Genomic DNA, 72,089 nt, shown 5'->3' on the forward strand with positions numbered 1-72,089 from the left:
TCCTATAACGAGTGAAAAGATGACCGGAGAAATATAACAGGCTAAACTAACGCTTGGAACAGGAGAGGGTCGGTGTCTTCCACGCGCGTTACGCAGCAAGAAAAGACTTGCTAGCTAAAGGTTTTTTTCATTTGTAGGGCCTGTGAACGAGCAATCGAGCCCGTTGGAATCGTCATCACGTAAAGGCATCCAGGGGAAGACGTAAGAAGTGTCCGTATAGTCATAGCAACGACAGTGCCCGTTTAAATGACTTCAGAAAAGTGGCCAACGTTTCTCAAATCTGACTCCATGTCAGGGAAATTGCTGTAGAATGGGCTCTGTTCCACTTAGAGACAAAATTTCAACTCCTATAGAAACTATAGACTGTTTTCTATCCAATAATAATAATAATATGCATATTGTACGATCAAGGATTTTGTGGGAAGCCGTTTAAAAAATTAGCCACATTAGCATAAATAGTCTAAACAGCGCCCCCATCCCCAACAGGTTAAGGTTAGGAAGGGTTAGAAAGAGTTAGCTAAAATTCTACAGTTGTCCCCGACACAACTCGAACACGCAACCTTTGGATTGTTAGACGGTAGCGGCATATGCACACCCATCCTCCCCGTCCAACCTTCCTACTTTGGTTTCTGTCTAAAGTAACCAGACCATTAGTACATATCATACATGTTGGAGGTGCACACAAATACGTATAATATCCTTCATAAGGATCTGAGGCCAGCCTGAAGGAGGAACAAGCAGTAATATATTGTATGTAAGGACAGCAAAAGTCATGGATAGGCAGGAGAGGACATTTTCTGTTTTACCTCCTTTGTGGGATTCTTGTGGCCTGGCCAATATTTGGAAAGAACCACACTGCTGTGAGATTGTCCTTTACCAATTACAAGCCATCAGGTGAAAGTGAACCTCACAAAAACACAATCTCTACAAGACTTTAGAAAACAATAATAATTGGTTGCTGAGAACAGACTGCCTCAAAGCAACTAAAAGCAATGCCACTGTGACCTTTATATAAAATACTACTTATTTTCCCCTCATATTCGCACCTGATCTGATCCACAGCCAATCTTCTACAACGAGTGAGATATTTCAAGGGCAGAGCAGGGGAAAGTATGAATTTAACATATTGAATGCATTTACAGTGGCTTGCGAAAGTACTCACCCCCTTGGCATTTTTCCTATTTTGTTGCCTTACAACCTGGAATAAAAATAGATGTAGTTTTTTTTGTATCATTTGATTTACACAACAGTATGCTTAGGGTCATTGTCCTGCTGGAAGGTGAACCTCCGTCCCAGTCTCAAATCTCTGGAAGACTGAAACAGGTTTCCCTCAAGAATTTCCCTGTATTTAGCTCCATCCATCATTCCTTCAATTCTGACCCGTTTCCCAGTCCCTAACGATGAAAAACATCCCCACAGCATGATGCTGCCACCACCATGCTTCACTGTGGGGATGGTATTCTCCGGGTGATGGGAGGTGTTGGGTTTGCGCCAGACCTAGCGTTTTTCATGATGGCCAATAAGCTCAATTTTTGTCTCATCTGACCAGAGTTCCTTCTTCCATATGTGTGGGGAGTCTCCCACATGCCTTTGGCAAACACCAAACATGTTTGCTTATTTTTTTCTGGACACTCTTCCGTAAAGCCCAGCTCTGTGGATTATACGGCTTAAAGGGGTCCAATGGACAGATACTCCAACCTCCGCTGTGAAGCTTTGCAGCTCCTTCAGGGATAGCTTTGGTCTCTTTGTTGCCTCTCTGATTAATGCCCTCTTTGCCTCATCTGTGAGTTTTGGTGGGCGGCGCTCTCTTGGCAGATTTGTTGTGGTGCCATATTCTTAAAAATGTTTAATGATGGATTTAATGGTGCTCCGTGGGATGTTCAAAGTTTCTGATATTTTTTTAAAACCAACCCAGATCTGTACTTCTCCATAACATCGTCCCTGACGTTTTTGGAGAGCTCCTTGGTCTTCATAGAGCCGCTTCCTTGGTGGTGCCCCTTGCTTAGTGATGTTGCAGACTCTGGGGCCTTCCAGAACAGGTGTATATATACTGAGATCATGTGACACTTAGATTGCACACAGGTGGACTTTATTTAACTAACTAACTTCTGAAGGTAATTGGTTGCGCCAGATCTTATTTAGTGGCTTCATAGCAAAAGGGGTGAATATATATGCAAGCACCCACTTTTAAATTATTATTATTTTTTTAATCAAATTTTTTTAAACAGGTAATTTTTTTCATTTCACTTCACCAGTTTGGACTATTTTGTGTATGTCCATTACATGACATCCAAATAAAAATCAATTTAAATGACAGGTTGTAACGCAACAAAATAGGAAAAACGCCAAGGGGGGTGAATACAATGCTCATTCACCAGCCTCAGATGAAGGATCTTAATTTGATCACCCCGTTGCAGGAGAACATTCCTGCAATGCAGGACTTCAAACGTGCAGTTTATTTGACATTTAAAAAGGCTCCCGAAGTTTGTAATTTCCACTTTGAAATTTCCGACTTGATTTTCCCTTAAGAAAACCATCCCCTACAAAAATATCCATGAACATAATAATTCACATTGGATTCAGTTATCTTTTGTATTAAACCTGAAACTAGTCCTTCAAAAGTGCCTCTAAATTACATGAAAACACAACCAATGAACAACAAAACGTATTTGGTTGGATGGCGTATTTGTCCTGTCCAACCTGAGTTGGTGAACATAGAATAGTTTTTGTAAACCTTCCATTTGGCCTTCCAGGGTTATGGCTGCATGCTACCCACAGAAAACAGATGTTGTCTGGCCTTGCCAGTGCCTTGCCAGGCAACCCAACTGAGCACTGCATTATGTTATCTATGGAACAATGCTCTTATATGATCCAGGATGTACTTAAGTGTGTGTGTGTGTGTGTTTGTGCGTTTAAAAATATGCCAACAACACAGCATGGCAGCAACACATGATAACACAGCAGGGTAGCAACACAACATGACAATAACACGGTAGCAACACAACAAGGTAGCAGGACAAAACATGGTGCAAACATTATTAATCACGGAAATGTATTTAATTAGATATTTCATGAGAGAAGAAACCAAAAGTATACATGTACAGAGAGAGCAGCAAGATCTGAAATAGTATCGCAAATAAGTGATTAATAAACAAAATGACATGATTTATGAACGGTGTTTAATTATACCATCCCATTTCAAATGGATACTGTTATAGGATGGATAACATAACTTTCAATCCAAATGACTTTGCTGGATGAATGGTGCCGAGATGATATGATAGATTAGGATTAGGTTTAGTGTATGACGACTAACACGTTACAATGCAATAATCTGTGACAGGCAATCACAATCAAATGCTAAGCAGCGTCTAATTAAATATAGGCCTGGTGGGTTTATTATGGCATCTGAACTGAACAATCTATATGCGTCAAAATTGTTGGTCTCATGTTTTGACGCTATAGCGTGAAAGCACAGCGGGATATGCAAGCCCTGGCATCGCTTGGACGCGTGTGGAGCTGTCTGTGGTGCTGAATCTATTTCTCTCTCTCGCTCTCTTTCTGTCTATTTGACGCTTACTCTCTCTCACACACACACACACACACACACACACACACGCGCTTGCAAATGAAGCAGGTGAGATGCACACTGCGTGCTCAAAATTCTGATTGATTTCCCATTGGAGTCGCGACGATGCTAGTGCGTCGGAACGCACCAGAAGTAACCAGCAATCCTTGATGAAGAACGTAAAGCTATTGTCCTTATAAATAGCGACTTTTGTTGTTTTTGAAACAACGTCTTTAAGATGATATTTGTGAGAAGGTCTCTAAGATTTAATCACATGGCTTTTACAAAAATATATCGAGGATAGAGCTGGAAAGCCACAGGAACATTCTGAGCGGCGGCGCGCACACGTTTGGACCTATTTTCTGGGGACCACCGGCAGATGCTGTAACGCAAATTGGATAAAATGCCTGCTCTGTTGGCGAAAATGAGCTCGAGAAGCGCCTCGTGGTTCTATGCATTCAGTGTCATTGTTTTGAGTATTTGTGGATCCACACATGCAGCAAGTAAGTCAATTGCAAGTGTGTTACAGTAGACTAGCCTATTCGATATCGGTGTTTAAGGTTGCCAAATATATCGGTCACACTCTGACACTCATCCAACTCAACTTTTGGTATGATATTTGAGAGGTATATATAATTTCCCCCATAATGACTCTGGTGAGCTATTGTTTTAACACATTAGGACACTTGTTATGTGAGGCTAAGAAAATGCATTTGGTGTGCTTTGAATTCATATTCAATTGTCTTGTATTCAATTGCATGGTGTCTATGTTGACTTCAAATTGACTGGTGTTAAAAGCTTATTAGGCTACTCAATGTAGCTGTTTTGGAGAAGGCATAGGGCGGCGCACAATTGGCCCAGCGTCGTCCTGGCTAGGGTTTGGACTGTGTAAGCCGTTATTGTAAATAAGAATGTGTTCTTAAAACTTCTTCGGGATCGGTGTCCCGTCATTGTAAATAAGAATTTGTTCTTAACTGACTTGCCTAGTTAAATAAAGGTGGTTTGCTGGGACACTCCCTCTTTCCATCACCTGGTGGCAGTGTTTCACACTATTGTTCACGCACGGCATAAAATAACCACGATCCTCTTTCAGAAAGTTGTAATGGCCCATTGCTATCAGTTTTGCCTGAGTCATCCTTCAAAAGCTCTTCAACATCCTCCAACAGTCAGCTGCCTCACTCTGCCAAGCTGAACAGAAGAGAGGGTAAGTATTGCCACGTTCACTGTTGTAAGCAAAACATTGTCAGATCTAGTGAGGGATTTGGCTGTGTTGGCCTGCATTATTAGAATCAGAAGATTTGATTCAGATCGAGAGATTCAGAGTGTTTAATAGGTTTAATAGGTGTACAGGGTTGCAGGTGTGATTGCAGGGTAAAGTGAAAATCTTAGGCTCCGAGCTCCAATATACAGGACTAAGTGAAATAAAAGAATGAAAACGGCCCTAAAAAAACAACAATAGAAATTGCACTATATGCATCATAACTGTAGCAGTGATGAATAGATAAATGTCCATTGGGGTGGAGGCAGAGTAAAGACTGTTGAGAGGGTGGGGGGGATGACCATAGGGGGAGCAGCATGACCACTGAGTGGGTGTGAGGACCAAGTGAAAGAAAAACAATAACAATTATGCTAAAATGAAATGCATCAATAATATACATATTAACAACTGCAACAGTGATGAATGTCATTGTTAATTGTCACAGAGACACAGACACACACACACAAACCCGGAGAGACACACACCCATTGTACCCTTTCCTGCTCCAGGAGAGGGTGGCTGGGCCCCGGAGCGGTCAGACAGACAGCCGTGGCTCCAGCTGGACCTCAGGGAGAAGATGGAGATCACGGCCATCGCTACACAGGGCCGTTCAGGGAGCTCTGACTGGGTGAGCAGCTTTATGCTGCTGTTCAGTGACTCTGGCCTGGCTTGGAAGCAGTACGGACAGAGCGAAGACACTGAGGTGAGGCTCTGCCTGTCTGGCAGGTTGATGTTTATTGTAATGAGTCTTGCCCTGGAGGCAGAACTAAGCGGCTTTTCCCTCTAGAGGGGCTAGCTGCAAAGTCTAAATTGTCTATAACGTATAAATTCATGAAAACTACAATGTCACCATGTCACTGGATTTAGGTTAAAAGTTGGGTGAAAAAAAATATGAAAATCCCTTATGTTAATTACTAATTGTCATGTCCCTTCAAAAAGCATAATAAGAAAAATAATATTTGTGTAAGTCATAAGAAGTAGGGATTCATTTCAGGTCTTAAGGGGAATCCTTCCGTGGCAGATATTATAAGACATTTTAAAGCTGTAAATGAGAGGTTTTGGTTAAGTAGAGCAGAGAAAAGTAGAATGCGAAAAATGAAATGTTTTGCTGTAATTATTGGAAGAAAATAGAAAGAAAGAAAATAAGAAAGAATGTCACACTTCTGAAAATACCAAATGTAAACTTTTGTTTACCTCATCAACCCCCAGCTATTTTCTGCTCTCTGTACTTGAACGCTCTCATCCCAGATGCTTCGGGTGGCGGCTTAAGAGTTACAAAGAGCATAAAACACAGTCTTTTGGCCTCTAGGGTACAAGCTTCCTTTTTGCTTGACTTGAATTACTTTATTTTGGGGGGTTTGAACTTTTGAATTGATTTCTGTGGCCACTGGGCCCACCAGAGACAGAGGTCGCATTGGTTCTTCTCATACTGAAAGGCAAAACAAATGGGCTCAGATGGGCTTAGGCCTCCACAGAAGAATCAATACAAGTCATGAAAGAGCTTTATCTTCCCCTTAAATCTCATGTTCCTCCTCGTTCTTCTCAAAAGTTGTGAGGAAGAAATAGAGAGACTGCATCTTGACACAAAAGCAAAGCCCTCATTTGCCCTCGTTGGTATCATTGACTGTCTACTATTCCTGGCTTTTTTCACTTTACCTTTGAATGAATGATTACTTTCCATGATCTGTTACCAATTGAAAAAAACTTTGATTTGAATGTGTTTGACCAATCTAGTAAATACTGTATCTGTTCTCCCTCTCCTCTTCCCAGCAGACATACAGAGGGAACACTAACTCAGAGGGTGTGGTCCAACACAAGCTGGTCCATTCCATCACTGCTAGGTTCCTGCGCTTCATCCCAGTGGACTGGAGCAGCACAGGATGGATCGGCCTCAGAGTGGAGGTCTATGGCTGTGTATACAGTGAGTGGATCATCACATCAGGCTGTCTCTAGTCAGGATATTGTTTGTGTTAGTGATGCGCGGGATCAGCTGTTTGTTCACCCGCAACCGTCGTCCGTGATAAAGTGAAAAATCGGAGGCCCGCACATTTTTTGACAGGCCTTTTTAGATAGGTCTATGTTTCTGCTTATGATTTCCAACATTTTTGTATGTTATTTGTTACTCAACTTGTCTATAATTAGGTACAGCTGAAGTCGAAAGCTTACATTGACTTAGGTTGGAGTCGTTAAAACTTGTTTTTCGACCACTCCACAAATTTCTTGTTAACAAACTATAGTTTTGGTAAGTCGGTAGGGACATCTACTTTGTGCACGACACAAGTAATTTTTCCAGCAATTGTTTACAGACAGATTATTTCACTTATAATTCACTGTATCACAATTCCAGTGGGTCAGAAGTTTACATACACTAAGTTGACTGTACCTTTAAGCAGCTTGGAAAATTCCAGAAAATGATGTCATGGCTTTAGAAGCTTCTGATAGGCTAATTGACATCATTTGAGTCAAGTGGAGGTGTACCTGAGGATGTATTTCAAGGCCTACCTTCAAACTCAGTGCCTCTTTGCTTGACATCATGGGGAAATCCAAAGAAATCAGCCAAGACCTCAGAAAATAAAATTGTAGACCTCCACAAGTCTGGTCCCTCCTTGGGAACAATTTCCAAATGCCTGAATGTACTTCATTCATCTGTACAAACAATAGTACGCAAGTATAAACACCATGGGACCACGCAGCCGTCATACGCCTCAGGAAGGAGATGCGTTCTGTCTCCTAGAGATGGACGTACTTTGGTGCGAAAAGTGCAAATCAATCCCAGAACAACAGCGAAGGACCTTGTGAAGATGCTGGAGGAAACAGGTACAAAAGTATCTATATCCACAGTAAAACGAGTCCTATATCGTAGTAACCTGAAAGGCTGCTCAGTATGGAAGAAGCCAGTGCTCCAAAACCGCCATAAAAAAGCCAGACTACGGTTTGCAACTGCACATGGGGACAAAGATCGTACTTTTTGGAGAAATGTCCTCTGGCCTGATGAAACAAAAATATAACTGTTTGGTCATAATGACCATTGTTATGTTTGGAGGAAAAAGGGGGAGGCTTGCAAGCCGAAGAACACCATCTCAACCGTGAAGCACGGGGGTGGCAGCATCATGTTGTGGGGGTGCTTTGCTGCAGGAGGGACTGGTGCACTTCACAAAATAGATGGCATCATGAGGTAGGAGCATTATGTGGACATATTGAAGCAACATCTCAAGACATCAGTCAGGAAGTTAAAGCTTGGTCACAAATGGGTCTTCCAAATGGACAATGACCCCAAGCATACTTCCAAAGTTGTGGCAAAATGGCTTAAGGACAACAAAGTCAAGGTATTGGTGGCCGTCACAAAGCCCTGACCTCAATCCTATAGAACATTTGTGGGCAGAACTGAAAAAGCGTGTGCGAGCAAGGAGGCCTACAAACCTGTCTCAGTTACACCAGCTCTGTCAGGAGGAATGGACCAAAATTCACCCAACTTATTGTGGGAAGCTTGTGGAAGGATACACGAAATCTTTGACCCAAGTTAAACAATTTAAAGGCAATGCTACCAAATACTAATTGAGTGTATGTAAACTTCTGACCCACTGGGAATGTGATGAAAGAAATAAAAGCTGAAATTAATAATTTTCTCTACTATTATTCTGACATTTCACATTCTTAAAATAAAGTGGTGATCCTAACTAACCTAAAACAGGGAATTTTTTGTAGGATTAAATGTCAGGAATTGTGAATAACTGAGTTTAAATGTATTTGGCTAAGGTGTATGTAAACTTCTGACTTCAACTGTACATGCAGCTTCTCTTCTGTCATTATTTGTTGCCCTGGAAGAGTAAATAAACCCTTGCTCACCAGAATAATGTCATAAATTGATAGAATTAATGCTTCAATCTTGTTGACATCACTAAAGTTTGTTTTCGCTTTCCTCTTTAATCTCGGCTTCTCTCGTGCAGCAAAGACGTTTAGGGACCGGGGAGAAAATGCAGTAATAAAAAATAAAAAACTGGAATGATTCAGTTTTAATGAAAATGGTGTGTATTTGGCTCGCTACAGTTAAGCCCTAAAGCTTAGGTTTAGGCTATGCACTAACGCCAGATAAAATAATGAAAGAAAAACCTTAATGTAGCCCATAGATAAGATTTGCACAAAAATTATACATTTATGGATTTTTAATGCATTATTTCTCTTTATTTAACCTGCCCGCCACACAATGTTAAATTGAAGTACTTCGTAACGACCAAACTAGTGGCAACTGAGCTGCCACCAACTTGAAGGAGACGATACTTTAACTTTGCTGGAGTATTGAAACTCATCATCCTGAGATGTTTTGAAACATTAATTTATTTATACATTTATTTATTTTAACATATATTTATAATGTTTTGAATCCTGTCGAGTGCAGAATTAGATCCCTATTTCTGAAGTCTCTTAACATTTCATGTTGTTTTAAATATTTGCCATTTCATACCATTTTGGCAGACATTGCCAGGCATAGTGTTCAAATCACCAGCAGTAGCTCTAGGTTGACCTGAAAAAATTGAGGATTCCAGGCAATCAGGTTCTTCTTATTCTTTGGTATTATGGCGGTACGCAAAGAAATGTTATGGGTGCCTACCGCCTACTGTATCGGCTATGTATCAGCCAACTAGTTGGTAGTATAAATTCATTACACTTTGTGAACAAATTGCACTACCAACTTAACCTACACCCATTAAAACGTCGCCACTAATTGGCCCACTCTGATTATTTTGGTAAAATGAAATGAACAAATCATTGAAATGACTTGTGGTATTTTGACAATTTGTTGAGACTGCTATGAAATGACAGAGGGGATACAGCTATGTAGGAGAAACAGATTGAAGGGAGCGTGGAATTTAACCCCGGTCTTCGGTGGGGAGAGGGGTGATGTGTCTAAGCCAGCTGCGTTAGGCCTACAGCTATACCACGGGCTCTGCACGACTTGCATTCATTTTTTTTAAGTATGGTATATAGTGCATTCGGAAAGTATTCAGACCCCTTTCCACATTTTGTTACGTTACAGCCTTATTCTAAAATGGAATAAATAGATTTTTCCCTCATCAATCTACACACAATACCCCATAATGATGACGCAAAATCAAATTTATAGAATTTTTTTCAAATGTATAACAATGAAAAAATGAAATATCACATTTACAGAAGTATTCAGACCCTTTATTCAGTACTTTGTTGAAGTACCTTTGGAAGCAATTACAGCCTCGCGTCTTCTTGGGTATGACGCTACAAGCTTGGCACACCCATATACTACCCACCACTGCGACCTGTACGCTCTCGTTGGCTGGCCCTCGCTTCACACTCGTCGCCAAACCCACTGGCTCCAGGTCATCTACAAGACCCTGCTAGGTAAAGTCCCCCCTTATCTCAGCTCGCTGGTCACCATAGCAACGCCCACCCGTAGCACACGCTCCAGCAGGTATATCTCTCTGGTCACCCCCAAAACCAATTCTTCCTTTGGCCGCCTCTCCTTCCAGTTCTCTGCTGCCAATGACTGGAATGAACTACAAAAATCTCTGAAACTGGAAACACTTATCTCCCTCACTAGCTTTAAGCACCAGCTGTCAGAGCAGCTCATAGATTACTGCACCTGTACATAGCCCATCTATAATTTAGCCCAAACAACTACCTCTTTACCTACTGTATTTATTTATTTTGCTCCTTTGCACCCCATTATTTCTATCTCTACTTTGCACCTTCTCCCACTGCAAACCAACCATTCCAGTGTTCTTTTTTTAACTTGCTATATTGTATTTACTTCGCCACCATGGCCTTTTTATATATATATATATAATTATTTTTTTATTTTTTATTTTTTATATATATATTTTGTTTGCCTTCACCTCCCTTATCTCACCTCACTTGCTCATATTGTATATAGACTTATTTTCACTGTATTATTGACTGTATGTTTGTTTTACTCCATGTGTAACTATGTGTTGTTGTATGTGTCGAACTGCTTTGCTTTATCTTGGCCAGGTCACAATTGTAAATGAGAACGTGTTCTCAATTTGCCTACCTGGTTAAATAAAGGTGAAATAAATAAATAAAAAATTTGGAGAGTTTCTCCCATTCTTCTCTGCAGATCCTCTCAAGCTCTGTCAGGTTGGATGGTTGTCCTTCTAGAAGGTTCTCCCACAGATATCTCTCCACAGAAAAACTCTGAAGCTCTTTCAGAGTGACCATTCGAGTTCTTGGTCACCTCCCTGACCAAAGTCCTTCTCCCCCGATTGCTCAGTTTGGCCAGGCGGCCAGCTCTAGGAAGAGTCTTGGTGGTTCCAAACTTCTTCCATTTAAGAATTATGGAGGCCAATGTGTTCTTGGGGACCTTCAATGCTGGATACATTTTTGGTACCTTTCCCCAGATCTCTGCCTCGACCCAATCCTGTCTTGGAGTGCTACAGACAATTCCTTCAACCTCATGGCTTGGTTTTTGCTCTGACATGCACTGTTAGCTGTGGCACCTTATATAGACAGGTGTGTGCCTTTCCAAATCATGTCCAATCAATTCAATTTACAACAGGTGGACTCCAATCAAGTTGTAGAAACATCTCAAGGATGAGCAATGGAAACAGGATGCACCTGAGCTCAATTTCGAGTCCCATAGCAAAGGGTCTGAATACTTACTGAATGTAAATAAGGTATTTCGGTTTTCTATTTGTAATACATGTGCAAACATTTCTAAAAACCTGTTTTCGCTTTGTCATTATGGGGTATCGTGTGTAGAATGATGAGGATAATTTTTTTGTTTTGTCCAGTTTAGAATAAGGCTGTCATGTAACAGATGGGATCTGTTGGGAGGGATCTGAATACTTTCCGAATGCATTGTATGTTGGTGTCACGTTCCTGACCTATTTCTGTTAGTTTGTTATATATGTTAGTTGGTCAGGACGTGAGGTTGGGTGGGCATTCTATGTTTTCTGTTTCTATGTTGGTTTATGGGTTGCCTGGTATGGCTCTTAATTAGAGGCAGGTGTTTGGCGTTCCTCTAATTAAGAGTCATATTTAGGTAGGTGTTTTCACAGTGTTCGTTGTGGATGATTGTCTCCTGTGTTTGTGTATGTCGTTGCGCCACACGGGACTGTTTTCGGTTTGTTTGTTCAGTGTCATTTATGTGTAGGCTTTTTTCCCTGTTCGTGCGTTCTCGTGTGTTATGTGAGTCCGTCATCCAGATCTGTCTACACCGTTTGTTGTTTTGTTAGTTTATTAGTCAAGTTCGTGTTTTCGTGTTTTTCTTTAATAAATTATGTCTTCACAATCCGCTGCATATTGGTTCAATCCCTGCTCCTCCTCTTCTGATGAAGAGGAGGAGGAAAGCCTTTACAGAATCACCCACCAATCCAGAACCAAGCGGCGTGAGTTCGAGCAGGATTCTACATAGGTATCATGGACTTGGGAGGAGATATTGGATGGGAGAGGTCCATGGGCACGGCCGGGAGAATATCGCCGTCCCAAAGCTGAGCTGGAGGCAGCGAAAGCAGAGAGGCGGTGGTATGAGGAGGCAGCTAGGAGACGTGGCTGGAAGTCCGAGAGGAGACCCCAAAAATTTATTGGGGGGGGCTAAGAGGTAGTGGGCCAAGGGCAGGTAGGAGACCTGCGCCCATTTCCCAGGCTTACCGTGGAGAGCGGGAGTACGGGCAGGCGCCGTGTTACGCAGTAGAGCGCACGGTGTCTCATGTACGAGTGCATAGCCCAGTGCGGGTTATTCCACCTCCCCGCACTGGTAGGGCTAGGTTGGGCATTGAGCCAGGTGTCATGAGGCCGGCTCAACGCGTCTGGTCTCCATTGCGTCTCCTCGGGCCGGCTTACATGGCACCAGCCTTACGCATGGTGTCCCCGGTTCGCCTACATAGCCCGGTGCGGGTTATTCCACCTCCCCGCACTGGTCGGGTGGCGGGGAGCATTCAAGCAGGTAAGGTTGGGCAGGCTCGGTGCTCAAGGGAGCCAGTACGCCTTCACGGTCCGGTATTTCCGGCACTACCTCCCCACGACAGCCCAGTAACCCCAGTGCCTCCAGTTCTGGCACCGCGCACTAAGCCACATGTGCGTCTCCTAAGTCCTGTGCACACTGTTGTTTCTCCCCGTACTCGTCCTGATGTGCGTGCACTCAGCCCGGTGCCACCAGTGCCGGTACCACGCACCAGGAATATAGTGCGCTTCGAGAGGTCAGTGTGCCCTGTCCCTGCTCCCCGCACTAGGCTTGAAGTGCGTGTCCTCAGTCAGGTGCCTCCAGTTCCGGCACCACGCACCAAGCCTACAGTGCGTCTCAGCCGGCCAGAGTCTGCCGTCTGCCAAAGGGCGCATGAACTGCCTGTCTGCCATGAGCCTGCAAAGCTGCCCGTCTGCCATGAGCCTACAGAGCCTTCCGCCAGACAGGAGCAGCCAGAGCCTTCCGCCAGACAGGAGCAGTCTGAGCCATCTGTCTCCGCAGCGCCATCTGAGCCATCCGTCTCCCCAGCGCCGTCTGAGCCATCCGTCTCCCCAGCGCCGTCTGAGCCATCCGTCTCCCCAGCGCCGTCTGAGCCATCCGTCTCCCCAGCGCCGTCTGAGCCATCCGTCTGTCCCGAGCCATTAGAGCCGCCCGTCTGTCCCGAGCCGTCAGAGCCGATAGTCAGTCAGGAGCCGCTAGAGCCAGTCGTCAGTCAGGATCTGCCAGAGCCGCCAACCAGACAGGATCTGCCAGAGCCGCCAACCAGACAGGATCTGCCAGAGCCGCCAACCAGACAGGATCTGCCAGAGCCGCCAACCAGACAGGATCTTCCAGAGCCGCCAGTGAGCCATGAGCGGCCAGAGCCGTCAGCGAGCCATGAGCGTCGAGAGCCGTCGGCCAGTCATGAGCTGTCCCTTAGCCCGGAGCGGCTATTTACCCAGAACTGCCCCTCAGTCCAGAGCTGTCTCTCTGTCCGGAGCTGCCTTTCAGTCCGGAGTTGCCCCTCTATCCTGATTTACCTCTCTATCCTGAACTACCTCTCTATCCTGATCTATCCCTCTGTCTTGAGCTATCCCTCTGTCTTGATCTATCCCTCTGTCCCGGTGCTGCCCCTGTTGTCGATGTTACCAAAAGGATTTTGTGGGGGTAAGATGAGGGTGGACATTCATAGGGGGAGATGGAAGCTGGGATTGACTATGGTGGGATGGGGACCTCGCCCGGAGCCTGAGCCACCACCGTGGTTAGATGCCCACCCAGACCCTTCCCTAGACTTTGTGCTGGTGCGCCCGGAGTTCGCACCTTATGGGGGGGGTTATGTCACGTTCCTGACCTATTTTTGTTAGTTTGTTATATATGTTAGTTGGTCAGGACGTGAGGTTGGGTGGGCATTCTATGTTTTCTGTTTCTATGTTGGTTTATGGGTTGCCTGGTATGGCTCTTAATTAGAGGCAGGTGTTTGGCGTTCCTCTAATTAAGAGTCATATTTAGGTAGGTGTTTTCACAGTGTTCGTTGTGGGTGATTGTCTCCTGTGTTTGTGTATGTCGTTGCGCCACACGGGACTGTTTTCGGTTTGTTTGTTCAGTGTCATTTATGTGTAGGCTTTTTTCCCTGTTCGTGCGTTCTCGTGTGTTATGTGAGTCCATCGTCCAGATCTGTCTACACCGTTTGTTGTTTTGTTAGTTTATTAGTCAAGTTCGTGTTTTCGTGTTTTTCTTTAATAAATTATGTCTTCACAATCCGCTGCATATTGGTTCAATCCCTGCTCCTCCTCTTCTGATGAAGAGGAGGAGGAAAGCCGTTACAGTTGGTTGGTTTTTTGAGTCAATTTCAATTCACCCCGGAATAGTTTCTTACAGTGTGGCTGTGTGGTTGAGCAGGTAAAATTCAAATGAAATGTATTATGTTATTGCCTCTCCCCCTGTTTCTAATCTGTCCAAATAAAGCGTTGGAAAAATAAAGGTGTAATTCCACCAAAAAAATTACCCATAGGCCCTCATCATCAATCAATAAACCATTGATTGTATGAGAAACACATTTTTTTGTGTTTTGGTGCTGCCTTTTACATGCAATGAAACCCCCGAAATTGTTTTCACAACACTGTCTTAAAAACACCAATATTCAAGTTGAAGAACCACTTTGGGTGTTTCAGACTATTTTGTTTCTGTTTTAGAACACATTCTGTGTATTAAAACGCTCACATTGGGTTTACATTCAAACACCCCCCAAACATCAGATCTCAGATAAGGTGCATTACTTTTCATGGTTATTTTTACAGTGCACCTGCCCTTCATCCATACAATATTTGTGTGTGTGTGTGTGTGTGTGTGTGTCTGATTATACCCTAATGTATTATAAAGCGGTAGCACACATTTTAACGTTATGCTAATATTCCGTATATGGGTAATCTGACCGTGCTTTCTTCATGTTTATCTTCATCCACGATTGGGTCACAGAGTCAGATGTGGCAGACTTCAACGGCAGGAGTGCTCTGTTGTACCGGTTTAACCAGAAGTCCCAGAGAACGGTGAAGGATGTGATCTCCCTCAGGTTTAAGAGCTACGGGGCAGATGGGGTGCTTGTGCACGGGGAGGGACACAGAGGAGACTACCTGACATTGGAGCTGCACCACGGGACCCTGGCTCTGCACCTCAACCTAGGTAAGCACGGGCCAATGGTCTCATAGAACTACTATAAGGGAATGGTGCTATCAATATGACAAAATCAAATATACAGTATAAGATGCTGATTCTGAAGACTCCTCATTTAACCTACTGTATCTGTGTTGTACTCTTCTTCCCTTCTCCTCCTCCTCCTCCTCTTCCTCCTCCCTCTCTCCAGACGACGCTAAGCTCTACCCCAGCAGTGGGAATGTGTCAGTGGGCCTGGGGAGTCTCCTGGATGACCAGCTCTGGCACTATGTCCTAGTTAAACGCTCCAACAAGCAGGTCAACCTCACTGTGGACGGGCACACACGTCACCTCAGCACCACAGGTGTGGAAGACTCACTGGAAGTGGACTATGAGGTGCGTCAGCACTCATTAATGTACTGTATTTCATTAGAGCCACTGCAAATTATGCGGCATAATTAATTATGCGCCATCAATCATTCAGTCGTTCATCCATACATTACTGAATTATATATATTTAAATGTATTTTTTTGTGGTGTAATCAATCAGTAATATTTTGTTATGAATCCATTATCTTTGTGTCTCAAAGCTCAGCTTTGGAGGAATTCCTATACCCGGTAAACCAGGAAGCTTCCTTAGGAAGAACTTCCATGGCTGCATAGAGAACCTCTACTATAATGGAGTCAGCATTATCAACCTGGCCAAGCGACGCAAGCTCCAGATCCACAGTGTGGTAGGGATCTATACTATACATAAAGCATACTGAATGTACACTGGTATAGCATACTGTATGTACCCCATGAAAAAAAAACTACAAGGCCCCTAACACAGAAATCAGAATGTTTCAGATTAAAATAACATACTGAGCTGTGAGCTGTGAGCTTCTGCTGCTCTATACTACAATTGTGCATATTCTAGATTCTACCTTCATCCTTTGCCTATATTTTAACAGTATTGCAAACATTTTTGGTTCCTAATGTCAACAAAAGCTGTCTGCGTCATGAGATTTTTATGATGCTTTATTATAAATAACTAAACAATTGGTGACTTATTTTTTTATATATGGTATTGTAGTCAGTTTAAATTAAGAAATTATCAATGATCCATGTTTAATATTAAAGAATTTATTAACAATTCTTATAAACAAGGCTAACCCTCTTCTGCCCTATGCATAATTCCTAAATATATACCTAAATAACATACCCAAAATAAAAAACTATTCCTGAACTGTGTGGACTGCAGGCGTAAATGTGGTACCTACAGAGAGCAAGCATCTGTGAAACTGCAACTGTAGTGTCGAGACATTATGTGGGCATTCCTGAGTAAGTTCCACACGAGATAAACCATAGCAGAAAATACTCTGAAACAGTATTTTGCCCATCCCCGGGCAGGCTTGGGTAGAACAGTTTAAGGCATTTGTCCTTGTGTTTGTTCCCTGTAAACAAAACTGCACCAAGAGCCCAGCGTCAAGCCTTCTTGTTTATAATGTCTTTAAAATGACACTTTCTAGCTAACTGGTTTTCATTTGAAAGGATGGCAAGGCTTTTCAACCTGCCTTGGCACATTGCAGATCTTAGATTGTTCGTTATAAGTTTCAGCTTACTGAAGGCAGGTTCACCTCCAGCAACTGTTACAGGTCATTGTACAGAAGATTCGCAGTGCAATGCATATCTCTCAAAAAAATTGCTCTGTGGCTGCATCTTATGGATGCCATGTAGGAGCTCTACAGGAGAAAGGCCATCTGAGAAAGTGGCACCATATATCATCTTTAGACGTCGCACTTCATTTTCAAATCCATCTGTTAGATCTTTGGAGTACTTGTTTCTCAATTTGTGGCAAGATACACGAATTTGGTTTTGGTGAAATCTCCTCGCCTATAGCTGCAATCGCGTGGAACCGCGAGCACTGTATTGCGAAATCCAGTGTCTGACTTCTGTTCATTTTGCTATGTCATCTTCAGTCTCATCAGGGAAACGTTTTATTTGTTTTCTGCCGGCTCCTCTGTTCACTGTGAAACTGAGTAGTTCCACCCCTTTCATTTGCCACCGTGGATGCTTCTGCCAAAAGAGGGTCACCATTGATTACGCAGAGCCTGTATTTCTTCCTGTAGTGCCTTAATGCGAGCTGCTTCAGTGTCCACAGAAATATTTCCTGACTGCAAAAGTAGGCTTCTATTCTCAATACACTGCAAAACTCTTACCCAGAAAGTGAGCATGAAGATTGCCTTGAAAGACATTAAGTAGCTTTTCTGACCTTTTGCCTCAGATTTGGCTTCGTTTGTCAAGCTGCAGCTAGCAAGAAGCATGTCTAGGGCCTTGGTCTGACCACAGCAATACACCCACTCCATCACGTCTCTGAAAGGCGGTTAAGACAGCAGCCAGTCTTTTCTTTGAGAATGGCCCATCGCTCTGGGCTGGCACTGAACAGATTGTACAGACGATTCACACAGACAAAAAAAGGTTGATACTTCTGGGCACGACATGAGCTGCATGTACACCCACAAGAATAAGAGTATGCAAGGCACAAGGTGAGTATGTGGCCAGTGGATTCTTTTGCAGTATGTGTGCCTGATCTCCCTTCACTTTCCCTGACATATTTGCACCGTTATCATAGCCTTGACCACGGCTATCTGCTATGTCAATACCATGCCCTTCCAATGCACTCAAATCATTTCAGACGCTTCACTGCCTGTTTTTCTAGCAAGGTCTTTAAATTCAAGAAAACGTTCAATTATTTCCCAGTCACATGTTCTCTGAACTTTATCTTTGTGTACATATCTCACCAATAATACATTTTGCTCAGAATGGGAAATGTCTGGAGTTGCATCACATATGACCGAATAATAGATTACATCTTCTCTTTCATAAAGTATTGTTTTCAAAACCCTTTGACCACATATTCCTATGAACTCGTTGTGGCTCTCAGATCTGAGGTAATGAGACTGTCGTGCTCCTTTCTTTTTGTCTGCGACTTACTGTAAGTGCTCACGTAATAGCGGGTCCTAATTTGACAACAGTTCAAGGAAGCCTAAGTAACGTCCATTATGCATGTCACGTTCCTGACCTGTTTTCCTTTTTCTTGTATTTATTTAGTTGGTCAGGGCGTGAGTTGGGTGGGTTTGTCTATGTTTGATTTTCTATGTTGGGATGTTTGTGTTCGGCCGGGTATGATTCTCAATCAGAGACAGCTGTCAATCGTTGTCCCTGATTGAGAATCATACTTAGGCAGCCTGGGTTTCACGTGTGTTTTGTGGGTGTTTGTCTTCCGTGTAGTCGTTGTGCCACACGGTACTGTTTTCGGTTTGATTTTCTATTTGTTATCTTGCTTCATATAGTGTTCAGTTCAATGCTAATAAATTATGGACACTAACCACTCCGCGTATTGGTCCGATCCTTCTCGCCTCTCCTCGTCAGAGGAGGAGGAATATGAAAGCCGTAACAATGAACGTCGTCAAGATTGAGTGATTTCCCTCAGAATGGTAGATTCCTAGATGCTATGTACAGTTTCACATCCAAAATCCTTTCTACAAGTGCTCTGTTTTGATAAATTCCTGACTGGATTTGTTTCTGCAGCTGACTGTCTATACCTATAGCTGTTGCTACGGTATGCTGCAGATTTTTCAATTTCCAGTCTTGTGAGACACCATCCTCATGCTCTGGTAGTTTGTTATGCATTCTCCGCCATTTCACTGATGATATCTTATAGCCATCCTTACTATTCAGAGAACTGGGTGAAGGTTTACTTTGCTCATGAGAAAAAAAGAACACACGGAATGCTATATAATGCCTTTACACACTTACTATAAATAAGCCAGTCTCTCTGCACCTTTTCTCTTCTGTTTGCTGACTTAATGTAAATAGTTGGGGAATGGCTTGCCTTCTGAGTCTGGGTGCATGATTTTATACAGTTCTGTCTCACCACACCAGTTGGCTAGTCTGCGAACAATAGCTTCTCTTTCAAAACCTCATCTTCCTCACTTCGAATCTGTCCATTCTCTTCCTTTCCCTTATTACTTGCTTGTTCAACCTCTTCTGTCACTCCTTCACTGGCACTGCTGCTACTCTTTAACTCCTCTTCATCCTCCCTGCTCTCCTCTGCATCAGAGTCTGTCTGACAGATTTCTGCTGACCTGGGGCTCTCTAGGCACTAGGAAGTGAGTAAACAAAGGGAATTTTAGGTTTAATGTTCACTCCTACAAAGGTTACCATACTAAAAATCTACTACTAAATGAAAAAACGTTTTAATAGTATACAGTTGAAATCAGAAGTTTACATACACTTAGGTTGGAGTCATTAAAACTCGTTTTTCAACCACTCCACAAATTTCTTGTTAACAAACTATAGTTTTGGCAAGTCGGTTAGGACGTCTACTGTGTTGATGGCACAAGTAATTTTTCCAACAATTGTTAACAGACAGATTATTTCACGTATAATTCACTCTATCACAATTCCAGTGGGTCAGAAGTTTACATAAACTAAGTTGACTGTGCCTTTAAGCATCTTGGAAAATTCCAGAAAATGATGTCATGGCTTTAGAAGCTTCTGATAGGCTAATTGACATAATTTGAGTCAAGTGGAGGTGTACCTGTGGATGTATTTCAAGGCCTACCTTCAAACTCAATGCCTCTTTACTTGACATCATGGGAAAATCAAAAGAAATCAGCCAAGACATCAGAAAAGAAAATTGTAAACCTCCACAAGTCTGGTACATCCTTGGGAACAATTTCCAAATGCCTGAAGGTACCACGTTTATCTGTACAAGCAATAGTACGCAAGTATAAACACCATGGGACCACGCAGCCGTCATACCCATCAGGAAGGAGACGCGTTCTGTCTCCTAGAGATGAATGTACTTTGGTGCGAAAAGTGCAAATCAATCCCAGAACAACAGCAAAGGACCTTGTGAAGATGCTGGAGTACAGGTACAAAGGTATCTATATCTACAGTAAAACGAGTCCTATATAGAAGTAACCTGAAAGACCGCTCTGCAAGGAAGAAGCCAGTGCTCCAAAACCGCCATAAAAAAGCCAGACTACGGTTTGCAACTGCACATGGGGACAAAAATAGTACTTTTTGGAGAAATGTCCTCTGGTCTGATGAAACAAAAATAGAACTGTTTGGTCATAATGACCATCGTTATGTTTGGAGGAAAAAGGGGGAAGCTTGCAAGCCGAAGAACACCATCCCAACCGTGAGGCACACCATCCCAACCGTGAAGCACGGGGGTGGCAGCATCATGTTGTGGGGGTGCTTTGCTGCAGGAGGGACTGGTGCACCTCACAAAATAGATGGCATCATGAGGTAGGAACATTATGTGGACATATTGAAGCAACATCTCAAGACATCAATCAGGAATTTAAAGCTTGGTCGCAAATGAGTCTTCCAAATGGACAATGACCCCAAGCATACTTCTAAAGTTGTGGCAAAGTGGCTTAAGGAGAACAAAGTCAAGGTATTGGAGTGGCCATCACAAAGCCCTGACCTCAATCCTATAGAACATTTGTGGGCAGAACTGAAAAAGCGTGTGCGAGCAAGGAGGCCTACAAACCTGACTCAGTTACACCAGCTCTGTCAGGCGGAATGGACCAAAATTCACCCAACTTATTATTATTCTGACATTTCACATTCTTAAAATAAACTGGTGATCCTAACTGGGGCAGGGAATTTTTTATGGGATTAAATGTCAGGAATTGTGAAAACTTAAATTTAAATGTATTTGGCTCAGGTGTATGTAAACTTCTGACTTCAACTGTACATATCAAATAGAATACGTATTTAAGTGTGTCTATGTCATCATGTGCCTAACTTTACAATAAAAACACGTGTCTAGTTAAGCTGCTGCTGCTATAAAACAACTGCCTCACCTCCAAGGTCCACTTTTTCAACTTCATGTGGTAGACACATGTTGGGATCTTTGTCTACGGCAGTAGTAGTACTAGAATCTACCGTATGGATAGGTAGACTACATGTTAGGTTTTAATTTTAGTCTTGCTAGCTAACAAATATCACACAAATGTTGTGGAATACAGTTATAATAATATCTAAATAATAGCTAATTAGCTAGCCATAGCTGGTAGTGGTAGCTCATCATCATCATGTTAATAATTACTGCTCTGACCGAGCCGAGTGAGTCAACGGTGGGCAGTTACCTGTAGCTAGCAAGCTATCAAGCTAGCTATATTGGCTAGCTTAGGCTACTCAGTTCGGCAGGCCGTCTACACTGACTTACCACTCAAATCCTTCTCTTTTTTTCGGTGAAAAAACATAGTGAGTAATTTTTTTCCCTGAATATTGCTCTATCCATCTCTGTTTCCTCTCTTTCCTTTTCTGGAAACCCGATTTCGTTTTTGAGGGGGACATAGCGGTTATCTCTCGTGACTGCTTAGGCTACATGCTTGAGCAACTGTCAGATCAGAGGTATTGTTGTTTTCTCTTTGTGGAGAATGGGCCAAACCATGTGCATTATGAGGGGGTACAAACGGGATTGGGGAGAGATGCCTGATCTGATTATGGTTATATGTTTTAATTTTCATCACAGATTCTTTTGTCTAACATTTTTAAAATGATTAACAAATCATTTTCTAATCGTTTATGGGCACCTACCAGGCTAGGGCCCCATGAATCATTAATGTCCCCCCCCCCCCACCTTAACAACGCCCTTGTATGTACATACTACAATCCAACTGAATAAACTCCAATAAGAATGACCAGCAATTAAAGTCATTCTATACATTATGCCTAAATGACCCAGTATGGATGAATGTGTGGTGTTTTGCATTAACCTGTCTAGGATCAGCGTGGCGCTAGCGGCACACCCCCCCCCCCCCCCCCACTGAAAAACCAGTGCCGCGAAATTCAAAAAAAATATTTTTTTAAAATATTTAACTTTCACACATTAAAGTCCAATACAGCTAATGAAAGACACAGATCTTGTGAATCCAGTCAACATTTCCGATTTTTAAAATGTTTTACAGGGAAGACACAATATGTAAAGATGTACATCTATTACCTAAAAACACATTAGCATAATCCACCATCTTTTATTTGTCCACCAACACCAGTAGCCATCACCAATTCGGCTAAACTAAGATATTTACAGCCCCTAACCAACAAAAAAACTCATTAGATGACAGTCTGATAACATATTTATGGTATGGGATAGGTTTTGTTAGAAAAAAGTGCATATTTCAGGTAGATGGCATAGTTTACAATTGCACCCACCATCACAAATGGACTAGAATAATTACAATGAGCAACGTGTTTACCTAACTACTAATCATCAAACATTTCGTAAAAATACACAGCATACACAAATCGAAAGACACAGATCCTGTGAATACAGACATTATTTCAGATTTTCTAAGTGTCTTACAGCGAAAACACAATAAATCGTTATATTAGCTTAGCACATAGCAATTAGCAGCCCAGCATTGATTCTAGCCAAAGTGAGCGATAAAAGTCAACATCGCCAAAAGATATTAATTTTTTCACTAACCTTCTCAGAATTCTTCCGATGACACTCCTGTAACATCACATTACAACATGCATATACAGTTTGATCGAAAATGTTTATATTTAGCCACCAAAATCATGGTTAGACAATGTGAAATGTAGACAAGCTGGTAAAGAAAAAGTCCTTGCGCCACTTAGACAGTGATCTACTCTTATACATAAATACTCATAAACGTGACTAAAAAATATAGGGTGGACAGGGATTGATAGACAATTTAATTCTTAATACAATTGCGTTATTACATTTTTTAATTTATCCTTACTTTTCAATACAGTTTGCGCCAAGCGAAGCTACGTCAAAAAACATGGCGTCCTAAGCCACTAAAATGTTTCGACAGAAACACGATTTATCATAATAAAAATGTCCTACCTTGAGCTGTTCTTCCATCAGTATCTTGGGCAAAGGATCCTTTCTTGGGAGAAATCGTCTTTTGGTGGAAAGCTGTCCTCTTGCCATGTGGAAATGTCAACTGCGTTCGGGATGAACTGAAAAGCGTGCCCAACTTTTCACATCGTTGCAAAAATAAATGTCCCAAAATCGCACTAAACGGATATAAATTGCTATAAAACGCTTTAAATTAACTACCTTATGATGTTTTTAACTCCTATAACGAGTGAAAAGATGACCGGAGAAATATAACAGGCTAAACTAACGCTTGGAACAGGTGCGCGCCGGTGTCCTCTAGGCTCATGACGCAGCTCCCAAAGAATGACTAGCTTCAGGGTTTTTTCATTTGTAGGGCCTGTGAACGCGCAATCGACCCCGTTGGAATCGTCATCACGTAAAGGCATCCAGGGGAAGACGTAAGAAGTGTCCGTGTAGTCATAGCAACGACAGTGCCCTTTTAACTGACTTCAGAAGAGTGGCCAACATTTCTCAAATCTGACTCCATGTCAGGGAAATTGCTGTAGAATGGGCTCTGTTCCACTTAGAGACAAAATTTCAACTCCTATAGAAACTATAGACTGTTTTCTATCCAATAATAATAATAATATGCATATTGTACGATCAAGGATTTTGTGGGAAGCCGTTTAAAAAATATTTAAACATGATATAAAGTGGCATTGTTTAAAGTGACTAGTGATACATTTATTACATCCAATTATTCATTATTAAAGTGGCTGGAGATTTGAGTCAGTATGTTGGCAGCAGCCACTCAATGTTAGTGATGACTGTTTAACAGTCTGATGGCCTTGAGATAGAAGCTGTTTTTCAGTCTCTCGGTCCCAGCTTTGATGCACCTGTACTGACCTCTCCTTCTGGATGATAGCGGGGTGAACGGGCAGTGGCTCGGGTGGTCGTTGTCCTTGAGGATCTTTTTGGCCTTCCTGTGACATCGGGTGGTGTAGGTGTCCTAGAGGGAAGGTAGTTTGCCCCCGGTGATGCGTTGTGCAGACCTCACTACCCTCTGGAGAGCCTTACGGTTGTGGGCGGAGGAGTTGCCATACCAGGCAGTGATACAGCCCGACAGGATGCTCTCGATTGTGCATCTGTAAAAGTTTTTGAGGGTTTTTGGTGACAAGCCAAATTTCTTCAGCCTCCTGAGGGTGGACCATTTCAGTTTGTCCGTGATGAATAAGCCGAGGAACTTAAAACTTACTACCTTCTCCACTACTGTCCCGTCAATGTGGATAGGGGGCTGCTCCCTCTGCTCTTTTCTGAAGTCCACGATCATCTCCTTTGTTTTGTTGACGTTGAGTGTGAGATTATTTTCCTGACACCACACTCCGAGGGCCCTCACATCCTCCCTGTAGGCCGTCTGGTCGTTGTTGGTAATCAAGCCTACCACTGTAGTGTCGTCTGCAAACTTACATTTACATTTACATTTAAGTCATTTAGCAGACGCTCTTATCCAGAGCGACTTACAAATTGGTGCATTCACCTAATGACATCCAGTGGAACAGCCACTTTACAATAGTGCATCTACATCTTTTAAGGGGGGGGGGGTGGCAGAAGGATTGCTTTATCCTATCCTAGGTATTCCTTGAAGAGGTGGGGTTTCAGGTGTCTCCGGAAGGTGGTGATTGACTCCGCTGTCCTGGCGTCGTGAGGGAGTTTGTTCCACCATTGGGGTGCCAGAGCAGCGAACAGTTTTGATTGGGCTGAGCGGGAACTGTACTTCCTCAGTGGTAGGGAGGCGAGCAGGCCAGAGGTGGATGAACGCAGTGCCCTTGTTTGGGTGTAGGGCCTGATCAGAGCCTGAAGGTACTGAGGTGCCGTTCCCCTCACAGCTCCGTAGGCAAGCACCATGGTCTTGTAGCGGATGCGAGCTTCAACTGGAAGCCAGTGGAGAGAGCGGAGGAGCGGGGTGACGTGAGAGAACTTGGGAAGGTTGAACACCAGACGGGCTGCGGCGTTCTGGATGAGTTGTAGGGGTTTGATGGCACAGGCAGGGAGCCCAGCCAACAGCGAGTTGCAGTAATCCAGACGGGAGATGACAAGTGCCTGGATTAGGACCTGCGCCGCTTCCTGTGTGAGGCAGGGTCGTACTCTGCGGATGTTGTAGAGCATGAACCTACAGGAACGGGCCACCGCCTTGATGTTAGTTGAGAACGACAGGGTGTTGTCCAGGATCACGCCAAGGTTCTTAGCGCTCTGGGAGGAGGACACAATGGAGTTGTCAACCGTGATGGCGAGATCATGGAACGGGCAGTCCTTCCCCGGGAGGAAGAGCAGCTCCGTCTTGCCGAGGTTCAGCTTGAGGTGGTGATCCGTCATCCACACTGATATGTCTGCCAGACATGCAGAGATGCGATTCGCCACCTGGTCATCAGAAGGGGGAAAGGAGAAGATTAGTTGTGTGTCGTCTGCATAGCAATGATAGGAGAGACCATGTGAGGTTATGACAGAGCCAAGTGACTTGGTGTATAGCGAGAATAGGAGAGGGCCTAGAACAGAGCCCTGGGGGACACCAGTGGTGAGAGCGCGTGGTGAGGAGACAGATTCTCGCCACGCCACCTGGTAGGAGCGACCTGTCAGGTAGGACGCAATCCAAGCGTGGGCCGCGCCGGAGATGCCCAACTCGGAGAGGGTGGAGAGGAGGATCTGATGGTTCACAGTATCGAAGGCAGCCGATAGGTCTAGAAGGATGAGAGCAGAGGAAAGAGAGTTAGCTTTAGCAGTGCGGAGCGCCTCCGTGATACAGAGAAGAGCAGTCTCAGTTGAGTGACTAGTCTTGAAACCTGACTGATTTGGATCAAGAAGGTCATTCTGAGAGAGATAGCAGGAGAGCTGGCCAAGGACGGCACGTTCAAGAGTTTTGGAGAGAAAAGAAAGAAGGGATACTGGTCTGTAGTTGTTGACATCGGAGGGATCGAGTGTAGGTTTTTTCAGAAGGGGTGCAACTCTCGCTCTCTTGAAGACGGAAGGGACGTAGCCAGCGGTCAGGGATGAGTTGATGAGCGAGGTGAGGTAAGGGAGAAGGTCTCCGGAAATGGTCTGGAGAAGAGAGGAGGGGATAGGGTCAAGCGGGCAGGTTGTTGGGCGGCCGGCCGTCACAAGACGCGAGATTTCATCTGGAGAGAGGGGAGAGAAAGAGGTCAAAGCACAGGGTAGGGCAGTGTGAGCAGAACCAGCGGTGTCGTTTGACTTAGCAAACGAGGATCGGATGTCGTCGACCTTCTTTTCAAAATGGTTGACGAAGTCGTCTGCAGAGAGGGAGGAGGGGGGGGGGGAGGGGGAGGAGGATTCAGGAGGGAGGAGAAGGTGGCAAAGAGCTTCCTAGGGTTAGAGGCAGATGCTTGGAATTTAGAGTGGTAGAAAGTGGCTTTAGCAGCAGAGACAGAAGAGGAAAATGTAGAGAGGAGGGAGTGAAAGGATGCCAGGTCCGCAGGGAGGCGAGTTTTCCTCCATTTCCGCTCGGCTGCCCGGAGCCCTGTTCTGTGAGCTCGCAATGAGTCGTCGAGCCACGGAGCGGGAGGGGAGGACCGAGCCGGCCTGGAGGATAGGGGACATAGAGAGTCAAAGGATGCAGAAAGGGAGGAGAGGAGGGTTGAGGAGGCAGAATCAGGAGATAGGTTGGAGAAGGTTTGGGCAGAGGGAAGAGATGATAGGATGGAAGAGGAGAGAGTAGCGGGGGAGAGAGAGCGAAGGTTGGGACGGCGCGATACCATCCGAGTAGGGGCAGTGTGGGAAGTGTTGGACGAGAGCGAGAGGGAAAAGGATACAAGGTAGTGGTCGGAGACTTGGAGGGGAGTTGCAATGAGGTTAGTGGAAGAACAGCATCTAGTAAAGATGAGGTCAAGCGTATTGCCTGCCTTGTGAGTAGGGGGGGAAGGTGAGAGGGTGAGGTCAAAAGAGGAGAGGAGTGGAAAGAAGGAGGCAGAGAGGAATGAGTCAAAGGTAGACATGGGGAGGTTAAAGTCACCCAGAACTGTGAGAGGTGAGCCGTCCTCAGGAAAGGAGCTTATCAAGGCATCAAGCTCATTGATGAACTCTCCAAGGGAACCTGGAGGGCGATAAATGATAAGGATGTTAAGCTTGAAAGGGCTGGTAACTGTGACAGCATGGAATTCAAAGGAGGCGATAGACAGATGGGTAAGGGGAGAAAGAGAGAATGACCACTTGGGAGAGATGAGGATCCCGGTGCCACCACCCCGCTGACCAGAAGCTCTCGGGATGATTGATGATTGAGTTGGAGGCGTGCATGGCCACGCAGTCGTGGGTGAACAGGGAGTACAGGAGAGGGCTGAGAACGCACCCTTGTGGGGCCCGAGTGTTGAGGATCAGTGGGGTGGAGATGTTGTTTCCTACCCTCACCACCTGGGGCCGTCCCGTCAGAAAGTCCAGGACCCAATTGCACAGGGCGGGGTCGAGACCCAGGGTCTTGAGCTTAATGACGAGTTTGGAGGGTACCATGGTGTTAAATGCTGAGCTGTAGTCGATGAACAGCATTCTTACATAGGTATTCCTCTTGTCCAGATGGGTTAGGGCAGTGTGCAGTGTATCAAGGCACCCCGCTTTGTGTCGTGCATAGAAACAGCCCTTAGCTGCGGTATATTGGCCATATACCACACCTCCTTGGGCCTTATTGCTTAATTATACATTTGGTTTTGTGTCATGAAGGTTCACACCTCTCAAAATACATTTTAAAAACTACAATGCTGGAAGATGATGCATATATAAAATTAAATGGTGGTTAGGAAGAGGCAAAGTAGGTGCAGTTCTCTCAGTCCATTACAGAACGCCTCTGCTCTGTCTATTTTAATATAATATTGTACAGCTGTCTCCAGAACCCTTTGGTGACCAATTACAGGCAGGCGCTGAGCCATGGACACCCACTTCCTCCCAGTCTACGGTGAGCTCTATCTGTGGAGGTAATGTGTATGTCCCAAATGGCACCCTATTCCCTATATAGTGGTATACAAAAGTAGTGCACTATATAGGAAATAGGGTGTCATTTGAGACACACACAATATAAATATATGGTAGATAGACATGTTGAGGAGGCGGCATTAATGAGAAATGAAAGGAAGCCACTGTTGTCATTATTTTCAGCCCAACTGAGCATCTGTGCAGAAGGCGTACCTGGCACATTGCATAGTTGCCATGGCAAATGTTCAGGTATTAGATCAAACAGAAAGTGCTAAAATGTTCTGTTTGATTTAATACAATACTTGCCCATTGTTGGCCCTCTTTGTCATTCAGCTGAACCCATTACCATCCATGTGAACTGTGGAAGCCAATGAAAGAGACTGTAAAGGTATTCGAGATGCTGCCTGGCAGAGAGTCTGTAATATGTTAGGGGACAGTTTCAGATTTGTATTAGTATTTATTATGGTTCCCCATTAGCTGCTGCCAGGGCAAGTAGTGATGAAGTCAATCTCTCCTCTACTTTGAGCCAGGAGAGATTGGCATGCATATTATTAATGTTTGCTCTCAATGTACATCCAAGGGCCAGCCATGCTGCCCTGTTCTGAGCCAATTGCAATTTTCCTAAGTTCCTCTTTGTGGCACCTGACCCCAAGACTGAACAGTAGTCCAAGTGGGACAAAACTAAAGCCTGTAAGGACCTGCCTTGTTGATAGTGCTGTTAAGAAGGTAGAGCAGTGCTTTATTATGGACAGACTTCTCCCCATCTTAGCTACTGTTGTATCAATATGTTTTGACCATGACGGTACAATCCAGGGTTACTCCAAGCAGTTTAGTCACCTCAACTTGCTCAATTTCCACATTATTTATTACAAGATTTAGTTGAGGTTTGGGGTTTAGTGAATGATTTGTCCCAAATACAATGCTTATAGTTTTTGAAATATTTAGGACTAACTTATTCCTTGCCACCCATTCTGGAACTAACTGAATCTCTTTGTTAAGTGTTGCAGTCATTTCATTTGCTGTAGTAGCTGACGTGTATAGTGTTGAGTCATCCGCATAGACACACTGGCTTTACTCAAAGCCGTTAGTAAAGATTGAAAAAGGTAAGGGGCCTAGACAGCTGCTCTGGGGCATTCCCGATTCTACCTGGATTGTGTTGGAGAGGCTTCCATTAAAGAACACCGTCTGTGTTCTGTTAGACAGGTAACTCTTTACCCACAATATAGCGGGGGGGTGTAAAGCCATAACACATACATTTTACCAGCAGCAGACTATGATCGATAATGTCAAAAGCTGCACTGAAGTCTTACATAACAGCCCCCTCAATCTTTTTATCAACAATTTCTCTCAGCCAATCATCAAGTAATTTATGTAAGTGCTGTGCTTGTTGAATGTCCTTCCCTATAAGCGAGCTGAAAGTCTGTTGTCAATTTGTTCACTGTAAAATAGCATTGTATCTGGTCAAACACATTTTTTCCTAAAACTTTATTAAGGATTGGTAACAGGCTATTTGACCCAGTGAAGGGGGCTTTACTATTCTTAGGTAGCAGAATGACTTTGGCTTCCCTCCAGGCCTGTGGGCACAAACTTTCTAGTAGGCTTAAATTGAAGATATGGAAAATAGAGTGGCAATATTGTCCACTATTATCCTCAGTAATTTTCCATCCAAGTTGTCAGACGCCGGTGGCTTGTAATTGTTGATAGAGAACAATAATTTTTTTACCTCTTCCACACTCACTTTACGGAATTCAAAATTACAATTCTTATCTTTCATAATTTGCTCAGATATCCTTGAATGTGTAGTGTCCGCGTTTGTTGCTGGCATGTCATGCCTAAGTTTCCATATCTTGACAATGAAAAAAACGTTAACTTCTTTGGGCTGCAAGCCCGAAGCCGGGCACAATATGACAACAGCCACTTCAAGTGCAGGGCGCGAAATTCAAAATATATTTTTTTGAAATATTTAACTTTCACACATTAACAAGTCCAATACAGCATATGAAAGATAAACATCTTGTGAATCCAGCCAACATGTCCGATTTTTAAAATGTTTTACAGCGAAAACACCACTTATATTTATGTTAGCTCACCACCAAATACAAAAAGGACAGACGTTTTTCACAGCACAGGTAGCATGCACAAAGCCAACCTAACTAACCAAGAACCAACCAAACTAACCAAGAAACAACTTCATCAGATGACAGTCTTATAACATGTTATACAATAAATCTATGTTTTGTTCGAAAAATTTTCATATTTGAGGTATAAATCAGTTTTACATTGCAGCTACCATCACAGCTACCGTCACAAATAGGACCGAAGCAGTCAGAGTAATTACAGACACCAACGTCAAATACCTAAATACTCATCATAAAACATTTCTGAAAAATCGATGGTGTATAGCAAATTAAAGACAAACATCTTGTGAATCCAGCCAATATTTCCGATTTTTTTTGTGTTTTACAGCAAAAACACAATATAGCATTATATTAGCTTACTACAATAGCCCACCACACTACCGCATTCATTCATTAAGGCACGTTAGCGATAGCAATAGGCACGTTAGCGATAGCGAATAAACCAGCAAAAGATATATAATTTTTGACTAACCTTGATAAGCTTCATCAGATGACAGTCCTATAACATCAGGTTATACATACACTTATGTTTTGTTCGAAAATGTGCACATTTAGAGCTGAAATCAGTGGTTATACATTGTGCTAACGTAGCATCTTTTTCACAGAATGTGCGGATATTTTTATGGCACTCAACTATTCTGACCAAATAACTATACATAAACGTTACTAAAAAATACATGTTGTATAGGAAATGATAGATACACTAGTTCTTAATGCAATCGCCGTGTTAGAATTTTAAAAATAACTTCATTACGACATCCAGCTTAGGTATAGCGAGAGAGTGCCCAAACTCTGGGCGCAAACGACTAGTACAACATGTTCGACAGATATATGAAATAGCATCATAAAATGGGTCCTACTTTTGACGATCTTTCATCAGAATGTTGTACAAGGGGTCCTTTGTCGGGAACAATCGTTGTTTGGATTTAGAATGTCCTCTTCTCCAGTCAATTAGCACGGAAAGCTAGCAAAGTGGCGCGAAGGTCTCCTTCCTGAACAAAGGTACACAACGCAACACGCCTAACGTCCCGAAAAAATTTCAATAATCTAATAAAACTATATTGAAAAAACATACTTTACGATGATATTGTCACATGCATCAAATAAAATCAAAGCCGGAGATATTAGTCGTCTATAACGACAGCTGTACAGAAGGCAAAACCAGGTCCCTTCACGCGCTCTCCAGAAAACAGGAAACTGGTGACACGTCATACAAAGAGCTTTTGTTTGACCCCAGATCAAGTTATACACTCCATTTCTTCTCTCACTGCCTGTCGACATCTAGTGGAAGACGTATGAAGTGCATCTATACTAATAAATATCAAGGACATTATTAGGCAGGCCCTAGAACAGAGCATCGATTTCAGATTTTCCACTTCCTGTCAGGAAGTTTGCTGCAAAAGGAGTTCTGTTTTACTCACAGATATAATTCAAACGGTTTTAGAAACTAGAGAGTGTTTTCTATCCAATAGTAATAATAATATGCATATTGTACGAGCAAGAATTGAGTACGAGGCCGTTTGAAATGGGCACCTTTTATCCGGGCTACTCAATACTGCCCCTGCAGCCCAAAGAGGTTAAAGTAGTTGGCAATATCAGTCGGTTTTGTAGTGAATTAGCCATCTGATTCAATGAATGATGGAGTTCAGTTTGCATTTTTTCGCAAAATTTCATTGAAGGTGCTCCAAAGCTTTTTACTGTCATTTTTTATATCAATTATCTCTGTTTCATAGTGTAGTTTCTTCTTTTTTTTATTCAGTTTAGTCACATGATTTCTCAATTTGTAGTACGTTAGCCAATCGATTGTGCAGCCAGACTTATTTGCCATTCCTTTTGCCTCATCTCTCTCAACCATACAATTTTTCAATTTATTAATCCACTGGGATTTAACAGTTGTTACAGTCATTTTGTTAATGGGTGTATGCTTATTAGTAACTGGGATAAGTTATAAATGTGTCAAGTGCAGATAGACAGCCAGCACCTGAGTTCTGTTCTCCTCTGTGGCAGGCAGCGGGATCGATGATGTATCCACAGCTGAGCTGAGCATGTGTATCGGACAAATACTGAAATCTGTATTCACTCTCACTGCTCCTTCATTCTCCCTGGGACACGAAAGCTGAATTAGTGATAACATTTGACATTTTTATGGCCTTTCCACTCAGATGACCATGAATAACATTGTATCTACTAGTTTGTGTGTGACGTACAGCATGTCAGTGACGCATGCACATTCATTCTGTACATGTCACAGGAAAGGACCCATGACTCAAAGGACTCCAGAACAGACACACAAAAGGAATGACTTCCCATACTGTATACAATTTCCATCTCTTTGAACAGTTGCTAATCAGCACATCTCAATAAATGACAGTAGTAGGCTACCACTGAATGGGTATAGTATTGATCCCTACTTGTCCTTTCCTCTGTTCCCCAGGGCAACGTGACCTTCTCATGCTCTGAGCCCCAGCCTCAGATGATGTCCACCACCTTCCTGTCCTCCAGCAGTAGCTACCTGTCTCTACCCCTGGAGCCTCTTCGGGTGTGGGGGCTGGACGTACACTTCCACTTCAGGAGCTGGAACCAGGAAGGACTTCTGTTTTCCACCGGCCTGGCACAGGGATCACAGCACCTGGTGTTGCAAATCAGCAGAGGTCAACTGCACCTAATGGTCCATGGAGCTGCTGAGCAGAAAACAAACATTTCCATAGGTTAGCAGCTAGCTAGCTAGAAAAAGCCACCTAATGGCATGTCACATTGAATTTGCGGTCGCTAATGTTTGCTAAGTTGGCAGGTAACAATGAACTGGCAGCATTATGGGACTGCAGTAAATGTAGCCTAACCAATGCTGTGTTTTTCTGTGCTCTGTTTTACTAGAAGTCAGTGTAACTGATGGACTGTGGCATTCTGTTAGTCTGAGCTACAGAGATCTGATCGTTTCTCTGGTCTTGGACAATGAGCCAACATCTACCATGGACGTACAAAGTCATGCAGACTCAGGCAATAGTGTATTTTTTGGAGGTAAGATGGCAGTCTTTTAGCTATTGCTTATTGTTGGTGGAAAATTGGTAATGACTGTCTTAAATTATGCTTGAAATTTTTGAGTGTGTGTTTTAATTAGATCCGTGTTTCATCAAAATGTGTTTGGTGACTATTTCTGGAATGATTTAGCAATAAAAATATTGTCATGATTTCCAACAGGTTGTCCCCAATACAGTGGTGACTGTAAGAACCCTACTGTGGCCTTCCAGGGGTGCATGCGTCAGATCTTCCTAAACAACCAACTTATGGATCTACCCCGTGTGCAGCAAGGACTTTTGGGTAATTACAGCAAGCTTCAGTTCGACATCTGTGGCATCCGCAACAGGTATGCTCACAAAATCTCAACAATTCATGTTTTTATATCTTGTATTTAGGCTACAGTATGTCATTTGTGACACTGTTCTATACAATATACGGGAAAGTATCTCTGTTTCTGTCTCTTCAATCTATCAGTATGACATGTGTATGACCTGAGATCAGATATAAGGACTCCCTTTACAACAGACAGTATGACATGTGTATGACCTGAGATCAGATATAAGGACTCCCATTACAACAGACAGTATGACGAGTGTATGACCTGAGATCAGATATAAGGACTCCCATTACAACAGACAGTATGACGTGTGTATGACCTGAGATCAGATATAAGGACTCCCATTACAACAGACAGTATGACATGTCTATGACCCGAGATCAGATGGAAGGACTCTCATTACAACAGAGAGCATTTTCCTTGGTGGATCCTAAATGGCACCAAAAGTAGTGTACTATATAGGGAATAAGGAGCCATTTGAGATGCCCCCTGGACTGTATGCCTGTACTGTCACACTGCCAAAGCCAGAAACATCCTCTGAATAATTTGTTCCCATCCCTCTGAGGCAGCTATGTGTGTGTGTGTGTGTATGTGTATATCTCTCCCATCCCTCCCTGGGCATCTATCCCTGCCAGTATTGATTTGCCTGTGTGCCAGCTCTGACTATTAGGCTGAGTGAGAAATATGTTGTGGCTGTGCCAGAGCAGGCAGCAGTGATTAGGTTGACGCGCTCCAGGAGTCACACTCTGTTTCCTCCCTAAGCCTGCTCAATGGAGGAAAGGAGAGATGGAGGGGTGGAGTGATGGAGGGAACAGGCAGAGGAGACAGCACAAACAGTGGCTATATCGAGGGTTATAGACAGTGGATATGCAAGGACACAACACTATGATCGAGGAACTGCCCTATATATCTCTTTTATCTTCTATTAATGGATTTTCATGCTACTGTATGCAGCTCTGCAGTCAAGAGTTATGTTCGGGGCTTGAACATGCCTCTCTCTCTTTCCATAGATGTCTGCCTAATTTTTGTGAGCATGACGGACGATGCACCCAATCATGGGATACTTTCTACTGTGACTGCTCGGGGACAGGCTACACTGGAGAAACCTGTCACAACTGTAAGTCAAACTGTCACAACTGCGGCCCAAATGTAATGGCCATGACAAATGTGGGCTGACTTTGGATATCCTGTGGGGCTAGTTAGAGACAATCGGTAAATACACAAGATACATGGATAAATGTGTTAAAATTCCAATAACTCCAAATTTCAAATGCTTAAAAACCTCAAACCAACAATATATTTTAGAAATTCCTATACAAATATTAAAAGCATTTACTGAGAACTAAAAGGTGTGTAATATGAAAATATTGTTTCATTTACATTGTGTAATTTATTGATGGTCTCTAACTAGCCACAGGGATAGGCTATCCAAAGTCAAACCAATTTTGCCATGGTCGCACACCAGCTGGCTAAAGATAATTGGCTAAATTATTTGGTTAACGCTTCCCACTGGCGAAGACACACAAGAGACACCCACATCAAACTACACCCCAAAACCAACTCACGTTTGAATTCAGTCATGGCCGCTAGCATTTCTTAATGAACCAATTCTTAAACGAGGCCAAATCAGGAAGTGCAGTCGCCCTTTAAACTGGCTCCTTCATGATAGTGAAAATCTTCACCTTTGGAAATATACAGTACAAATACACTCAGTGGACAGTTTATTAGGTACACCACCCTGTTCGAGAAAATGGTTCGCTCCTACAGACAGTGAGTCACGTTGCCGTGGCTTGCTATATAAAGCAGGCAGACAGGCATCGAGGCATTCAGTTACTGTTGGATTGAACTTTAGAATGGGCAAAATGAATGACCTAAGCAATTTTGAGCATGGTATGAGCGTCGGTGACAGGTGTGCCAGTTCAAATAACGCCACAGTACAACAGTGGTGTGCAGAATGGCATCTCGGAACGCACAACTCGTCGGTCCTTGTCACGGATGGGCTATATGCAGCAGCTGACCACACGAACATCCACTCTTATCAGCTAAAAACAAAAAGAAGAGGCTCCAGTGGTCACACGATCACCAACACTGGACAATTGAGGGGTGTAAAAACATTGCCTGGTACGACGAATCCCAGTTCCTGTTGCGTCATGCTGATGGCAGAGTCTGAATTTGGTGTAAGCAGCATAAGTCCATGGCCCATCCTGCCTGGTGTCCACCCGGTACAGGCTGTATTGGTGTGGGAAATGTTATCCTGGTACACGTCATGTCCCTTGATACCAATTGAGCAACGTTTCCATGCACAAAGAATTCAGGCTGTTCTGGAGGCAAAAGGGGTCCGACCCGGGTGTACCGGTACTAGACGGGCCCCTGAGTGTATATTATGTTTAATATACTGTATAGAGTGACTAAAGTTACATTAGTGTTTCCACTATTTCCCGTCACTGAACTCTCATTGATATTCCCATCAGGGTGTCATAAATTGTGAAGTGGAGGGAACTTTACTGACTGCTGAATTATCAAAGCTGCCGTGGCTTTCTACTTCACACCGATACCGTTCACACATTTTGCATGTGACAAGAAAATGTATTTGAGCTAGTGCTCTTGGCATACTGCAACACACGTATGGGCTATTGATATAAGTACTGGTCTTGCTTCCTACAGCTATTTATGAAGCGTCGTGTGAGGCACACAGACAAATGGGGAGTGCGTCTGGCTACTTTTACATTGATCCAGATGGGACTGGTCCTCTAAAGGCAGCACTGGTCTACTGCAACATGACTGGTGAGCTCATGGCTTGGCATAGTCTGGTTAAACCGGACTGAATTGTAGTGAAACAATGGTGAGCACAGCGTTTGGTAACCAGGCTAGGCCAGGGAAGCTACTGGTGCAGTTTTGGGCATTCTCAATTAGATAATATGAGGCTAATACGATTAAGTGTGTCCACCACTTTACACTTCTTTGTTTATCTCTGGTGTACTTTTCATACAGTTGACTAACCTGAATTAAATGAATAATTAGAAATGTGAAGGACACCTATCTTGGGGAAAAAATTACATTCTAGTAGTCTTTCTCATGCTAATATGATAATCTGGATTATCCACTGTGCTGTTAACCAGATTATCCTGTATATAAAGTAAAATGCCTGCTCTGTCTTCCCTATAGAGAAGAAGGTATGGACAGTGGTGGGCCACAACAACAGTGGGTCTGTGAATGTGACTGGAGCCACAACAAAGAAGCCATATGTGATGCGGTTCAACTACACTGTCTCCCTGGAGCAGCTCCGCACTCTGATTGGACGGTCTGAGCACTGTCAACAGGAAGTGGTCTACAGCTGCAGGAAGTCCCGTCTCTTCAATACTTGGGGTGAGTCTTATTGGAAGCCTGATAAGTGCAAACAGAATACAGAGAGCTCACGTTTAATTCAAATGACATAATGGATTTCTGCCTAAAAAGTTGTGCAAAAATATTCAGAGTGAGTTCTAAGTATTGCCGAACCCTCTGCTCCCTGTGATTCCAAATCCCACTGTGAAAAAAGCCTCACTGATTTATTTGGCTGTCTCGCCTGGGTATTTTTTGTTTCTCATATGAAATATTGATGCAGACGGTCTTGTTTTAGATACAGGCAAGACAATATTTCAAGACAAGATATTTCACCAACTTCAGTGGAATTGCCTACAAAATCAATTAGTCTCCCTTGGCAGACGTTTGCCTCCCCCAATGTGCGTAGGGTCGGGTTTACAAGACTAAAAATCAATCATGTGTTTTCTATGATGGCAGAAGATAAACCTCTGTGTGTGTAGTAGGTGAACATGTCCTATGTGCCAAGCAGACCACATTCGTCAGACAAAGAGTATAGCCGATGATGTAATAAATGTTAGTATTTTCGTAGAGATTGCATGATGGAAATAAATGTGCCTTGGTTGTAGATGGGAGGCCCCTGTCATGGTGGCTGGACCGGAGTGGAGAGAAACAGACCTACTGGGGAGGCTCTGTACCTGGGGTCCAACAGTGCTCCTGCAGCCTGGAGGAAAACTGCATCGACATGAACTACTTCTGCAACTGTGATGCAGACACTCACTTGTGGTACAGTGGATGCCAATGCATTTATATGTTTTATGACCTACATTAACAACATTTATGTGTTTTTCCAATCAGTCTTTCCTTCTATAAATGTATAATTTCTTAGAGCTTTGAGTGCATCTTTAAATTGAGTAAACTGAGGTCATGTCTAAAATGATCTAGACTTTTTCCAACAGGGTAAACGACACAGGATTGCTGTCCTACAAAGATCACCTACCACTGACTGAGATTGTAATAGGAGACACCAACAGGACAGGCTCAGCAGCTGTATACAGAGTCGGCTCCCTTCAATGCAACGGTGACAGTAAGTTTAGTTCAGTTCATATAATTATCCCAAAAGCGAGTGTGCCAATAATAATTATATTTTATGTTCATACAGAATATGCCAACAAAAATTCTGTAACTTTAATTTTTAACACCAGGGAAGAGTGGAGCAAGTTCTGTATTTTTGGAACAGTAGGGGGGAGTGGGGTAAATTGTCCCAGTTTTTACATTTTCAGTTACTTTATTTTCCTACTGTACTTTCCTCTATTTGCAGGGTTCCTGTGGAATGCAGCCTCTTTCTATCCTGGGTCATCATCCCTCCACTTCCCTAAGTTCCAGGCTGAGCTCAGTGCGGACATCTCTCTGTACTTCAAGACCACAGCTTCCTCTGGTGTTCTCCTGGAGAACCTGGGGACCACTGACTTCATCACCCTGAAGTTGACCAGTGAGTTTGTCTCTCCCTGAATCCCAAATCAACCAAACCCTAATCCCTCCCTAGGCACTTGTGTAAATGATAGATGATCACCTCAAGTTGAAACCTTTTCTGTTTCTAGATGAAAGATGACTTGGTGTTTGATTAGATAGTTCTGATAACATTATGGAAAACTGTGCTTGAGTGGGGAGAATACATTGGTTCAGGAGCCAAAGACTACAAGCCTAAGACAAATCCATCTTAAACAAAAGTGGGCCATGTTTGAACTTGAATTTCTGTCTGTCTGTCCCCCTCAGCTCCCTCAGCTGTAACATTCATCTTTGACGTGGGGAACGGCCCGGTGGACTTGACGGTGACGTCCCCTGTCCCCCTGAATGATAAGCAGTGGCACTACGTTAGGGCTGAACGCAACTTGAAGGAGGCCTCCCTGCAAGTGGACCAGCTGCCCCTACACACTCTGGAGGCCCCCTCTGAAGGGCACTACCGCCTGCAGCTCAAAAGCCTACTGTTCATAGGTAGGCACTAGACCCAGGTCAAACCACAACAACACTTTCTTTGCATATTAGCTACTGTTTAGTTCCACATTGCAAGTAGTATTCTTCTATTTCTAGAGCAGTTTAAACATACTCTTAATACTTCATGTGTTTCCTACTTCCTACTTCCTGCCAGGAGGATCCACCTTCAAAGAGAGCAGTTTCCTGGGCTGCATCCGTGCGTTGACCCTGAACGGCGTGACCCTTGACCTGGAGGAGCAGGCCAAGTTGACCCCAGGAGTGACCCCAGGCTGCCCGGGCCACTGCAATGGCTCTGCTAGTGTCTGTCATAACAGAGGGCGGTGTATGGAGAAAAACAGTGGATATGTCTGTGACTGTACACACTCTGCCTACAATGGACCACAGTGCAAGAAAGGTGAGTAACCCCAACAAACAGCAATAAACTAAAAAGATTGAGAGAAGCTGAGTTAATGGCTGTCTTTGGGGTTAGGAAAAGTTAGCTACAATATTTTAAAGTATGAAAATAGATTTAGAAAAGTATTATTTCAAAACATTTGGGAAATGTATTTGATCAAAGGAGTGATCAAAGCATGTATTAAAAGGATCAGAGATACTTTCTTTTCAATCCCCATTGGCTCATTAATTTCCATAAATCTGAAACTAATATCACGGGCCAGGACATATTTTCTGTTGGATTGAATTCCATTCAAAAGCTGGGTTCATGCTGGCCTGGCTGACACACAACAGGACTCCTGCTGAGACTACGCCACCCATTATGGATGAATCCTGTATTCATCCACTGGCATCAAAGCAGGTTTTATCACTTCAGATATTCAGATATATCCTATTCACAGCATTTTGAATGCGGTTTCTGGACAGGGTCGTGCTTTAGGGGTAGGGGCACCTGGTACCGCAGAGAATGTGTGACTTCTGTTTGATCCATTGATGATCTAGCCATGTTTCTTCGAGTTTTACTCTTTCAAGCATCCCTTTTGTTCTGACCCGTTCAACATTCAGATAAGCCGGTTCTTGCAAATGCTGTCTGAATCTGTGTCTGAGATCAACAGCACAATACAGCACTACTGAATAGGAGCCGTCTACACTAATAACGACATCCATGTTTGTATCCCTGTAACAGAAGTGTCAATGTCCTTTGAGAGTGGCTCCTCGGTGACCCTTACCTTCCAGATGCCTTTTCCAGTCATGCACAACAGAGACAGAGGTAGCCAGTCATCTAGCAGTCAGCCAATCCATAGCCAGTCCTCAGCCATCTATGCCCACAACGGCGAGTCCAGAGAAAACATTGCCTTCAGCTATCTGACGACCCACACCCCTGCCATGTTACTCTGTGTCAGCACCTACCATCAACAGTACTTGGCTATCATCCTCGCTAACAATGGTAGCTATCTTTTTCTATCTCCATCCATTATTCTCTCTGTCTTCATCTCTCAACAACATTGTAAGATTAGAAGCTTTTTCTGACTTTCAGACTTTCTTAACTTTTGTAGGGAGTCTGCAGATCTGGTACCGTCTGAACAGAGAGAAGAGAGCAGAGATCTTTACTCCCAAAGTCTCCAGCCTAGCCGATGGGCAGCTCCACCGTGTCCAAGTACACCGGGAAGGCAATGACCTTTATGTCCAGGTCAGTGATCTCTATCTGAATCTATTTCAAAATAGCAAAGCATTATGCTTACAGCATAGACAGTCAGCCCACCTTGATGGCGTGTTCAAGTGTATTTGGAAATGTTTGCTTTTTTCTTAAACCAGATTGACAAAGACTTCGACCAAAAATACAACCTTTCTTCTGACATGAAGATGAACACACTACGATCTCTGACTTTAGGTAAAGTCACAGGTACATCAGCAGGACATGCTGGTTTGGATGAGGAAGTTCTTAGGGCAGGATCCAAGGGTTTCATTGGCTGCCTGTCGTCTGTCCAGTACAATCATTTGACACCGCTGAAGACAGCCTTTCTGAGTCGTGGAAGCTCATCGGTCTATGTTCTTGGCAATCTAGTTGAATCGAACTGTGGAGCCTTGGCTGATAGTACAACTTCACAATCAGCATCTGGTGAGTTTAATAGCATTGATGTGAATCATGTTCGGCTTCACAATATGGATTTTATTTATGTAATTTTATTAGCATACAGTGCATTCGGAAAGTATTGAGTTTTTCCACATTTTGTTACATTACAGCTTTATTCGAAGATGGATTAAATCGTTTTTTCCCCCCTCATCAATCTACACACAATACTCCATAATGACAAAGCAAAAACAGTTTTTTTGACATTTTTACAATATTCAGACCCTTTACTCAGTACTTTGTTGAATCACCTTTGGCAGCAATCACAGTCTTGGGTCTTCTTAGGAATGATACTACAAGCTTGGCACACCTGTATTTGGGAGTTTCTCCCATTCTTCTCTGCAGTCCTCTCAAGCTATGTTAGGTTGGATGGGGAGTGTCACCGCACAGCTATTTTCAGGTCTCTCCAGAGATGTTCGATCGGGTTCAACTCTGGCTGGGCCACTCAAGGACATTCAGAGACTTGTACCGAAGCCAGTCCTGCGTTGTCTTGGCTGTGTGCTTAGGGTCCTTGTCCTGTTGGAAAGTGAACCTTCACACCAGTCTGAGGTCCTGAGCACTCTGGACAGGTTCTCATCAAGGATCTCTCTGTACTTTCCTCCGTTCATCTTATCCTCGATCCTAGTCTCCCAGTCCCTGCCGCTGAAAAAAATCCCCACAGCATGATATTGCCACCACCATGCTTCACAGTAGGGATGGTGCCAGGTTTCCTCCAGATGTGACGCTTGGCATTCAGGCCAAAAAGTACAACCTTTGTTTCATCAGACCAGAGAATCTTGTTTCTCATGGTCTGAGAGTCCTTTAGGTACCTTTTATGCAAACTCCAAGTGGGCCGTCATGTGCATTTTTACTGAGGAGTGGCTTCCGTCTGGCCACTCTACAATAAAGGCCTGATTGGTGGAGTTCTGCAGACATGGTTGTCCTTCTGGAAGGTTATCCCATTTCCACAGAGGAACTCTGGAAATCTGTCAGAGTGACCATCGGGTTCTTGGTCACCTCCCTGGCCTATGCCCTTCTCCCCCGATTGCTCAGTTTGGCTGGGCGACCAGCTCTAGGAAGAGCCTTGGTGGTTCCAAAACGTATTCCATTTAAGAATGATGGAGGCCACTGTGTTCTTGGGGGCAGAAGTTTGTTGGCACCCATCTTCAGATCTGTGCCTCGACACAATCCTGTCTCTGAGCTCTACGGACAATTCCTGTTTATTGCTCTGGCATGCACTGTCAACTGTGGGACCTTATAGACAGATGTGTACCTTTCCAAATCATGTCCAATCAACTGAATTTTCCACAGGTGGACTCCAATCAAGTTTTAGAAACATCTCAAGGTTGATCAATGGAGACAGGATTTACCTGAGCTCAATTTCGAGTCTGAAAGCAAATGGTCTGAATACTTATGTAAATAAGGTATCTCTGTTTTTTATTTGTTATAAATGTGCAAAAAATTCTAAAAACCTGTTTTTGCTTTGTCATTATGGGGTATTGTCTGTAGATTGATGAGGACAAACATTTATTTAATACATTTTAAAATACGGCTGTAACGTAAAACAAAATGTGGAAAAAGGGAAGATGTCTGAGTACTTTCCGAATGCACTGTAAATCCAAATTATACAAAGGGTTGTAACGGCTGCAAATATCACAGAGTGGGTCTTTAATGACTCATTAACTTGACCTATCTCTTTTAGGTTTCGACATGAGCAGACATAATAACTAAATGAAATTACTCATCGATTGAAATGCCTTTATAAATCCCACGTAGCCTTTCATCGTCCACCGAATATAATTGAAGGTCATGTCTGACATCTCCTTTGTTTGCTTGCTTCCTTTCTTCTGAAATAAATCCTTCAGAGGGTGTCGATAGGGGCGTAGATCGACTGAAGAAGACAAGAAGTGTTTCAGCGGTAATTGGAGGTTAGCCAGAAGATCATCCCCAGTTATCTGAGTTTCTTCACATTATAAATTATGTAGCAAACAATTTAATTTCTGTCAGTGTACAGCCATTCTCCCTGAAACAGATACTTTTTACATTTGGAGCAGTAGGCAGGATTGGGATATTCATGTTTACCAAGTAACCCCCAGAATGATTAACTTTTAAAGTAAAAACAATGTTGTCTGTCTCTGGCTCTCTCTTCCCAGCTCTCATCACAGCTGTGTTCCTCATCACCCTCTGTGCCGTGGCCGTGACGTCCTGTTTCCTGTATCGCCGCTGCAGCCACACCCACACGCACCCCCAGGAGAAGGCCTCCATCTCACAGAAGAAGGATCCCAGACACAGCCCGGAACACAGCTACCCTGCAGGCCTGGAGAACAGCTATCCTGTAGACTTGGTCATGGATCTAAACCTGGACCTGCACAGCTCTGTGAGTCACAGCAGAAAGGAGTACTACATCTGATGCCACCATAGCCTTCTTTGCCCAATTTCCTGCCTCCTGTTCCGCACACTGTTCTGCCTAGCCTCAAATACAGAACAGGCCCCTCTGGGTAGAGCAGCCATTCATCACAAAACCCAGTATTAGTCACCTGACAGTTCCTGGGCTTTCTAGGAGCAGTGATCATTGGTGATCCATTCCCTGTGTGGCTACAAGAATGACCCAATGGAGGATGGTCATGCCGCAGTTTTATATCTCAAAGGCTGTTTATTGGCGCATGGGAATTGTACCACTTTTGATGAGCAATGAGAATTGGAGAACATTTATTATATATCTACTTCATATTACATTGCTCTAAAGTCAGGAGACAAAAAAGCCTCAAGGAATCGGATCCACCCCAGTGACTTTATAAGCCCGCTATAAAGCCTTCCATTCTGAATGTACAATTAAAGGGATTTATTCATTTGGGGTTGGTTGGGCACCAGTACCCTAACTCACTTACTTGTATTCACTTGTGGATTCTAAATGTGATAATGACTAATTAATGATGTTTGACCATCTGCCAAGGCAAGGTCTGGGCAAGCAATGCATCTGTTCTTGCTCCCTGGCTAAACCACTGATCAAGTCTCACTGAAAAGCATTGTGACTGTGTGCCAAGGACTGTGTGGCTGGCCCCTTTTGTTCTCTGAACACATCGTTTTTTCTGTTCCCAGTATGTTTGTTGCGCCCTCACTGCCAGTAACCGTTTCATTTCTTTCTGCATCCACCATCACCGACACCCTGCGACATGTTATGCTTTTATGAATCACCAAAGAGTGGTACAGTAAACGGATACTAGATGTCTGAAAGTCAAAATATAGTACAGTACAACGTTATGTGATTGTGCTAGTAACTTTTGAAATGAATTATCTCTAGACCCGAAGAAGATAATCAGAGGGAATCTAGGGTATAAAGGTAGGTTCATTCTCAGGAGAGCTCTTGTCCTGGTTGTTGTTGTGAGTTTTGTTGAACGGAGAAGTACAGTATTGTACAAATTTGCTACAGTCTCCTCCACAATCCATGTTACTTGCTCTTGCATTGGTAAAACGGCAAGGCTTTATATTTTGCACAAATTAGCAAACCAACAGAACAAGTAAATTGTACAACAAATCTGTTTAGCAAGCTTGCTATACAAAGGAAACATGTATTCAGGGGATGATCTCCTGTCATGAAAGACGCACGATAAAGGATTGTTATTGCCTGGTTATATTATTCCAAGTGCATTAGGTAATTCATCTACATTATTTTATTGTAAAAGATGTACAAACATCACTGACACAATTATTGAATACGATTAATTTAAATACTGTATTTATTTTGAATTTGTTTTATAGAATTCTTCAGGTATATTGTAAACAAATGTATATTTAATAAAGACATTTTTACAGCTTCATGTGAATAGTATGTGCTGTGATTTGATTTGAAATGTGTTATTCTCATCTCGCTTTCCCAAATCTGTTTTGCCTCTTCCAGCTGAGCTTGGGTCAGTACAAAGTTCACACTTTTATCTGTCATAATGTCTTAAAAACATTTATTAGCAACGTCTGACATTGTGATTTATCCACAATATAATTGACCCCACGCTATCACAAACCAGAAAAAGAAAACTCCTAAAAAAGGTGCGGGTAGAACATATTTATGAGTAATGCTCTTATACGGCCATTCGTTTCTTTTTTTTTTGTTGCCTTCAAGGCAAGCTTTAGTTTTAAGGGAATTGGGAAAAGTGGGGTGGTTGGATGATTGAAATGACTGGTGTTATCATATATCACTGGGGAAGAAGCGGTTCTAGAGGCCCAGAGTGATGAAGTAGACCATTACCTTCTCCTCTGCCCTCAGCTAGTTAATAATACAATTACAAGCTGTGGGCTGATCCTAAAATCAAAACGGTGCTGTTATACTCTGGTCCACATTCAATGCTGTTGTTCTCCTCTCTTTCCTCCTATCAAAATAAAATGGCATGCAGTGGGAGAAGAAGGCTAGATCAATACTCAAAAGGTGGTACTAAGCGTTTGCACATAAGCAAAATTCGCACCTCCTACTAGTTCAACTTATTATCAAGCAAAAGGAAAACATTCAACTAAATGTAGTCTGGATGTTGAGAAACAACAAAGCCAGCAACATTAGCCTCAGGTTGGTTACAGAGGGAGAAAATAATAGAATAGTTGACTGAGTACTGCTGGGACATGCCGGTAATGAGACTATATGTCTTCCTCTAGCTGTTGTGACAGCTACAGAGATAGACATGCTGAAGATGACGATGCCACATTAACTGAGAGCTTTGTCTTCCCTAGTTCTCCACCTGTCTGATTAGGTACTATCTATCTAAAGAAATTATCATGCCTGCAAAAATGGATTCATTTGTTTATTACATACATTTATTACAGTCAGGAACTTGTGTTTTTCACAGTAAAAGTTATGAATTCATAGTTTGTTAGTAGGCCATTTTCAGTCTGTTGCTAGACTGAGTGAAAGAGGAGAACAGCATGGCGCTTAGTCTTTGACTGTAATGATGCAGCAACCCGCATCCATTATGCATCGCGCCATCTCTGTCCTGCTCTCCTCCGCTCCCGCATTACACCAGGTTAACCTTTCCCATAAGCTTCCAATCTATCCATCTACCTATCCACAGACTGATGAGGGTAAGGGAAAATGTGACTACTTCAATTCTACTCCCATTTGCAAACTAACGGAATACATTGGCCTCTTTGAGTGATATTACGGAATGAGGAAATGTCTAACGTGGAATGTAATGGGTATAAAAAACGGACAAAAAAAGGAGAGAAGAAAATGGGCATTGATGAATGTGCCGACCTTGTAGACAGGATATGAAACCTAAAAATAACCGGAAAACAAATATGGCATGTCTAAAGCGTTTAAGTCAAGGTGCGGGCAGCAGACAGTCGGGTCAGAGGAATAGACAACTTGGCCAACAAAATGACCAGCTGTCACTCACAGCCTGTAGCGAAACATGGACCCTCAGATCTTTCTCCAGGGACACTCGGGAAAAATATCCCTAAGATTCAGCTACTGTAGCTGTGCCACTTAACACTCCTTTCACACCAGAGCCACATGACATCAATTTCCTAGCGAGCGGCTAATTCCTTTGAGACTTGTCATATAAAAATGACAATAACAGTGATCAGTGGGACCTTTCAGGCTCCTGCGTGAGGGTTTGAGATTTCTTCCTCGGACCGAAGGGCTAACTCTAAACCTTGTGATGGAATGTCCGAATTATCTGTGTCATCTCTGGTCCTGAAATAGCTCATGGAGAACAGAGATTGATAAGGAAGTACTTTGAGCTTCAATGGGTGTAGCTGTTTGAACCAAAGACTATTTGCTAAAGGGAAACACAAGAAAACCTTTATTTGTAAAGTAGTCTAGGAAGTTGAGCCTCTGTGTGGGAGGATAATAATATTCTGCTCTGTCTCTCACCGCTTCCATGCAGTAAATTGCTTGTCATGGCATATTTGCACTTCCAGCCAGCCACAACATTAGGAGAGGCAAGTGGATCTCAACCTTGTGCCTGGCTGTGCATAGGTGTGAAGAGATCATGAATAATAATTATTATACACCATACAGCTATCTTAATTATAGCTGTATAGTGTTTTTGACAACATCTAAGTAAATCTAGCAAGAAGAATGACTTCATAATAAGACTCTTTTGAAGGTAGTAATCAAGAGAAATTGACTGTGAAGAGGCACATCTCGTACAGTATGTTGATTACCAGTCTTGAAATTGCTCAGGTACAAAGAGGCCTAGATGTTTTTCTAACGCTTAACTACCTCATCACAGCCTCTTCTCTGTGCCATCATCAGTAATCAGAACATCTTGTCATTTTCAGCTTGATGACAGATGCTCTGCAAAGTAGCTAATACTTACTGTATAATCAATTCTGGTGAAGACCGTAGTGAGCCACTCTCCCCTGGAGGGAGCGAGCCTCCTCAATATTTTCTCAGCTGTGACGTTTACCCTCAAGACCTCGATGCTATGACAGCCTAGCGGTGGTCAGGCTCTCATCAACACACATGTATGCACACACACACACACACACAACACAACGCAACACAACCCACAACACTGTCCCATCCAGCCTGAACTGCATAGTCAGCCAATCAATACGTTGATGTGATTATGCCGCCTTTTTTCTGCCTGTCAAATACGGAGCTGGATTTCAATTCTAGTCTGTAGGCTACTTATTATGTGGGTAATTGACTTCGTTTAAAATGTCAATTTAAATGATTAAACACACTTGTGATTAAACCTGCCAAGTGGGCATTTTCATCTTTGTTAAGTATGTAGGCCCATTCCACAGGTAAATGTTTGTCTTTGTAATCCATGTAATTGCCTATACAACTGAGCACCATCTGGCCCCCCTTAGAAACGGTTTGTTTAGCATCGGCAGACATGACAACCAACGTTAGCTTCAGTTTCACTGAGAAAGGGTGGCGATTAAAAAGTCATTATGTTTACAGATCACCTACCCCGACTGCTGGAGCAATACTCAACTAGTCACAGAGGGAAACCATGTGTAATAACACTTAGTTGTTCTATCTAGTTTCGCGAGAGAGATTCAGCTTAGTTCTAAGAGTCTGTCAGGAACTCTTACATGTCTTAGCACTGCCTAGCTGTCCAGACTAGGACTGGTTCCATTTTTTTAAACATTTAAGTCATCGAGTAGATGCTCTTATCCAGATCAACTAGTGCCTTGCTAAAGGATAATGTTGACCTTTTTTTCACCTAGTTGGCTCTGGGATTCAAACCAGACACCTTTTGGTTACTGCCCCAACTCTATTAACTGCTAGGCTACCTGCCGCCAGTCCACCCAATAGGTCTCATTCTTCCTGTGTGTGTCTCTCTTTCTCCCTCCCTCCCCTCCATAACCCTAGCCCTCACTCTATCCCAGAACTCTATCCGTGTGACACTATCACTCTACACTATAGTAGGTCCCAGGCTTCCTGTGTGTGCCTCCACTCCTCCCTATCCCCTATCCCCTAGCCCTATCCATAACCCTATCCCAGCCAGTTCTATTGTGTGAGACAATCACTCAGCAGCTGTGGCCCATTTGTAAAAGGGAGGGGCCTGCATGCTTAACTCGTGGCTACGTAAGAGACCATGTCTACCAGGGGAATTAGCAGATCAGCTCACAGAGCAACAGATGTGGCCCACACCCATTCAAGGGAGAGAGAAAAAAAACACATTGCGCATGGGTCTCCAACTTAACAATACTGTCAACTTAACAGCAAAACAGTTGCACAAATTCATCAAGGAAAGGGAGTTAAAGGAAAACGTATTGCTTGACTTGGAATTGGTGAGTTCTGCATTTCTTGAATGTCATCGTTTCTATTAAGGAATTTGTATTGTCGTTCTATGATAGACTTTGTAGACAAGTTGCACTGTGAGAAGGACAGAGAGGAAAAAGTGACGAGAGCTTCAAGCCAACGTCCTTAACATCTGGATTAATTCTGTCACATCAGTGATTTTCAGAATGAGGAATAATCCTGATAATGCATGTAGTCATTGGTGTCATTTGTGTGGTTTTGAATAGTGAAATGCCCACTTTGACAGTACGAGAAAATCTCCACTCTGTTATTAACTGCTATAAAATACTTAACCACCTGACATATTGTACATGTAAAAGGGGAGACGGCTATGTTTAATTTCAGAAATAACACATTCACTATTTCTCTGCATTCTGTAAATCCAGTATTGACTGACATCATCATGAAAGCATCAACCACAGCAGGTCCGGCAATACCCATGACATCGGCAGAAACATTCGAACAAGGAATCATTGAGGTCGTCACCCGTCTGGTCACACAGAATGTCCCAGAACACTTCACACAACCCTTCAGAGCTGGTAAGTGTACCATATTCTTCTACACGTGATACAACCATAGACCTACGAGGTAGTACTCTCCAGTGGTATTTAGGGAAGTGCTGGACTAGACAAGAGAGGACAAACTTGGCTTGGACCAGCTGTGAAGACAAAACTAATCCAAAGGCTTGTATCCTCTTGGACAAAACCTAAAACAAATCGTTATGTAGATAAAAAGAATCCCGCGCAATCCTACTACTATCCTCCTAAGTAATGTTTTATGCTCGTTCTATGCAAACCCATTAGGAAATACAGGTATATTAATTAAATGCCACATTGTTCTGTGTGCATCCCAAATGGCACCCTATTCCCTATATAGTGCACTACTGTTGACCAGAGCCCTATGGGCCTTGGTCAAAAGTAGTGCACTGCAAAGGGAATCAGGTACCATTTGGGATGCACACAGAATGTACGCCAATACTGTTGAAGGTTCAGAGCCCAGAGCAGGTGACTGAGGAGGTTGGAGGTTGCCCTAGAGATGGTCCTCTATATGGGGAGAGGAACACCCCCAAATGAGAAGACAGACCATGCATATGAATGATATTGTAATGGGTGCGTGTTGGTGGCAGGGAAATCAGGCGCAGGAGAACGAACTTGGTATAAAGGGAGTCGTTTAATAAGTGCTGACCAAACTCCAAAAACCAATATATATAAAATAACAAAAGTGGGTACAAAACCCGTCGCACACCAACATATACTAGCACAATCACATACAATCAAACAATCTCCGACAAGGACATGAGGGGAAACAGAGGGTTAAATACACAACATGTAATTGATGGGATTGGAACCAGGTGTGAAGGAAGACAAGACAAAACCAATGGAAAATGAAAAATGGATCAGTGATGGCTAGAAGGTCAGTGACGTCGACCGCCGAACACCGCCCGAACAAGGAGAGGGACCGTATTCGGCGGAAGTCGTAACAGATATGGCTACTGTGATCAATCTCACTGGGAATATTTCATCACATGATAAAGAATGCTACTAAATACCCCGTGGAAGTCTTTTGTATTAATCAACTGTGTACAGGTTATTGAATTATAGTTTGTGTAGGGGGTGCGTACTGTCGGCAGAGAAGTCAGGCGCAGGAGAGAAAAAACTGATTTACAACGGTGCAGTTTAATAAACAAAGCCACCGTAAACAGAACAATAAATCAATGGGTAAACAAAACCCGTACACACCAGCATAACGCGCACAAGCAATACAATAAACAATTCCGGACAAGGACATGGGGGGAACAGAGGGTTAAATACACAACATGTAATGATGGTATTGAAACCAGGTGTGTGGGAAGACAAGACAAAACAAATGGAAAATGAAAGGTGGATCGGCGATGGCTAGAAGACCGGTGACATCGACCGCCGAACGCCGCCCGAACAAGGAGAGCGACCGACTTCGGGCGGAAGTTGTGACAGTTTGAGTGTATTAGAGGTAGAGGAGTAAGATAATGGAAACAGGAAAAGGAGAAGAGAACTCTAGACAACAGGAAATGTCTTCCTCAGGAAGAAAATATGGCTTTGAAACAGTGAAGATGGTACGAGAGAGAGAGAGAGTCTCCAGAGAAGGTTAGAAGGGAGTATCACCCTATGGACCTGCAGATTATAGGGAGTGTCTGTTTATCAGCCAGCTGCAAACCCAGAGAGGAGTCTGGGTAAGAACACCTCTAGCACCACAGGTCCTGCTCTAGTGATAAGGACAGGCTGACTGGTAGCAGCTCAATTTCACACTCTCACTCATACACACACACACACGCACACACAAAAGAGCACCCTCACATACTCTGAAAATAAAATGAGCATCTGACAACCGTGTGGATAAATACAGATGTTGGATCTTAATTTGACTACCCTTTTGCAGGGTTCCTTGCAACTTCATTGCAATGCAGGAAATCTAAAATGTTTAGTGTTTATTATACTTAAATAGTAGTATTAAGTATATAGGCCAATTATTTTGGGAATTGGCCTATATGAATAGGGCAAACATTTTGTTTTTTACAGAAGGTTTAAAAGGCTTCTGAACCTTGTAATTTCCACTGAAATTTCATACGTGATTTTCCATTACGAAAAATGGATCAACCCCTACAAAAATGTCCATTAATTATGATACTTAAATGATAGGAGGCCGTCTGCGCTCTTTAAAGGTTACTACTAAATCTTGTTGGTTCCAGGTGCGTAGGCGTTCAAATAAGAATACTGGAGGAGATGGAGATCCAAAACTGAGGCTTGAATGCAAAATAAAGATGCTAATTTGAACATCATTGTGCCCAAAATATCTAAACAGAAGTTTCGGCCTCAGGCCAACCTCAGTATAAATGGTCGGCACACACACCTGTTTAAATTTCAAGGATAATTACATCTCACATGATCAAGCAAGAAAATTAATCAGAAAATCTGTAGTCAGTACCTAGTACAATAGAATGCATGATCTACATTGTATACAAAAGCGAACAGAGAAATATCATAAATTATTGCTACTATGATTTTTTTAAAGAAACCATGATGTTCAAATGAACAGCTTTCTGTGTGGCATGTAGACTAGCGATTAAGAGGGTTGGGCCACTAATTGAAAGGTTTCTGGTCTGAATCCCAAAGCCGACTAGGTGAACAATCTTACAATGTGCCCTTGAGCAAAGCACTTAGCAATAATTGTTCCTCTGAGTCGCTCTGGATAAGAGTGTCCACTAAATGACATGAAATCTTTATTTTGCATTAAAGCCTCAGTATTGGATGTATTCCTTTTTTTCAGACAGTGTGCAGGTCTCCATCTCCTCCATTAATTATAATTTCATGCAGGATCCTTTTCCTGCTGTAGCAAACTGACTCAAATTAAGATCATACATGTGTATTGGCGTAGAACTTGCATGATATATATATAAGACCTAAGATTAAGAATTGTTGACTTGCATAAAGCCGGAAAGGGTTACAAAAGTATCCCTAAAAGCTTTGATGTTCATCAGTCCACGGTAAGACAAACTGTCTATAAATGAAGAAAGTTCAGCACTGTTGCTACTCTCCCTAGGAGTGTCCGTCCTGCAAAGATGACTGCAAGAGAACACACAATTCTCAATGAGGTCAAGAAGAATCCTAGAGTGTCAGCTAAAGACTTACAGAAATCTCTTGGACATGCTAACATCTCTGACGAGTCTACAATACGTAAAACACTAAACAAGAATGGTGTTCATGGGAGGACACCACAGAAGAAGACACTGCTGTCCAAAAAAAACATTGCTGCTTGTCTGAAGTTTGCAAAAGTGCACTTTGATATTCCACTGAGCTACTGGCAAAATATTCTGTGGACAGATGAAACTACAATTGAGTTGTGTGGAAGGAACACACAACATCATGTGTGGAGAAAAAAGGCACAGCACACCAACATCAAAACCTCATCCCAACTGTAAAGTATGGTGGAGGGAGCATCATCGTGTGGGACTGCTTTGCTGCCTCAGGGCCTGGACAGCTTGCTATCATCGAGGGGAAAATGAATTCCCAAGTTTATCAAGACATTTTCCAGGAGAATGTCTGCCAATTGAAGCTCAACAGAAGTTGGGTGATGCAACAGGACAACGACCCAAAACACAGAAGTAAATCAACAACAGAATGGCTTCAGAAGAAGAAAATACGCCTTCTGGAGTGGCCCAGTCGGAATCCTGACCTCAACCTGATTGAGATGCTATGGCATTACCTCAAGAGAGCGGTTCACACCAGATATCCCAAGAATATTGCTGAACTGAAAGAGTTTTATAAAGAGGAATGGTCCAAAATTCCTCCAGACCGTTATGCAAGTCTGATCCGCAACTACAGAAAACATTTGGTTGATACTTATTGCTGCCTAAGGAGGGTCAGCCCGTTATTAAATCCAAGGCTTCACATACTTTTTCCACCCTGCACTGTGAATGTTTAAACGGTGTGTTCAATAAAGACATAGACACGTATAATTGTTTGTGTGTCATTAGTTTAAGCAGACTGTGTCTGTCTATTGTTGTGGCCTAGATGAAGATCTGATCAAATGTATGACCAATTTATGCAGAAATCCAGGTAGTTCCAAAGGGTTCACATACTTTTTTATTGCCACTGTATATGATAAATATATTTGTTAATCTATTCAAGTTACTGGCTCTTAACCGCTAGGCTTAACCGCTGCTCTTACCCGCTAGGCTATCTTCCGCCCTACCAATTCAAATGTGGTCTAAAATTGTTCCAAAGATTTCCCAAGAAAGTAACAGTCTCCCAATTAAACCAGTGTTCCCCAACTCCGGTCCTTGAGTCCCCCCAACAGTACAGATTTTTGGTGTAGCCCCTGATTCAACTTGTCAAGGGCTTGATGATTAGTTGACAAGTAGAATCAGGTGTGCTTGTCCAGGGGCCATAACAAAACTATGTACTGGTGGGGGTACTGAAGGACCAGAAGTAATTGTGCTCTCCTTGTTTTATAAAGGGTAGGAAAAATATTGCGAGACAGTTTTGAAAATAAACAAATGCGTCTTTCTGTTTCTCTCGTGAAATCTTTGGAACAATTTTAGACCACATTTGAACTGAATTGTGAACAAGCAACTGACGAAGCGTTGTCATTTTAAACACAGTGTTATGAAGAGATTATCTTACAACAAGGAGAGAGTCACTTTCTCTCACTGACGTACATCACGTACATGAAAACATTCCTCTGAGAATCTTCTCCCCTCATATTCCCCTCGGTTTGTTTGATAAAGAACAGCTATCACAGTGCCATCCAACACAGCATGTCACACCAGCCAAAGTGACCGAGTGAAATCCTTAGCTCTCTCCCCTCTTCAGTGACGTGATCCGTGTATGTCTGCATCGAAGTGACTCTGTACTGTCGTTGTTGTTGACGAGCCAATATGACAGGCTCAACGTGATGCTGTCTGAGAGGAAGGCAATACTACCTGAATACCAAAGGGACGCAGCATGCTTTGGACTGTCATAACAGCCTTGGGAGACAGTGAAGAAGCAAAGAGATCATTCTAGAATGCACTCACTGGTTAGAGTAGAATTGTAATGCAGTAATTTTGAATTTTTTGTGAGGGAGAGTTCATTGAGGTGAGACAATCAGATGTTGATTAGCAGGTGTGTGACTATCCGCTATATCCTTTATGCATCTGTTTCCTGTTGACTTAAGATGCTACAAATGTGTCTAAAACTAAGTTATGTTGTTCCCAAGAGAGCAGTACTGAACATCAGCTATTGAAACATAGTTTACATTCATCAAGCTAATGGACTGAAGACAAGTATAACTTTTTTGCAACTAATTATGTTCTAACTAACTAACTGAAGTAAAAAGAAAAAAGGACAACAGGTTTAAAATAATATATAAAATACATGATAAATTCAAAATCCACTACCACCGTGGTATGTGGATCCTAACTTGACTTCCTGTCAAAAAATCTTACTATTTTATGTTACCATTCTGAGTTAATTAACCCTTTACACTCATGGGACTTGGCCTATATAGATAGGTCTTACAGAAGAAAGCATCTGCATAAGCATGGTAGCAATTTAAAGCGAACAGCTTGGAGATTTTCAAATCAAATCAAATTGTATTTGTCACATGTGCCGAATACAACAGGTACAATAGACCTTACAGTGAAATGCTTACTTACAATGCAGTTTTAAGAAAATACCCCCCAAAAAAGTAAGAGATAAGAATAACAAATCATTAAAGAGCAGCAGTAAATAACAGGGGGTACCGGTACAGAGTCAATGTCAATGTGCAGGGCACCGGTGTCGAGGTAATTGAGGCAATATGTACATGTAGATAGAGTTATTAAAAGTGGCTATGTATAGATAATAACAGAGCGTAGGAGGGGGGGGGTGCAATGCAATAGTCTGGGTAGTCATTTGATTAGCTGTTCAGGAGTCTTATGGCTTGGGGGTAGAAGCTATTTATGAGCCTCTTGGACCTAGACTTGGTGCTCCGGTACCGCTAACCGTGCAGTAGCAGGGGTAGAAATCTATGACTAGGGTGGCTGGAGTCTATGACAATTTTTAGGGACTTCCTCTGACACCGCCTGGTACATAGGTCCTGGATGGCAGGAAGCTTGGCCCCGGTGATGTACTAGGCCGTTATTTGAAATTATTAGACCAAAAATGAGGACACAACAGTTCACCTGACAAGAGTGAATCCAAACATTACACTGTTGATTTTATGTGCATTTTACATTTACTGCACTTTTCACTGCATTTGTCGATAACAAAATCTGAAAATACTCCGGATACATTCAGAAACATGATAAGAATATTCCTGGAAAATGTGGAGTAGGTGCAACATAAGACAACAACAAAAATGACAAGGGTTAGAGTGAGAGGACTAAATGGTGTCTCCAAGCGGCCTAGAGCAAGCACACGTTTGTTTTGTTTGGAACTCAGCCCTGCATCCCCCACCATCACGCAATTACTTTTGTTGTTTACGCAATCCAAGAAAGGCCCATTATAAATCGCAATCTGGGTCGGGTGGGAATCATTTGAAAGCTTGCTCTATTGCCAAGTTATAAAACACGATCACACAGTGTTACGCTTTACACGGGGCACGTCAGAGAAGTCGTCATTTTGGGGAGCATAGATAGGAATCATGAGTGCATTCAGGTGCGGGTTCCACTGCACATTTTTGTCACAATAGGAAAACATAGGCTCATCAGTCAAAACCCATACAGCGTTGTGAAGCTCTTAGCTCCGACATCATGTATAGAATGTTATTGTACAGACACTGTGTTCCAATTTAGGCGCTTATCAGTGCCCAAATCTGCTATTTTCAATCGTGTACATGTACAAATGTAAAGGGCTACTCAAACATCTCAGTATGATCATTCAGTCTCATTAGTCCTTCCTGCCTGTAATCTTGCACCAGCTCAATGACTCACTGAGGTTTGAACCTGAGGAGTCAAGTCTGGGTCCACTGCCTCAAATTAGACCTGTTTCCTTTCTCGCCCTATCCCCCCCCCCCCCCCCCCCCCCCCTCTCTCCACTCTCTCTCTAGCCTTGTTTATACCTGGTTCTAACATGCATCCTTTGTCCTGATTTGATCCACATTCTGACTATGCCCACATTGTAGCCGTTGCGTCTACAGATGGTGGTAAGATGTGTCTTTCATCCATGTACACTGTGGATGCATTGTGACCAGATATCCTGGCCCCTCCCTCTTTGCAAATTATTTGACAGTTATTCTTTCAATATTTTTTCATTTTAAGACACATATTGATGCAATAAGGCAATGGTGTCACCTGTCAATGATTCTAGAGGACGGAACGGTGATGCATGAAATGGTTTCACTCTCGAGATCGGTCTACACTGGTAAGAACTTCAGACATAATGCGTGTCTGACTACCTCCGGAGGTGGTCAGGAAGATCTGATCGCCATCAGATCCCAATGCATCGTTTAATCATCTACTCCTGTCTAAAAATGTGGGCAGAATCAGAATCAGGACAACGAGACGCAAGTTGGAACCAGGTATAAACGGGGTTTCTCTCTCCCCCCACTTCTCTTTCTCTCTTCACACCTCTCACAAGTTAATGAGAGGAAATAAAGCATCTGTCAGGCATGTCAAACGGCCTGGACCCAGTAGACCAGGCAGGGAACTCAAGGTCACCTCATTGGCTCAGAGCAGCACCATAGTCAGGTCTTGGAAGAGTGCCTGCGACACGGCCTTCGACTCAAACTGCTGCTTTGACAGCTGGGAAATCAGAGTAGAAATACATTTATAAAGCTAAGGGAGAAGGAGGAGATAGAACGAGCTGCTGCCATCTTTATCAGAACATGGATTGCGGTAAGTGTCGTAGCCTTGATAAAGGAACAGCCACACACCTATAGGTAGCGCCTTCACAAAAGTTATAGGCGTTATGTTGATCCAAATTCAATAGCCAGACCATTGTGATGCTTTTAAATGCTTTAATGTTTGAACAACCTTCTCTCATGAGAAGGGCAGATACTATTGATGTTGCTGGCCTTGGGGCAGTCACTATAGGGAGAGTCACCGTAGCAGAAGGGCAGATACTATTGATGTTGCTGGCCTTGGGGCAGTCACTATAGGGAGAGTCACCCGTAGCAGAAGGGCAGATACTATTGATGTTGCTGGCCTTGGGGCAGTCACTATAGGGAGAGTCACCGTAGCAGAAGGGCAGATACTATTGATGTTGCTGGCCTTGGGGCAGGCACTATAGGGAGAGTCACCCGTAGCAGAAGGGCAGATACTATTGATGTTGCTGGCCTTGGTGCAGTCACTATAGGGAGAGTCACCGTAGCAGAAGGGCAGATACTATTGATGTTGCTGCCCTTGGGGCAGTCACTATAGGGAGAGTCACCGTAGCAGAAGGGCAGATACTATTGATGTTGCTGCCCTTGGGACAGTCACTATAGGGAGAGTCACCCGTAGCAGAAGGGCAGATACTATTGATGTTGCTGGCCTTGGTGCAGTCACTATAGGGAGAGTCACCCGTAGCAGAAGGGCAGATACTATTGATGTTGCTGGCCTTGGTGCAGTCACTACAAGGACAGTCACCCTTGGGGCAGTCACTATAGGGACAGTCATCATGGCAGAAGGGCAGACACTACTGATGTTGCTGCCCTTGGGGCAGTCATTATAGGGACAGTCACCATAGCAGAAGGGCAGATAGTATTGAGTAACTATAGCATAAGAGATACATATATAGTACAAATACATAGGCCATACAGTATACTACAGCCTAGCCCACTTACTGAGCTGGGCTCTGACTGTACTATTGCATCATGGATGATGTCATTAAGGGGGAAAGGATGGGACTGTGTGTTGAGACCAGTTCTACACTAATCCTCCTCCAGAACACCTGGCGTGCGGACGAAGCCCAAGTGGCCGTCATGTACGGGACTGGGTGTGGGGAGAATTTGCTTTAGAATGGTTAAATATGCTGTAGGAAATTGTTTAGGGAAAGGGGTCTAAGATGGTGTCGTTGACTTTTATAGAGAAGTACTCCCAAATGGCAACCACTATTGTTTCAGCAAATCTCTCTCGCTCTTTCCATTTCTCTGACACCCACATGAATGCATAGACGACTTATTTTAATCAGCTGAACATTTCCTTAGCTGAACAACCCCCTCAGATGCCCTCTAGCCCATATCCCCCCAAGCAATAATATACTTCTCCAACCTCTTAAAGCCATAACAATAAGTGAATGGCCCCTGCAGCACCAGGAAGCCCATACTTACAGTACATTACACCGCTCTCCTTCATATGAGGCTCTCTGTCTGTACCTCATTAACTACAGAGCACTGGGCCAGAGCCCCAAATGATCTCACTACAAAGCCATCTCATCTCACCCTCCTCTCCAAGGACTGCTGCTTCAAAACAAAATAAATGTAAATTACCGTCATTTTTGGCCCCTGCCTGGCCTATCAACCACTCTATACCCCTGGGCAGCTGAGGGGAGGTCAGAGAGAGGGGAAACATCAGAGGGATATATGGGGGAATGTTACAGTCAGCCATCATCCCTTTATTAAAAGACCAACCGACTGCCTGGAGTTAACTTGGGAATCTGGGACGCCCTCGTGAAAAGAACCCAGCTAATATCAAAGCAAAGCTCGTACTCTACCTTTCCATTGTAGTGATACTAGAGAATATACTCCCCTATATGTCATATTTGCATCAGCATTGTCTTGAAAATATTCAATATAACAATCTGATGCAGACTGGGTCAAGGTTTGAATCGAGAACAACAACAGTTTATACTGTACTAGAATTGAACTACAATTGCCACGTACAACTCCCCACTGTATTTAGTCTCCCCACTGTATTTAGTCTCCCCACTGTATTTAGTCTCCCCACTGTTTTGATCTTACTCTGAATAAGGTCATGGAAAGTGAAGTAGGAGACAATCTTGTTACTATCGATGAACTGGAAACTAGTACCGCACACATAAATAACGCAACATGAGGGCTGAAACCAAAATATTGTGTTAGGTTCCAGGTTGAATGTTAATTCTAAATAATCCCAGAGCAGCAACAATGCTTGTTTCTAAAGCACTATCATCATGTAGCCTGACATTAAGCTGTGGGGCCGAGGAGATAGGAGATATGATGCCCTTGCCCTGGCCTCGTGGATATACAAGCAGAGTTCAAAGCTGTGCAGGCAGCATTCAGGTAAGCTCTCCTTTTGGGAAATTATTCTGTTCTCAGGCACATTTAGTCAGCATACAAATATTTGTATCAGTCAGTCAGTGGGGCTGTGTAGTCTATTTTATGCCATGCCACCAACTACCGGCTCAGTCCCCGTGGTTGGGCTCCAGTGCCACTTGTTCCCTCCCAGGGGGGACATCTTGTGGACGGAGTTCTGCTCTGTCTTGGGGAAACAGCTGTTTTGTATAGAGAAACAGTAGAAGAGGCATGCATACAGCATACTGTGTCTCAAATGGCCCCCTATTACCTATTTAGTGCACTACTTGAGACCAGAGCTCTATGGGCCCTGGTCAAAAGTTGGGCACTATATAGGGAATAGCGAGCCATTTGGGATGCTGAAACTCAGCAGGAAGGGGAACCAGCAGAGTCCCATAGTGTAGCACTTTATCAGAAGTACGTCATCAATTACGTCCGAAGCTTTGTTTCATCACGTGCTTTTTCAAACCGTGTGTTGCAAAATACGAGATCCCACTTATTTCGTTGTGGTTTCGGTGCTTTATTCGATTCCAAGCTGCTTTCAAACAGTTGCATTGCTTCAGTATGGAAATGCATGGTTAAACATAGGCCTTTACTGTACACCGTACTTACAAATATAGTTAGGATGTAGTTTGTAGTTTTACATGTAGTTTTACTAGACTGGTAGCTCAGCAGGTAGATTAGGGAACTATGGGATGTTCAGGATCTTGAGGGTATGGGGTCAAATCCTATTGAAGGCACACTATTTAGAAAATAGTTTTATGTGAAACCACACTTTCTGTACAGTTGTTCAAATAATTCATTTAATTTAGTATAATATAAGCTTCTGTCTCAACTTGTTTGCGATGGGGGCAGTGTTTTCACTTCCAGATGAAAAGCGTGCCCAAAGTAAACTGCCTGTTACTCAGGCCCAAAAGCTAGGATATGCATATAATTAGATTTGGATAGAAAACACTCTAAAGTTTCTAAAACTGTTAAAATTATGTCTGTGAGTATAACAGAACGGATATGGCAGGCAAAATCCCAAGGACAAACCATCCCCCTCAACAACAAAAAATTCAGCCTACCACTGTTTTCAATGGCTATCACTTTTATTTTAAGGCCAAGTCCTCCCAGATTGCAGTTCCTAGGGCTTCCACTAGATGTCAGCAGTCTTAAGAAAGAGATTCATGCTGGTTTTTGGAAAAATGAGCCAGAAATTGTAGTTTTTCTAGGTGGCTCCCATTTTGGCTGTAGTGTTTCCAAGCGCGTGAATGAGACGCGTTCTTTGGTATTTTTCTCCGGTAAAGACAATAACGATTCTCCGTCTTAAATTGTATTGTTTATTTACGTATTAGGGTACCTAAGGTTTGATTATAAACGTTGTTTGACTTGTTTGGAAAAGTTTATTAGTAACGTTTGGGATTCATTTTGTATGCATTTTGATGGAGGGAAACTGGGTGGATTATTGACTGAAGTGTGCCAGCTAAACTGAGATTTTATGGATATAAAGAAGGACATTATCGAACAAAAGGACCATTTGTGATGTAACTGGGACCTTTTGGAGTGCCAACAGAAGAAGATCATCAAAGGTAAGGCATTTTATATATCGCTATTTCTGACTTTCGTGTCGCACCTGCCTGGTTGAAATATGTTTTTCATGTGTTTGTATGCGGTCCGCTGTCCTCAGATAATCGCATGGTATGCTTTTGCCGTAAAGCCTTTTTGAAATCTGACACAGCTTCTGGATTAACAAGAAGTTAAGCTTTATTTTGATGTATGACACTTGTGATTTGATGAAAGTTAAATATTTATAATACTGTAGTTTGAATTTCGCACTCTGCAATTTCACCGGATGCTGTCGAGGTGTCCCGCTAGCGGCACACATTTCCCAAAGATTAACCTGTCTAGGATGAGGGTGCCGCTAGCGGCACTCCCCCCCCACCCCCACTGAAAAACCAGTGCCGCGAAATTCAAAAAATATATTTTTTTTAAATATTTAACTTTCACACATTAAAGTCCAATACAGCTAATGAAAGACAGAGATCTTGTGAATCCAGCCAACATGTCCGATTTTTAAAATGTTTTACAGGGAAGACACAATATGTAAAGATGTACATCTATTACCTAAAAACACATTAGCATAATCCACCATCTTTTATTTGTCCACCAACACCAGTAGCTATCACCAATTCGGCTAAACTAAGATATTTATAGCCCCTAACCAAGAAAAAAACTCATCAGATGACAGTCTGATAACATATTTATGGTATGGGATAGGTTTTGTTAGAAAAAAGTGCATATTTCAGGTAGATGGCATAGGTTACAATTGCACCCACCGTTACAAATGGACTAGAAAAACTACATAGAGCAACGTGTTTACCTACTTACTAATCATCAAACATTTCGTAAAAATACACAGCATACACTAATCGAAAGACACAGATCCTGTGAATACAGACAATATTTCAGATTTTCTAAGTGTCTTACAGCGAAAACACAATAAATCGTTATATCAGCATAGCACATAGCACATAGCAGCCCAGCATTGATTCTAGCCAAAGTGAGCGATAACGTCAACATCGCCAAAATATATTAATTTTTTCACTAACCTTCTCAGAATTCTTCAGATGACACTCCTGTAACATCATATTACACAATCCATATAGAGTTTGATCGAAAATGTTTATATTTAGCCACCAAAATCATGGTTAGACAATGTGAAATGTAGCCCAGCTGGTGAGAAAATGTCCGTGCGCCATATTAGACAGTGATCTACTCTTATACATAAATACTCATAAACGTGACTAAAAAATATAGGGTGGACAGGGATTGATAGACAATTTAATTCTTAATACAATCGCGGAATTACATTTTTTTAATTATCCTTACTTTTCAATACAGTTTGCGCCAAGCGAAGCTACGTCAAAAAACATGGCGTCCTAAGCCACTAACATTTTTCGACAGAAACACGATTTATCATAATAAAAATGTCCTACTTTGAGCTGTTCTTCCATCAGTATCTTGGGCAAAGGATCCTTTCTTGGGTCTAATCGTCTTTTGGTGGAAAGCTGTCCTCTTGCCATGTGGAAATGCCAACTGCGTTCGGGATGAACTGAAAGCGTGCCCAGCAATTCACAGCGTTTCAGAAATAAATGTCCCAAAATTGCACTAAACGGATATAAATTGCTATAAAACGCTTTAAATTAACTACCTCATGATGTTTTTAACTCCCATAACGAGTAGAAACATGACCAGAGTAATATTACTCCCTCCACTAATGCTTGGAACAAGTGCGGGTCGATGTCCTCCAGGCGCATTACGCAGCAAGAAAAGAGTTCCTAGCTACAGGGTTTTTTAATTTGTAGTGCCTGTGAACGCGCAATCGACCCCATTCAAATCGTCATCACGTAAAGGCATCCAGGGGAAGACGTAAGCAGTGTCCGTATACTCATAGCAATAACTGCGGCCTTTTAACTGACTCCAGATCAGGGGCCAAAATTTCTGAAATCTGACTCCATGTCAGGGAAATTGCTGTAGAATGACTTCTGTTCCACTTAGAGACAAAATTTCAACTCCTATAGAAACTATAGACTGTTTTCTATCCAATAATAATAATAATATGCATATTGTACGATCAAGAATTTTGTGGGAAGCCGTTTCAAAAATTACACGATTAGCATAAATAGTGACAACAGCGCCCCCATCCTCAACAGGTTTTAAGCATCCTAAATAATGCCATTCAGTTTTTCAAAAAAAGTCAACTTGAAGGCAAAAAAGGAAAGCATGATGTAAACCTGGTATTCCAACTGATTTTAGGCTACTACTGCCAACGACTTGTCTTGCACATATTCAAGGCCCCCAGTACCAAAGCAACCCCATTGGTCCGCAGAACATTTTTCATTGGTCCACAGAACATATCCCCCGGATTTGGGGTTGTTCAGGTGGGGTTATGCAAAGTGCAATGGGGCTTTCTTTCGTCTCTTCAACAGTACAGTATTTTGTGTTTGTAGCTAATGTGTCTTTTAACTATGTGCTTGCTTTCGCAGGAGTTCTGACAACAACATCTGCAGATATGACTGAAACAACCTCAGCTGCTTTTTTAGGTAAGTACATTCATGTCTTCAGAAATCACACATTGATACAGACAGAAGGCGGAGAGAGAGAAATGCCAACAAGTTGTCTACACCAAAGTGTGAAGATACCTACAGTGGCGGACAAATATATTGCCAACATAGCACTTTTCATTCATATTTCCCTATTTCTTTAGAACTCTGTCCCTGATGGGGCTTGTCGATTCACCTCTGTGTCCAGTCTGCCAAAAAAGACTTTCCTGACACTCACCTCCATGCATTCTGGTTTTGTCCCATCATTCAGAATTACTGGGGGGAAAAAGTTCTGAGCATTCCCTCAGTCGTCCTCCATAGTACCATTCCTGCATCCCCATCACTCTGCATACTAAATGACTTTGATGATGACGTCCCCTGTGTTTCCTCTTATGTCCAAGGACAAACAACACTTCCTATTGATTTCATTAACAATCGCCCAAAAATGTGACCCAGACAACATCAAAATGGCACCTCCTACCAGGGACCAACACTCTATGGGTGTTAGTATGTGAACACTATTTCGGGGGATCACATATCATTTCTAAGAAAGTGTTTAAAAAAATAGGCACCTATGCGATGTTGCTAAACCAGTCTTGATTAAGGGGAGGGTAGGCTATGTTTGGTTTTAATCAAATGAAACGCTTAATCAAATTATGTTTCTAAATATGAGATTAACCGGCACAAAATGCACATCTCTCTTCCATGAGCACTGTGTGTCATGGCTAGACTGACTGCACTTCCGGGCTCTCAAACCCATTCCATTATCGGCTGCATTACCATTAAGATTGTCTTAAAACTTGCCATTAGCGCTGAATGAAATTGTCACTTCTGCTTGTGTTTTAGAAGGTCGTGAATGGTCAAAATCATGTTTTGCATGAAATGTTATGGTATTTGGACGAGACATTGATAAAGTTGGATCATAAAGTTACTGGTCCCCTCCCCATGTCAAACACTTGGATTCAGGAAGCGGCATTGTTAAAGGGATTGGGTGGCATCATCCTAATTCTCATTCCAAAATCTCATTCCAAAATCATGGGCATTAATATGGAGTTGGTCCCCCCTTTGCTGCCATAACAGCCTCCACTCTTCTGGGAATGCTTTCCACGAGAAGTTGGAACATTGCAGTAGGGACTTGCTTCCATTCAGCTACAAGAGCATTAATGAGGTCGGGCACTGATATGGGGTGATTAGGCCTGGCTTGCAGTCGGCGTCCAATTCATCCCAAAGATGTTTGATGGAGATGAGGTCAGGGTTCTGTGCAGGCCAGTCAAGTTCTTCCACACCGAGCTCGACAAATCATTTCTTTCTGGACCTCACTTTTGCACTGGAGCATTGTCATGCTGAAACAGGAAAGGGCCTTCCCCAAACTATTGCCACAAAGTTGGAAGCACAGAATCGTCTCTAGAATGTCATTGTATGCTGTAGCGTTAAGATTTCCCTTCACTGGAACAAAGGAACCTGGCCCCGAACCATGAAAAACAATTATTCCTCCCCCACCAAACTTTACAGTTGGTACTAGGAAATTGGGGCAGGTAGCGTTCTCCTGGCATCTGCCAAACCCAGATTCGTCCGTCGGACTGCCAGATGGTGATGCATGATTCATAACTCCAGAGAACACGTTTCCACTGCTCCAGTGTTCAATGGCGGCGAGATTTACACCACCACAGCCAACGCTTGGCAGAGCGCATGGTGATCTTAGGTTTGTGTGTGGCTGCTCGACCATGGAAACCCATTTCATGAAGCTCCAGACGAACAGTTCTTGTACTTATGTTGCTTCCAGAGGTAGTTTGAAACTCAGTAGTGAGTGTTGCAACCGAGGACAGACTCGGCGGTCCCGTTCTGTGAGCTTGTGTGGCCTACCACTTCGCAGCTCAGCCGTTGTTGCTCCAAGACGTTTCCACTTCACAATAAGAGCACTGACAGTTGACCGGGGCAGCTCAAGCAGGGCAGAAATTTGACGAACTGACTTGTTGGAAAGGTGGCATCCTATGACGGTGCCACAAGTCTCTGAGCTCTTCAGTAAGGCCATTCTACTGCCAATGTTTGTCAATGGAGATTGCATGGCTGTGTGCTCTCTTTTATACACCTGTCAGCAACGGATGTGGCTGAAACAGCCAAATCCACTAATTTGAAGGGTGTCCACATACTTTTTTGTATATTTAGTGTATTTGTACTGTACACTTTGAAGTAGACAACATGTTGGCATTTCTCTCTCCCAACAGTAATATTTACCAATAAAAAAGGCTAATATCTTTTCACTCATATGGACCAACTCCATATTAATGCCCATGATTTTGGAATGAGATGTTCGACAAGCAGGTGACCACATACTTTTGGTCATGTAGTGTATGTATAAATATAAAAAGGGAGAGGTATGCAAATTAGGCTACAGATGTTGTAAGAACACGCAGGGGGATATGGACATGACAAGGCTAGGTGTGAACAGACAGAGAGCGAGCACGAGCAGTCTCTCCCTATGTGTGTGTGTGTGTGTGTGTGTGTGTGTGTGTGTGTGTGTGTGTGTGTGTGTGTGTGTGTGTGTGTGTGTGTGTGTGTGTGTGTGTGTGTGTGTGTGTGTGTGTGTGTGTGTGTGTCAGACAGAGAGAGAGAGCAGCCTTTCCCTGAAGCCTACATGCCTCAGTCTCAATTACCGATCATGTCTCTGACCTCGAACAGTGAGAGTTAATAAGGCCTGTGAACTCTTCTCTCCATGCTCAAACATGTATTCTCTCAGTACTGACACACACACTACTAACACCTCTTACCCTCTTACACCCCGGGTAGCTAGTCTTCTGAACGCAGCAACCTCCCACTCTCAGCTCAACCTCCGTCATGTCATCCACTACATTTGTGCCCTTGTACAGGGAGGGTGGTTATCGGCGCATGTATCTTGATAATGACTTGGTGTGTGCAACATTCACTATATTGTGTGCTACTTTTTGACCAGCGCACCAGGGGCCATGGTCAAAAGTAGTACACTATGAAGGGAACAGGGTGCCATTTGGGACGCGGCCTTGGAAGGGGTTGCACATTTTACGAAATTGATTCATGATTCATTAATGATAGATTTACTCCTCTGATGAAGCAGGTAATTAAGCGTTAATGAAGTACTGAAGAACCACACACTGAAGCGTCCCAGCACACTTCTTTTTTTTTTACTTGGCACTTTTGAAATGTGTGCCATTTTTCCCTACACACCTGCAAGTTGTTCTGGGAAGTGTGTGTGTTTGTGCGTTGCACTGTTGTCACGTTCTGACCTTAGTTCCTTTTTTATGTCTTTATTCTTGTTTGGTCAGAGCGTGAGTTGGGGTGGGCATTCTATGTTGTTTTTCTATGATTGTTGCCTGTGTTAGTGTTTGCACCATACGGTACTGTTTCGGTTTTCATTTATTCTCTTGTTTTTTTGTATTTTGTATTTTGTATTCATTCTCGATTAAATGATATTATGGATACGTACCACGCTGCATTTTGGTCCTCCTCTCCTTCCACCAACGAAAGCCGTTACAACTGTAAGATAGGTTGCGCTGACACACATTGAGCTGATTGGAGTGTGTGTGTGTCCCGGCTAGATTAAAGTCAAGGTGGATTGGACAGCTGTTCCATTGCAATAACTTATACTTAGCATCTCCTTCATCACTCTTTATTTAGTTTCCCTTCCTCTTTTGTCAGGTAGAAAGGCACCTTCTATCTGTCACTGTTTTAGTGAGAGAATAACATTCAGTCAACAGGCCCTGTGCTAGACTAGCGTCCTGTCCAGGGGGTGTACTTGTACGTCAAGCTGCCTCCACGCTTCAGACACAGGAGAATCAGGAGATAGTGTCACGCCCTGACCTTAGAGATCCTTTTTATGTCTCTATTTTGATTGGTCAGGGCGTGAGTTGGGGTGGGCATTCTATGTTTTGTTCTATGTTGTCCGTTTCTATGTGTTTGGCCTGGTATGGTTCCCAATCAGAGGCAGCTGTCAATCGTTGTCTCTGATTGAGAACCATACTTAGGTAGCCTGTTCCCACCTGTGTTTTTGGGTAGTTGTTTTCTGTTTTGTGTATTGCACCTTGCAGAACTGTTAGTTTGTCGTTTTTGTTGTTTTTGTTCAAGTGTTTCATATTTATTAAAAGTAATATGGACGCATACCACACTGCACCTTGGTCCTCTTCTCCTTCTCCCGACGACGTTCGTTACAGATAGGATACTTAAAGTTAACAGTTTAGCTGCATTGGGGGTTCTTGGGGGTGGGGAATGGAATTAATAAATTTTATTCCTGTGGGGGTGGACTGTGGGAGGGGTCTTGAATGGTTGAGGGACAGCTATTGGGGAACTGTGGGGGGATCTTGGAGGGTTCGGGCTTCACAAGATTGTGATCATGAAAAAGGAAACTATGACATATATTTTATATCACTATCGTGCACACGTACCCTGACACACAAGGATGGCTGTGTTGCGGAAAGACTGATACATGTTTGATAGTGTCTTGATGCTGTATTGTTTGTCCTTCATGTTCTAATACTTTAATGTTACCCCTTCCTTGTGTTTTTTGTAATAAATATTTCTAATTTTTTTGAAATTCAAAAACAGTATAGCTTCTCTCAAACCTATATCATATACTGTAAACACAACTCTGTCAGTACTGTATAGTCTAAACCAGATTCAAACTACAGAGATAAGCAATGCATGCAAGCATCAAACAAGCTAGTGTAATGAAGGTATGGTGAAATCTGTAATGATAAAACAGTAGGTACTGTACATGTCTGTGTGTTGACTACGAGGCTCTGTCTCTCTAATGTCATTATCGTGCTGTCTGTTCTGGTGTCATTGCAGTGGGAGCCGCCAACGTAGATGATGGATCCTTTGAAGCCATTTTCGGAGGTGAGAAATATATCAATCACAATGTATTTATAAAGGGGATTTTATGAGCAGTTGTCACGAGGCGCTTTACATTAACCCGGGCCTAACCCCTAAGCTTTAGAGATGGTTATCCAGATGTGGACGCGTTATTGTTCTCTCTGTAGTCTGAGAATGGAACCAGTGCTATGAGTATTACGTAAATGGAAAGTCCTTTCTGGTTTCATCTAATTGTTATAGTTTCCCTTGTCATGCTGAGGAAGCCACGTTCAGCCATCCATTTTTACTCTATCAAAGAAATGTCATGAACGTTACTTACATTTGAAGTCAATTAGCAGCTGCTCTTATCCAGAGGAACTTACAGGAAGTGCCTCGCTCAAGGGCACATCGACAGATTTTTCACCTGGTCAGCTCAGGGATTCGAACCAGCGACCTTTCGGGTTACTGGCCCAACCATCTTAAACGCTAGGCTACCTGCCGACCCAACCTACCTAAAATCAATGAACTAAAATATAAAAATAGAACGTTGCTTTGACGTTCCAGTTCACGATTACTACTATGATAACGTGTCTTATGATAAAACATATTACACTTTAAAAAAGTACTCTATATTTTCAGAGACCATTCTCCTCTCTCAGTCAGTCTAATTTCTACTCGTCTCTCTCCCTTCCCAGGAGTCATTTTTGCGCTGCTCCTGGCGCTGCTCGTGGCGTTGCTGGTACTGCGCTACATTGTCAAGCGTAAGGGCACTTACCACACCAACGAGGCCGAGTGTGGTGATTCTGCCGACAATTATGGCGGTGAATCTCAAAGCGAGCAGGTTCAACTAGAGATTTTGGACAAGGAGGAGTAGAAAGAAGAATACTTCATTTGAAACAGGATTTTTTCCGTTTCTAAACCAGGGCCAATATTTTCTATGGAATTGGAAATGCCTATGACGGTCATCTAATTTCAAGATAACATTTATATGGGGCCTACAACCATCTCAGCTCTGCAGATTTTGCTTCGAAGAGACAAAATAATTAGATCACTTATTTTTGTATTGCCCATATAGTATATACACTATATATGCAAAAGTATGTGGACACCCCTTCAAATTAGTGGATTAGCTATTTCAGCCAAATTACAGGCTTATTCTACAGCTTTATTTCCCTCATCAATATACACAAAATCTCATAATGACAAAGCAAAAACAGGTATTTATCAATTTTTGCAAATGTATTAAGAAAAAAATACTGAAATATCACATTAACATAAGTATTCAGATCCTTTACTCAGTACTTTGTTGAAGCACCTTTGGCAGTGATTACAGCCTTGAGACTTCTTGGGTATGACGCTACAAGCTAGGCACACCTGTATTTGGGGAGTTTATCCCATTCTTCTCTACAAATCCTCTCAAGCTCTGTCAGGTTGGATGGGGAGAGGCTGCTGCACAGCTATTTTCAGATCAGGTTCAAGTTCGGGCTCTGGCTGGGCCACTCAAGGACATTCAGAGACGTGTCCCAAAGCCACTCCTGCATTGTTTTGGCTGTGTGCTTAGGATCGTTGTCCTGTTGGAAGGTGAACCTTCACCCCAGTTTAAGGTGTGCTCTGGAAAAGGTTTTCATCAATGATCTCTCTGTACTTTGCTCAGTTCAACTTTCTCACGATCCTGACTAGTCTCCCAGACCCTGCCACTGAAAGAAATCCCCACAACATGATGCTGCCACTATCAAGCTTCATCGTAGGGATGGTGCCAGGTTTACTCCAGACATGACGCTTGGTATTCAGGCCAAAGAGTTCAATCTTGGTTTCATCAGACAAGAGAATCTTGTTTCTCATGGTCTGAGAGTCCTTTAGGGGCTTTTATTGGGCAAACTCCAAGCGAGCTGTCATGTGCCTTTTACTGAGGAGGGGCTTCTGTCTGGACACTCTACCATAAAAGCCTGATTGGTGGAGTGCTGCAGAGATGATTGTGCTTCTGGAAGGTTCTCCCATCTCCACAGAGCAACTATGGAGCGCTGTCAGAGTGACCATCGGGTTCTTGGTCACCTCCCTGACCAAAGCCCTTCTCCCCGAGTGCTCAGTTTGGCCGGGCGACTAGCTCTAGGAAGAGTCTTGGTGGTTCCAAACTTGTTCCATTTAAGAATGATGGAAGCCACTGTGTTCTTGGGGACCTTCAATGCAGCAGAAATGTTTTGGTACCCTTTCCCAGATCTGTGCCACGACACAATCCACAATCTCGGAATTCTATGGACAATTCCTTCAACCTCATGGCTTGGTTTTTGCTCTGAAAAGCACTGTCTATAGACAGTCTATAGACAACTATAGACAGGTGTGTGCCTTTACAGATCATGTCCAATCAATTGAATGTATCACAGGTGGACTCCAATCAAGTTGTAGAAACATATCAAGGATGATCAGTGGAAACAGGATGCACCTGAGCTCAATTTCGAGTCTCATAACAAAGGGTCTGAATACCTATGTAACATTAGAGTGTCTAGTTTGAGAAACAAATGCCTCACAAGTCCTCAACTGGTAGCTTCATTAAATAGTACCCGCAAAACACCAGCCTCAACATCAACAGTGAAGAGGCGACTCCGGGATGCTGGCCTTCTATCCCGAGTTGCAAAGAAAAAGCCATATCTCAGACTGGCCAATAAAAATAAAAGATTAAGATGGGCAAAAGAACACAGACACTGGACAGAGGAACTCTGTCTAGAAGGCCAGCATGGAATTTGCCTCATCACTGTTGATGTTGCTCAGTTGTGCACCAGGGCCTCCCACTCCTCTTTCTATTCTGGTTAGAGACAGTTTGCACTGTTCTGTGAAGGGAGTAGTACACAGTGTTGTACGAGATCTTTAGTTTCTTGGCAATTTATCGCATGGAATAGCCATCATTTCTCAGAACAAGAATAGACTGACGAGTTTCAGAAGAAAGTTATTTTTTTTACGGACATTTTGAGCCTGTAGTCAAACCCACAAATGCTGATGCTCCAGATATTCAACTAGTCTAAAGAAAGCCAGTTGTAGTGCTTCTTTATCAGAACAACAGTTTTCAGCTGTGCAAACATAATTGCTAAATAGTTTTCTAATGATCAATTAGCCTTTTAAAATGAGAAACTTGGATTAGCTAACATAACGTGCCATTGGAACACAGGAGTGATGGTTGCTGATAATGGGCCTCTGTACGCCTATGTAGATATTCCATAAAAAATATGCCGTTTCCAGCTACAATAGTCATTTACAACATTAACAATGTCTGCACTGTATTTCTGATCAGTTTGATTTTATTTTAATGGACAATTTTTTTGCTTTTCTTTCAAAAACAAGGAAATTCTAAGTGACCCCAAACTTTTGAGCGGTAGTGTATGCTCAAAGTATTGACATCCCAAAATACTCTATCGGTGACTAAATGTGGTCAAGTTTATGTTGAAGATAATGCATGTCTGTTGTTTTATCACCTGAAAATGCCATTCAACTAGGTGTGGGTATGTATCAAGCTACACATTTGATACATTTGCACAGTCATGGATTAAATCAGCCAAACTTTTTCCCCAATTAAGAGTTTACTTGTATACCCAGTCGAAAAATCGGATTATTCAACACAACATCTGGGTTCAGGAAACCAAGATACAGGGGCAAATGTTTGCACTTCAATAGTGTGTGTTAATGAGATTTAGA

The 72,089-nt window shown here is 42.9% G+C and overlaps 2 protein-coding genes across 4 annotated transcripts in view; both read left to right on the top strand.

The window, feature by feature from the left end:
- The first annotated feature begins 3,525 nt into the window (after positions 1–3,525).
- On the top strand, positions 3,526–44,884 carry LOC129859555 (contactin-associated protein-like 5). 3 transcript variants are annotated; one of them, XM_055929449.1, is made up of 23 exons: positions 3,526–4,071; positions 4,662–4,772; positions 5,336–5,529; positions 6,597–6,747; positions 15,238–15,441; positions 15,623–15,807; positions 16,002–16,145; positions 32,810–33,083; positions 33,250–33,393; positions 33,574–33,739; positions 34,741–34,847; positions 36,395–36,514; positions 36,896–37,096; positions 37,660–37,816; positions 37,990–38,117; positions 38,352–38,522; positions 38,807–39,025; positions 39,180–39,419; positions 40,143–40,403; positions 40,513–40,646; positions 40,772–41,075; positions 42,932–42,994; positions 43,220–44,884. In XM_055929449.1, exons 1-23 carry the CDS (start codon positions 3,972–3,974, stop codon positions 43,474–43,476), a joined length of 4,035 nt encoding a protein of 1,344 aa, XP_055785424.1. In that variant the 5' UTR covers positions 3,526–3,971; the 3' UTR covers positions 43,477–44,884. The 3 variants fall into 3 exon arrangements, with proteins under 3 accessions (XP_055785424.1, XP_055785425.1, XP_055785426.1); XM_055929450.1 differs by having other exon boundaries at positions 6,600–6,747; XM_055929451.1 differs by lacking the exon at positions 42,932–42,994.
- Positions 44,885–48,638: 3,754 nt separating this feature from the next.
- LOC129859556 (glycophorin-C-like) overlaps positions 48,639–72,089 on the top strand; it is a 27,388-nt gene continuing 3,937 nt past the window's right edge. Inside the window, exons 1-5 of the mRNA XM_055929452.1 lie at positions 48,639–48,800; positions 49,197–49,349; positions 63,528–63,584; positions 68,403–68,450; positions 69,101–72,089. The exon at positions 69,101–72,089 is cut by the window's right edge and continues 3,937 nt beyond it. Coding sequence (XP_055785427.1) covers positions 49,214–49,349; positions 63,528–63,584; positions 68,403–68,450; positions 69,101–69,279 — 420 coding nt within the window. The 5' untranslated portion in view covers positions 48,639–48,800; positions 49,197–49,213 and the 3' untranslated portion in view covers positions 69,280–72,089. The remainder of the gene's footprint in view (positions 48,801–49,196; positions 49,350–63,527; positions 63,585–68,402; positions 68,451–69,100) is intronic.

Source organism: Salvelinus fontinalis, chromosome 7 (genome assembly GCF_029448725.1).
Source record: "Salvelinus fontinalis isolate EN_2023a chromosome 7, ASM2944872v1, whole genome shotgun sequence".
Taxonomy (NCBI): Eukaryota; Metazoa; Chordata; class Actinopteri; order Salmoniformes; family Salmonidae; genus Salvelinus; species Salvelinus fontinalis.

Bases quoted from the DNA above. Each gene is read 5' to 3' on its own strand.
- LOC129859555 (XM_055929449.1), top strand. From the start codon at position 3,972: ATGCCTGCTCTGTTGGCGAAAATGAGCTCGAGAAGCGCCTCGTGGTTC. The intron at 39,420-40,142 runs GTGAGTAACCCC...TCCCTGTAACAG, and splicing joins TGGACCACAGTGCAAGAAAG to AAGTGTCAATGTCCTTTGAG. The intron at 40,404-40,512 runs GTAGCTATCTTT...TAACTTTTGTAG, and splicing joins TATCATCCTCGCTAACAATG to GGAGTCTGCAGATCTGGTAC.